We start from the raw sequence: 72,089 nt of genomic DNA, 5'->3' as shown, positions 1-72,089 counted from the left end.
AGCGAGATCTGTCCGGCTTGCCTGCGCTTTTTTCACTCCTCCCCTCACTGCAGCCGCCTACTCTCGCATACATTTCAGGCGAGGCAAGGCGCATCTCAAACAAGCCTACTTTCTGCGTGCAAAAGTGACAAGGCTGTAATGCGCCAAAAAAACTGACGGAGAAAAATACGTGATTAACAGACTGAGTACAGAGTAGTAGACAGAGTAAAAATGAAGCGAAGCTACCCAAGCGGTGCTGAAAAAGCAGGAAGCGGGAGGAAAGCAAAACGTTTTTAGCAAAATTGCAGAAGGTAACAAACTTTTTTGTGATGCCCGCTGACAATGACAACAATGCTAACGATATGTTACAAGTCCATGGCCGTAGCCAGCTATGAGGTGACCGAGGTCCGGAACTCTGTCATTTTTTTTACATTCAAAAATAAAATGTCAAGCTCTCTGAATGATTAATTAGCCGTTTAAACCACCTCATATGAGTGTTTGCAATTCATGTTGCTTCGAGAAGCTAGCGCAGTGAACTGAACGGGGCTTGAGGGCGCGCGTGCAGCCTCCGTGTTGCCAGATCCACTAATGGAAAGGTGGCAGTAGTCCCGTGTTGCCAGATCCACTAATGGAAAGGTGGCAGTAGTCCCCTGGACCGGTTTTTCTGATTTAATGTGACACTTTAGGAAGTTATTAAAGTGGAAAGTTGCATGTTAGGGTTAGTGAAATATTAATCTTATTTCCAAAACACAAGCTTTGAACTTATTTGGGATTATTATTATTATTTTGTTTCGTTTTTCTTGTTTTTCGTAGCAATATCTGGCAACATTTTACTGTCGGCATTAATAAAAATAAAAATAAGCTTATAGACAAACTGTAATTGCATAAAGCTACCACATTCGGTAAGACAAACGCAATGATCATCGTGATTATCTGTAAGAAATGTATAACACTATCAAAAACTATAGCATAATACAGATCTGTATGAATGAAATTTGCCAAATAACTTACTGGCCAGCTGGAAGACGGCTCATGCTGTTTAGTTAACCTTTCACAAAGTCATCATAAAAACATTAATTAAAGCAGTGTTTCTCAACTAGTAATCTATTCAGTCAGCATATTTGTGTTTGATCTGTGTGAATTACAGAAATATAAGACTTGCTAGACCTACTTTTTTTCTATATTTCTTTGCACAAAACTCTCCAGAAAGTGCCATTTAATGGTTTATTTTTCAAAAAAAAGAAAAAAAAAAGAAAAATGTCGTTCTCTTTTAAAGATCGGATGGGGGGCCCCATACTACCTTCGCCTTGGGCCCCCAATTTGCTAAATCCGCCACTGGTTATAGTTGAGGCTTTTGTGCAGTTTTGAGCTTCTAATCTCCTCTTTAAATATTGCTGGGGGTTTTTCTCCCCAGTGTCATTATCTTTGCTAATATTCATGCTATTCACCCTTTTTAGTGTTAGCATTTCACAATGTAAAGTGTCTGAAATGTGTAGTTCTACACTGCAGTATACTAAATAAAAGTGGCAAGGGGAAGTAAACATATCAATGATCTGCTTATGGCTGATCTTGATGTTAAAATATTGGTATCTGCCTCAAATTTCCTGATAGGTGCAAAAGTATTTTCTTCAAAGCTATAACTTTGTAATGCTTTTACTTGAGTCTTTGAGTCTTTCACCTCCAATGTTATTGTTTATGCACTGACACTGACATATCAGTCTTATTTGGGTCAGACCTCATGGTTTATGTATATTGGTTGATCATTTCAATTTGTAAAGTGTTTTTTTTGGGCAATTGAAAAGCCAATTGCACAAAATCTCTGTTGGGCAGAGATACAAAACTGAACTTAACCTGAGGTTTAAAACACTGAACAGAAAAATGGCTTCTAAACCAAAAGATTTAGATTATAAACTGAAGTATGTAGTATTGGCAGTGCTGCAAGGATTGAGTGGGAGAATCATGTTATTCAGATGGCTATTTACAGTTGATTCAAATCAGTAAAACTAAACTTAACCTGAGGTTAATAAACTGAAAATAAAAATGGCTTCTACAGGATTTAAGTTATAAACTGAAGTCTGTAGTTGGAAGTGCTGCAAGGTTTGAGTGGGAGAACCATGTTATTCAGATGCCTATTTACAGTAGATAGTCTGTAGGGCTTCCAAAGTTCACTGTTTACCTTCTACTGAAGATTCCCAGCCAGAGGAAAATGTCAGGACAAACACCCTGGACCTGCCTTCTGGTACATAATAAATCTGCATTTATTTGGGGTTTACTTTTTCAAATTCCATTGTTATTTCCTTTGTCCAAAGCCAAACAGTTATGAATAAGAGCTTGTAAATGGCATTCAGCAGGCTACCACAGAGTGGTGCTGTGGTCATTAAAACCAAGAACTATATAACAAGAACCCATATCTCATTGGGCTGTCTTCCCCTTTGAGACTATTTCTGAGACATTTTAGTGGGCAACAGTGCATAAACAACATGGCATTGTACGTATGAAATTATGAATCTCTGGTATTGACTTGATTAAATGAATGTTAACGTCTGATTATACTGTGCACTGCACAATGAACAGAGAAAACATGAGATTAATATAAAGGCCAGATCATCCAAAATATTGCTGTGTATTTACTAGAGATTTGATGATTGTGGTCTGGTTCAACCCTTATTTCACATTTTCATGTAATGTTCTTCTGTGAAAATGCTGCTTTAAATGACATGCGTTATATGTTTTCCATTCTGTCCAGCTGTGTGTATGAAATTGCTGCAACCCAGTGTGGGTTCAGTGTTTGAGGAATTTTGATGGTAGAAATGGAGTATTATTTCCATGGGTTTATATCTAAAGATACAAAGTCATAGACATAATAATGTCATTTGCACAGGAGGGACCAACGTGAAGGTGTTTGGGCATAATGCACAATGCTATTTCCAGCACAGTCCTAACTAAATGTATCACAAAAAGCCCCAAATATAATTATGAGATATCAAGCCTGTTGGCGGAGGGGTGATAATTTAGGCTTGTTTTGGAGCCACAGGATCTGGACTGCTTCTGGTCATTGAGTCCACCATGAACTCCTCTGTATAACAATATATTCTAGGCCATCTAGGGACAAATATGAGGCCATCTGTCCAACATCTAAAGCTTGGCTTTTAGTTTTACAACAGAACAATGACACCAAGGACACCAGAATATTAAAAAATCATGGTTTTGGAATGACCAGGTAAGCCCAAATCACAACCCTGTTGTGATGTCCTAAGAGATAGACCACCCAAAAGTAAAAATTATGGTGGTGAGGGGAAACATTTCTTAAAATAACTTTTTTTTTTACATTCCACAAGGTGACAAAATGATGACGACAGAAAAGGATGTCAGAATTTTCTTTTTAGTATCCCTTCAAAAGGTGTCAGGAATGACTCAGACTTCAATGAACTGTAGAAATGTTGGCATTTCTGGCAACGTGCTCAATCTACAATATAGTGAAATTGTGGCAAAAAGGAACCTGTTTGAAAAAAGAAAATGATAATAAACTATAATCAGCATATAGATCGTTTCCCGCTCTCTGACTAAATGCTCACTTCAGAGCATCTGTCAGGCTCTATATAGACAAGCAGTGTTTTGTGAATGAGAAATGTTTTTGATGAAAGCTCTTGTACAACTCTCGTCTTTTGCAATGGGACAAATCCTGGCATACAATGCTCCACTTGGCAGCGCATCTCTCTTTTTTGTCATCATCATTAGAGTCATTTGTCCTGCTGCTCTGGTGTGACCCCTTTGTCACGTCCCATAGGTCAACATGCGTCTGCTCAATACTAAGGCCACTATCATGGACAGATGTGTCAGTGGCCCTCAGGATGCCAAAAAAAAAAAAAGACAGTAATGGATTATTGTCATGACACATCACCTTTTGATGTGTCACATTTTAACAACAAATTGTATGGTGGGTAGAGGTAGGATATGAGAAGAGTGGTGAGAAAGCGGAAGACCCTTCAGTACCTCTCAGGTATCAATTCATCATAATATCATCTAAATAGTAGAGCTGGTAAAGCGTAGCATGTTTAATGTGTGCTATGATACAGTTATCATCATTATCTTCTCTGGCCTGCCTAACAGCTTTACAGTCCCAATGAGCTTTCTTGGCAACAATATTTGCCCTACTTTATGAGAACATTAATCACATGTCCATGTACTTTAAGTCACATCATTTCCCTGATGTCCTGGGGCTCTGCTGCATGCAACCTCTCTTACAGTCCTCCTGGATTATGTTTATTCATATTGTGAGCATCCTCAACAATTCTAATGATGTCAGTGTATTTTTTAGTCTGCTGCCCTTTTGCTCATACATTTTAATATGGAGCCTCTGGCAAGAATGTTGCATGAATGTGCCGCCTGCAATGATGATATATTTAACTTTTACTTTGTTAGTTTGTATGCTGTTATAATCAGGTTGATTACTGCCAATTTTAAACTGAGGATTCAACACATCAGTATATATATATATTCAATCCCCATGGTGTCATATTACAAGCTGATGTAAACAAGTGAAATACTTAAGTAATCTAAACAACTGAGGTGGCAGTATTAGCATGCAGCAAAAATAAATGCCGATTTCTGTTCGTACAAAAGGTAATTCAAGGATTTCAGTCTGATGTGGCTCAGATGAATGTTAGTTGCCTAAAGTGAGAGAGGTCAGGTATTGACTCATGAATTAGATTAAAATCATTAGAATTTAAAATGAAACATACAATTTAATTTACTAAAAAGAAGTTCAAATTCCACACTTTTAAAAATGATTAATTAAAATATTTAAGCAATATTTATCCATTTAAAAGTTTGTTTGTCAGTGGGAAGATTGGTGACACTTTACAATAAGATCTCATTTGTTAACATTAATGTAAAAACTGACAGTAAATTCTATATTTTTAGGACGTTTACTAATCTTTGTTAATGTTACTTAATACAAATTTCTTTGTTTCTTTCTTTGTTCATGTTAGTAAGTTCACAATGAATTAACTAAATACAACTTTTGATTTTAAAATGTATTTTAAAATGTTGTATAGATTAATAAATGCAATAGAAGTTTATCTTTAGTTCATGTTAACACATAACTAATGTTGATGAATGAAACCTACCTATGAAACCTAATCACATATTTTAAGGTTGCTGTCAGCTATTCTAATCAAAGATTTTCATGATTCTGAGATGAATGACGGAGACAGAAGCCCTCCAAATCAGGGTCTAGCAATGCTTATGTTTTGTACAATAAAATTAAATGTTTCAACCATGAGATTTCTGCAACAACCTTATGTTGCTCACTGTCCATTTAGTGAAGCCTGTGAGAGAAGGTGAAATAAAAAAAACACTACATCCAGCAATGAAAATTTAATTTATTGTGCCCTGAAACTGAACTCGAAGAAGATCGTGGCCTCTTTGACTGCGTGTTGAACCCGGGAAAAGTGCCACAGGCATATAGAAATGTGATACATGTTTTAGGGTTGGTTAGTAATGCTTTAGCTGTAATAATGCTCAGATAAAAAAGGGGAAATATGTGTGTGCGTCTTAACAGAGACAGATCTTACAGAGCTGGCAGAGATTCAGCATTAAACATATGGAGAGTACTGATCTGGCTCCATTTAAGCAGCCTGGCAGATGACTGATTAGATGGCCTGATTCCTCCAATTATTTACATTTGAGGCATCCATGGGATCCTTAAGCAGGCACATTAGAGCTTGTTTGGAGTGTAAATGAAACTGGCCAGAAGTAAAGAAAAGTAATAAGATTAGTGCAGTGCTGGTCAGTGCATTAGGCTAATAAACCTGCATGCTTACAAGAGAGAGTTGAGTGGTCAAATTAACATAATTTTATGAAATAAAAAAAAAACATATAATACAAATGCATTGTCATATGCTTGGATATGACTCCAAGCTTAAAATCAATGAGCATGTCAATTATTAATCTAGATGATTTATGAAGGTGACCCTTAATATTGGTCATAAATTAAGATGCACGAACACTGAGTGGTGAACATAATAGCCTACTATTCTAGCATACATTCGCTTTCTGAAGGCAAGAAAAGTAGTTTGTTTAGGCTGGGTTGTATGAATTACAAACCTGCGCACATATTTTAAAAAGCACATAACTATAGAATTCTGAATGAGCATGTGAACGCCGTCTGCGTTAATCACAGGTTCGCGTTTAAAGTCTGATCATTTCGACGGAGGTGAATCAATCAAAGTTAACTTTAGCTGGAAGTAACATTATTCAAGAACCGCTATAACGCCAAAACAATCTGTTACCTTAAATGATATGTTTATCTCTGTAAAGCTGCTTTGAAACAATCCATTGTTAAAAGCGCTATATAAATGAAGATGACTTGAAGAAAAAACAACCCAATTCTCTTCGTTACATCAAGTTGTTGAGGGTCTGCGCTTATGTCTTTGAAGTTTGCCATGGCCACCCCTAATTCCACTGTCCCGAACATCCCCCCCCCCCCCCCCCCCCATTCGCCAAGTACATGACGATTATTTATACTTTACATATAATTATATTTTAAGGGTCTACACATATTATCAAACAAGGACTTTAATATTGTACATTAAAATTCAACAGCAACACACATTCCTCTGATGATTTCCTTCTCAAACTCCGCCTCCAGGTTACTCCTGTAACAGCAACGATTTAGCGCCATTTTAATCGTACGTCAGTGTTCGTGTGAGGATCGCTTTGACCTTGAAAAGGACAACACTTACAAGTAAGCCTATATATATTACCTCATGTGTGTTTCCCTTGTAAAAGAGATGCATTTTGTAGCTTTATAGTCAGGCCATCCCAAAGTGTTTAACTCTCTGTAACCCCAAGGAAATCGGTCTGTTTTCAGTTTGGATGCATGACCAAAAGTTATAACTTAACTAAACATTATTTGTAGCTCCTGACATCCAATAACCGCAATAAGCTTTGTGCTTTGCTACTTTTAATATGAAACAATATCTCAGCTTTCAAATTCTTTTGATTGTATCGTAATTCAAACAATAACTTATGTGTTTTGGGCGCCCATTTCAAGCTGCACGTGAACCTATCATAGCTACCATCCTCTTTACTAGTTAATTATAGCACGAAATAAACATCAGAAAGTACAGTACAAACGCGGGTAAACGTTACATTTGACGTAACATTTACTTCAGGAAAAGCTATTCAGTGCCCACAACTCGGTAAACTAAACTAGACAAGAATAACTCTAGAGAGTAGTAGTATTTTAATAAACATATGCATGAGATTCCATATTCATTATTTTTACTTAAACTGTTCGTTATATTTTTTACTTAACGTAGTTATTTTTACATTATTTAATGTAGCCTGCAAATACATCTGTCATGAAAACAAGTTAGGCTATTACTGCCGTTGTTTACATGCTTATATTTCACTAAGAAATTGGAATAGGAACATATAGGCCTAATTCTATTATTAAAAAGTCGAATTAAAAACTGCCTTATGTGTAGTTTAGCCTAAATGTTTGTACAACTCAGTATTATTTGAGTGTTGATTATTAAATAAACTTGATGAATTAATTGATTCAGAGGGATCAATATTTAAAAGTTTTCTGTTTCAGGTACTGTATGATATTTGAGTTATTCACCTTTGCAACACGGGAGTAAGCTATTTTCTGTGAATGTGTGTGAACTTTTTAGCCGCTTGAAGGATAACAAAATACAGTAAATGGTAAAATAATTTGCGCTACAAACCAGTGTTTATGATTACGATAATAAATTAAAATAATATGATAACAAATAACAGTTACTATATCAAGCAGCATGACGGACAGTTTTTGTACAGCTAAATTAACTGGAAGCGGATGACCCAGCCTTGACACATTGAAGTTATGGCCGCACCCTTTCTTATGTTAAAAATATGGGGCTTACTGTTGTGGGCGCTGTGCCACAAACATGTCTGGTTTAAAATGAGCCCGTTGGTGTTTTAAGCCCCCAGCGGATCCTTCAAGGCAGCGCTGCATGGAAGGCGCTCCCCGCCCCCTACCGCATTTCAGCCAATCGCTGCAAAATCTACCATTGCCAATCTGGGGCACGTTCAAGTTCAAAACGGTGCGCAACGTTTTGCTACGGTTTCCGGGTTGAACGTCATGTTTTCCTGGAAACGGCGTGAGATACGTTTTCTCTTGTTTGGTGGGTGTGTCAGAACTGCAGTCCAATCAGCAGCAACATGTATATAAAGCACGTGGTATTAAAGTGAACTCGCACAATGGCTTCAAGGAAAGTAATTTACAAATGTGTTCGATGCAGCTCGGTATACGCAACAACTGAGGATATTAGAAGACATGTTTGTCGTAAGTTTTATTGTAAAAATATAGGATATCAACATAGTGATGTAGTTGTTTATATTTTTAGCTTCATTGCAAGTGTATGACATTTGGTATCGAAATAAACAATGGTAATTATGTGCTTTTCCTAAAAATGAGAAAGAAAATACAGGGTATTAAAACAGTACAAATAAAGTCAGTATTTGAGGCTAAATAGATGTGTTTTAATCTGAATTAGGTAAGATGTGTGCTTCCATTTCAGTTTCCACAAATCCCTTCACTTGATTGGGATGTTCTCTTGTGTTCTGGGCGGCAAGTGCAGTAACTGTAACATCAGGCATATTTTGTAGTATTAAACACATATACGGACTTCATCAGGCTCCGAAAATTCTTCAAAAAGAACACAAAGAATGGCCTTCTCAGCTGCCATAGTTTCAACTCTTGCAACTCATCAGAACAGTGTGTTCAACGCATCACCGTTTCTGTTTAAAAAACGTTGTGCAACGTTTTGTCGGGGCTGAACGCAGCCCTGATTACAGTTAGCTAGATAGCTGAGCGTGTCCGGCCGGCGGCAAAGAAAATCCCTAGCAGCTAGTGTTGGCTATATTTCAAAGCATAGTCATTTTTTTTTAATAATAAAACATTTCATTACGAATTCAGTTCTTAGAATATTGCTCTATGCAACTTACCGTACCAAGTTGAGTGGAGTCAAGATCGATCGCTCGTTGGTTCTCAAAGTTGAATGCGAGCACCATTGTTGCGATTGGCTGAAACGCAGTTAGGGGGCGGGGAGCGCCTTCCATGCAGCGCTGCCTTGAAGGCTCCGTTGGGGGCTTAAAACACCAACAAGCTTAAAATGAAAGACGGAAAACAAATGTTTTCTCATGGTGAGGATAAGCAGGAATTTGTGGAAAGTTTGTTTATTTGAGGTCCATTGAGAAAAGTTAGCTAGTTTATTTGAGCTTCGTCAGATGGGGCAGTACATCTAGGAACATTCTCTTGCCATTTACAGGCACTGTCAGGGTCTTTTTCTGGGAGAAGGATGGAATTTAATGACTTTACTTCCAAAACGTAACATATTAATAGATATATTTTTTTGTCTTGTGGTAACCGTTTTATAAAAGCAATAAGATACCCTATGCATGTTTTACTGTGAATGTTGTCACGGCTGAAGGGGTTGTTTCATCATGACTGTATTCACAATAGCCCACAGCACAGCCTTTGAAACCTTATTGCTTACTTGACTTGATTTTGACATTTCATTAATCTACGAATAAATTTAAATATTACTCAAACTACTTTTTCCTCTTAATCTTAAAGTTAAGTTCATTTTGATTAGGGGTGTCACGATTCTCCATCCTCGATTCGATTACATTTTCGATTCTAAGGTCACAGTTCGATTCGATTCTCAATTTTTACATTTATTTTTTTTAAAGCCGAAACCGGCCAATCAGGATGCTCTCTGTCTTGCATGCGCTTCATGAGACCACACGCAAGTTCTCTCGATCTCTCCCTCTCTGCCGTGCGCGCGCTATACGGTTTGGAGCACAGTTTTTCTGTCTTGCATGCACGCTCTTGCTGGCTCACTCTAGATTCCGGGAGATTTTAACTAATTTGCGGGCATCAGAGCCGCTATCAATATGCGGGAGACTCCCGGAACTTCCGCAAGATTTGGGATGTCTGCAAACTGTAGCTTTTTTGAAGCGCGAACATTGTCAACATAACTCACTGGAAATCCAAAAAACGTCCACACCTGCGACTTCAATGAAAGAGGAGCCGCTATCAATATGCGGGAGACTCCCGGAACTTCCGCAAGATTTGGGATGTCTGCAAACTGTGGCTTTTTTGAAGCGCGAACATTGTCAACATAACTCACTGGAAATCCAAAAAACGTCCACACCTGCGACTTCAATGAAAGAGGAGGGAGTTCAGGTTCTGTGGATGGGTCTCCTGCATCTGCAGTTGCTATGCTATCTTTTGAATCAGGGCCTGAATTTCGTTTTGGAAAATGGGGGGGAAATCCCCCTTTAGATGATTATCATGGGGGGGATTTTTTTTGTTTGAGGGGGAGAAAGGGAAAAGCATTTTTTCCAAACAAAATTATTATATTTATCTTGCCTAAATGTTTGCGCTCATTGCATTTTTACAATGGGGTAATATTGTTGTTAAGAATTTACACATCACAAGGAAGCTTGATTTAAATTGTTTAATTAAATTGAAAAAAGTAGCACAAATAAATACAATAGAATAAAGATACAAATAAAGACAATTAAAGAGAAAAGTTTTTCAATGGGTCTAACACTAGTATTCATTAACAGAAACTGAATAAAGTAACCAAATGGAAAATAACACTGGGTAGTATTTTAGTCCTGAATAAATTAAATACATAGGCTATTAATCCTGATTCCTTTAACTTAAAGCTATCTTTTGTTGTTTTGACAACAAAATTAATGACACACACACATATGGCTGCCGTCACTTTAAGAGCTAGTGCACGGATCCTGTGTTCATTATACTGGCATGCGTTTTATGCTTATTAAAGACAAAACCGACTATGTTTAGAGTATAGCCTACTCACAAAGACCGAAATTGACAATTTTGCGTGTTAAAGCAATATAATCCGCGAAAAATAGTTACTGGCCAGCTGTTTTTGAGGCGGATTTTCTATGAATGTGCGCATAGAAAATAATCTCTCAGAGAGCGCGCGAGCACTGATTAGTTTAAAATCGCTTGAATGTTTAAACTGTAAAGACTTAAAAAGACTTCAGTCACGATGCACTGCTGGCCCGATTGTGCAAGTGAATATCCCGTCATGTCCCGACCTTACAGTCTATGGTCCCGAGTCCCGACTCCCAAACGCGAGTGTGTATTATCGCCGCAGCGCTTGATGCTTGCCTTGCACAACACATTATGAGAGAAGAGATAGAAGACGCGCGCGGCACCGCTGAACACTCACGCTGTTTGTAAAATTGCGTCTGGAAGATAGTTGTTAAAAGAATGATTTGATTTTATTATCTGTGTGGATTACGATTGCAGGAATTTCCCGCATTATAAATGGGAGATTTGCGGGAATGATTAGAATTATGCGCAATACCCGCAGTCCCGCGCCGAAATTCGAGCCCTGTGAATGGCTGTAAGTTAGAGGAGGTTGATCATAGACTCGCAGCACTTCAACACACGTGTTTTTTTTCCGCTTGGGATGCCGACTGGACGTGACATGGGGGCGTGGCAGCATCGACGATTCCATTTTTTAATTCGAAGTTCGAGATTGTGAATTAATTTCGGTCGATTTCGATTTAAAATAATCGAAATCGTGACACCCTTAATTTTGATACATGGAGGCACAAAGCTGAGTTAAATGTGGATGTAGAATTCATTACGTTTTGGTCCAAACAGCTGAGGTCACCCTTTCACTCCAAACATCTGTGAGCATATTTCATGGGGCCAAAAACACTGGCGATGTGAGGAGGAACTCTTAAACCTGAAATCCAGCCATGAACCTGAAATCCAGCCATGATCCATTTTATTTCTGGTATAATATCAAATTACCGCCTGTCTGAGAGCACACTATAGACAGCTGCTATTGCCTTGCAAAGCAAAGGGATATTAGCTAGAGAACTGTGGCCTATCACCAGCCACTGTGCAGAAGGAATAGCACATGGTTAGCTGACTGGGGAACAGTCAGGTGGCCAAATAGGGTTGGCTCAGCCAGACACAACCAACATTTCCCTGAAAATCATTTCCAAACATTGATTAATGGAATGGCGAGTGTGTAAATGCTTTCTCGTATCCCAGATGGGGAGAAAACTCCAGGGTTGTTTTCCTCTCAATGCAGACAGTCTGTTCTAAAGCAGAGCATTCTATCTAAAGTAAATGGAATGTTGAGAAGGGTGCTCCGGGCATTGAACATGATCAGCTTTACCAGAACGAGGGTATATCTGAGCCGTTCCGAGCACTGTCAGAGAGATCAGTGAAGTCAGGGTGACATTTGCTGGAAATAACATTTTCTGGAGTGTCATCCAAAAGACCATATCAGTGATAGTCAGCCAAGCAGCTGTACAGGAGCCATGAGAACACTACCCTCATTCAGCTGGCATATCGTTGAGGGACATTAACTAGAAAATGAGTTCTCTTTGTGCCTTTCCGACCAATCTTATCAAGTGCATAAGAATACTAGAGAAAAAGAGACTTGCAAAGCAACACAAAATGGAAGCCATTCTATATGTGATGCTTCAGCAGAATTAAAATGTGTTTTTGCATGCAACTGCGCTACATTTCCATTGTTTTTCTGTTCAACATGCACTAGACGGACGTGTTTGACCGCTGCACTCACGTCTTTAGCATCATCTCATGCACGACAAGGCGTTCTAAAAATGCGGCACTCAAGTTAGAAGTTCAACTTCTAAAAACAAAAAAACACGTCTTTAGATCTTTCTTCATTCCACTGCCCTGTCTCTGTCACGAACTGCTCTGAGACACAGAGGTTGTGGATCCAAATGCAGTGTTTATTGAACAGGGTAATCCAAAGACGTAATCCAAAGTACAGGCAGGGTCAAACAGGCAGTCCATACAAACAAACACAACAAGGCAGGGAACACGGGCTAAAGAGTAATCCACGGAACAGGCAAGAAATCCAAAAACCAAGAGACATGAAACCAGGGAGAATGCTTGGAATTTCAGTGTGACACTAAACAATACGTTGCTGATAATGAATGAGAAAACCAGGCTTATATGAGTGATATTTTTGCTAAGATCACCACTGGTGACAATATAAATTTACGTAGTGTTGTCAAAATATTCGGTACTTCGGTACCAAGTCGGTACTAAAAAAAATTAAACGTCACGGTACCAAGTCCCGGTGGTACCGAGTACCCAGTCAAACCCGGTTCTGGATGCGCATGCATGCACGAAGGGCGTGAAGTTGCGTCCGCTTCATGAAAGCGCTGAGACATGGCGACCGGCGGCGCTGCTGATGTGGTGTCTGTGTATATCAAACTGCAAAACGACTATTTAAATATTAACCCTTCATGTTCTGCTTATCTCTGTGTGAATGAACGGCGCAGACGCGCGGTTTCATTAAACGTTACCTCACACACACACACACACACACACACACTGAAGCACGACGTGACGCTCGCGCTGTTTTCAGTCTCTGGTGCCTCACGATATGATGACATGATTCATGATTCCATTCATCTCTGAGAGTCACTTCATGAGCATTTTACCGTTTCATTTGAGAAAAACTATCGTCATATATACACGCGCAGAAACTCAAAGGTCTTCCCGGCAACCCGTCAAAATAAAAGTTTGGTTTAACTTAAAGAAATTGACAGAAATAATTATATTAGGCTACTGTACAATAGATTTAACTACGTCTCCATTAATTAAAGATACTACTACTAATAATAATAATGTGTGCATAGAAGGTTGCTTATTTTTCACTTGACCTTTTTTATAAGCAATATGTCTTAATATCATCAATATTTTCGTTTAAACAGCATGTAGTTTTCAATCCTTTCATAAATTTACCATCATAAATAATAAAGTCATTGAATTGAATTTAATATATATATATATATATATATATATATATATATATATATATATATATATATATATATATATATATATATATTTCAAATAGTTAAATAAATTATTTTTAAAAAAAAATAGTTCAAACTGATTTTGCTGTGGTACCGAAATTGGTACCGAGAACCGTAACATTTTAATGGTATCGGTACCGACTACTGGAATTTTGCTACCGTGACATCCCTAAATTTACGGATAAAATGTTATGGATAAAAATTGCGTGCCTTTTTACCAGCATGTTCTGTGATGTAGCCCATCACATCTTTTGCTTTGTTGACGTAATAAAACGAGACGATGTGCAGCAAAGTTGCAGTATAAAAAACTCACTGAGTTCGAACGAGCACCAAAAATAGGCATGGCGACAGCGAGGATTAGCTTTCCGCGTCAGAAACACATCAACCAGAAAAATATCACGCTTTTTCAAAGCCCTCATCTCTATCGAGCAACATGACAGCGGTGCCAGCAGAGAGAAAACGACAGAGACGTGTCAATTAATGAACAAGAAAGTACTGTAAAAGTGCAGGAAGACTACAAAAGATAAACATGTCAGCTGTGTGGACGCGAACTAATCATTAAAAATTCTTGTTTTTAATTGATACTGTTCTTATTCTCAATATCTTTTAATCTTTGCTGTTTTCTGTTACTGTCTAAACTTCACATTTGTAGCACAGCACAGCCATCCATAATCACAGTAAGATTTGTACTTAATTGTCACCTTTAATGTGTTTGTTAATTTTAGTAAACAATTTACAAACTTTCAGCTTTCAAATTCTGTCAATTTTATCACGAAATTCAAGCAATAAATATTGTTTTTGTGCTCTTTAATGTGGCCTGACAGATCGCTCAATCAGCATTTAGACCTTGGAAAGAACTTGTTTAAAAAAGCTTGAGAACAATCATGTCATGTAACGTCAAACACCACCCGTATAATTGCATATGAAGAGCTGCCTTTCACCTAATTTACCTCTCAGTTTATATTACTAATAAAGAAAAATAGATTGGGTGTGTGCAAGACATACAACAACATGTATAGCATTAGGAGGAGGCCAAACTATACTTATTGGCCAAGTGATGCTGAGATTTTTATGGTCACTGACACTGGTTCAGATTCTGTGTAAAGAACAATTCTTTGTGACTGTGTGGTTTCTGCCCAACAGTGACAATATATAACTTTCTATTGCAACTTTTATTTTGTTGACCTAGGATTAGATAAAATAGAATGTCGACCGCAAGCTAGCTAATAGTATTGGACATGTTTCTCTTTTGCACTAGTAATGGATTTCAAGGTCAAGGTAACCTTAGCCTAAACTTTCAAATATTAGCCTATATCTAGATGTCTTTCACAAAATATCAAATATTTTCTGTGACAAAAAATGTATTAAATAAAACTTACATGCATGAAATATACAAAAGCAGCCGTGTTGAATTGTGAAATGTGAGGCAGTTGAATAGTTTTCGGCAGTAAATATATTTATACTATTTATAAATATCAAAGATTCCTATATGGGTCATTTTAATTTTGACCCATGTGTGTAAAATTGATGTAGAAATACAAAAACCATGTTTGTTTATAAAGTAAGAAAGGAAAAATAAACATAATGATTTGGGGAAATCAAAAACAAGACATTTAATGAATACCTGGATTAATAAATGATAAAAATACATTTCAAATATTCAGCAAAGAAACATGAATACGGGTCTTTTTAGACCCAAGTTGCGCATTAGAAGGGTAGTGACACAAAAATGATTTTTATTCGAAAAGTAAGAAAGACAAAATTTAAATAAGGATTTGTAATGATCTAACACAAGTTAATTGAGGAATACCTGGAATACTGAATGATGAATTTAATTTCTTGCAAAGATATAGAAAATGAAAACTCAATCGGGTCTATTTAGACCCATGTTGTGCATCAAAGGGTTAATTGATTTTTTTCTTTTGTCTGGAGCCCTGATCTGTGTGAATGACACCTTTGACCGTTACGCTTATGTCGTTTGCAATGTCTCGTGCATGACACTGCTTTCTAAAAACTCTACGCCCAAGTTAAAATAAGTTCTTGAGAATTTTTCTTTTTAATTTGTTGTCTTGTTTTTCAAACTTCTTTTTTGCATTCCGCAAAGTATGTTTTTCTATACAAAAATGCTCTTGACGGATGTGTTTGACCGTTGCGCTCAAATCTTTTCCAGTGTTTCGCAGAGGTGGGAGTAAGTCACACATGTGCAAGTCACAAGCAAGTCTCAAGTCTTAACCTTCGAGTCTCAAGCAAGTCCAAGTCAATTTTTTATAAAAGCAAGCAAGTCAAGTCAAGTCACTGCCTTATGTCAAGCAAGTCAAGTCGTAGCTTGGGTCACAAGTCACTGGCAAGTCATACAAACGTTTGATGATTTCACTGAATTTATATTAAAATAAGTTAAAACTACATAAGTTGTGGACTATGGTTTTATTTGCAACATTTTTTTTTTAAATATGCGTTACTACAATAAAAATCTAAAAAATAAAAAATAAATACAATTTCAAACTACATAGCCTAAAATGTAAATGTAACTGAAATTAGGCCAACATTAAAGCATGACAAAATAAATATGCCTCAAACATTGCAGAAGACCATTAAAAGGTATTAAACAATTCACAATTCAAGTATAATGGTTCCTATGCCACCAAATGGCATTCTTCAAACTGGCATCCCCTTTATATAAGTTATATAACAGCCGTTGGCATTTAGCCTATTATGAAGTTAAAACCGCCAATAGGTGGCGCCAAATCACCGTTTTAATGTACGAGTCATAGAAGCAGTCAACTGATTTGTTCAAAATGACAGATTCGTTCTGGAACTAAGCAACTAGGTCACTGAATCACAAATACGCATAACTCTTTCTGTGGCTTGTTTGGAACTATTGTCATTGGAGAAATAGAGCAAAAACAGAGAATATTTGGAATATTATGTCTAAAATGTCACATCACAATATTCACTCTTTGTTTACTGAACTGTTTTATAAAAATCATCACATTTGCAATCGCGCCAATAATCTGGAAATATATTTTTATATATGTTATAATTATGAAAATAACTAGGGCCATTTTTCCACCACATTTTGAATTTTGGGTGCATATTAATTCTGCTGGCATTTTTTGCCACCAACCCCCTGATAACATTAAGAGAAACATAAACGACAAAACTAACAGTTTTCTATATTGTTTTTCGTCATTGGAAAGAACAACATTTTTGGCTTTAAAGCATGATTTAAAAAGAATGGGGCAAATGTTATACAAAACATATACCATAATTAATTATCATTTGAATATTGACAACATTAAGCTACATTTGAAAACATAATTGTGTATAAAGAGGCATGCTGTTTTGACCAATATTATTCTCAGAGGCATGCTGTTTTGACCAATATTATTCTCTCTAGATTTAAAGATAGTCAAATTAACTATAACAAACAGGTTAAACAAGCCATAGCTTACTTTTAGACGTGGTGAATGAAGTTCGACTGTTCGAGGTTGTGATGGTCGTCCGATATCCCTGGCCAGTTATTATGCGTGCAACAAATCTTCTTGCATGAATATGCTCATTTTCTAGTGTTTATATCCAAAAAGAAACGATGCAGGGAGATGTTTTTGTATTTAGCGCGCTCACCGCGATGTAGGCTATTTCTGGGCTTGTGCAGCGTCACGCAATCGCGCAGAATCTGATGACGTCAATGGTTCCGTTGCTTTCATTTTGTTTATCAATGGATGTTGCGATGATTTATATAAAAATGTGTATCAAGTCATTCTCGAGTCATACAGTTCAAGTCAAGTCAAGTCTCAAGTCATTGGATCTCAAGTCAAAGTCAAGTCGAGTCATTTTCTTAATTTAGTTAAGCAAGTCTCAAGTCCTTAAATTTGCGACTCGAGTCAAGTCATTTGACTCGAGTCCCCCATCTCTGGTGTTTCGCACATGACATGGTGTTCTAAAAATGTTAGAAATATGTCCATTCCACTACCCTATATAACACGTTTTTCCAACGCAACCATCCCTGATGTTGTTCTACTAACAAATTAAATTGTTGAAATCTTCGCACGTTAAAAAATTAATACGACCTCACGTTGTCAATCATATGTGTCCGTCATTAAAAAAAAATCGGATCGGGTTAGATTTTCTGCGTTTTTTGCATCCGTAACAAGCATTTTGAGTGGTGTTTTGACAATTTTAAAAATCTCATACGAAAATTTTGGACACTGGATTCTGTGCAAGGACCTTAAGCCCAAGGATCGTAACCCATACTTGGAATTTGTTCCCTGTATTTAACCCATCCAAGTTAGTACACACACACACACACATTTGAATGCGTTTATTTGGATCTGAAAGACATTACAAAGAAAACAAGATCCAAATACTCTGGGAAGGGTCTTTGACAAGGTGACAGATCTACAATTAATGGCTTGTAGGAGCATTAATTATTCTATATTTTTTATTGTTATTCACTGTCATGTGGTCACAGGTGATCACTTCCGTTTATATGATTTCCTTTGGCGGATTGTTTGATGCTGTGTTTGGAAGGGGCGAGTTGCGGGAGCCAACTTTTTGTTGACTGTATTGCATTCGTTAAATCATGTCTGCATATGTCAAGCTGAAATAAAGGTGAAATCAAGTAAGATCATCAGTCTACATCTTTTGGTAACGAAATGACGACCGATTGCGAGCGAGTCACGAGCCATCCCGCTACATAGCCTCTTTGTGGCTATTGGATGCCGCGAACAATACTCAACACAAACAAAACATCTCCGTCTCCATATTTGCATGCTCCCTATGGTGGCTGAAACAGCAGAATTTTGCAAGCCTTTTTGCCTCCTTTTTTTGCAGTCCTCCTAACTGCATCCCCCTGATAACATTCTTATGGACATGGTCTAAACTTCCAAATACCAGAATTATTAATTTACAGTTGTATCCAAGTTGGTGAATGAGATCTACCAGTGGTTGATATCTCAATAGTAGCAAGTGGTAATATCCATATACAGGTAAAAACAGCAACCCACCTCAAGGATACATACAGATTTCATAACCTTAAGGCCCGTACACACCGGGACGAATATCGGCTCGCGTTAAGGCTCGTACACACCGGGACGAATATCGGCGCGGGTTATTCGCCAGCGTTTTTCAACGCGTTTTTTGTGTTCACACCCAAGCGATTTTCGCTGACGATGAGCCGAGTGAACATGCAAATTCATTCCCTGACATTAGATGGCGCCCATTTGCTCTGCAATACCACTCCATAACAGTTCTCTTTTATCAAGATTTTTGTAGTCGCTGTCGCGTTTGTCATATAATTCTTTATGTTCCGACACCAACGAGACCAGCAGCTCTACATTCATCTTGCCTCGCATCTTCCTCGTCTTATTTCTTCCCGGCAGTGTAGACGCTACTTGGCGTATATTTTCTTCGCCGTTACGTATGTGTGCTCGGCAAGACCGTTTTGTGTTTGAGCGCCCCCAAGTTGTGTTTTACTGTAACTTCTGAAGCTCCAGACACGTGAGCAAAAGCGCCAATCTCAGTGGTCGGATAGTTTTTGACGCGGCACGTCAAACTAAAAAAATGAACCCGAGGCGTTTTTAAAAAAATGACGCTTTTACGCGTGGCGTTTTTCGCGTCGGTGTGCACACTCACATTGGCGCCCTTTGTTTAGTCACGAGGCGTTAAACGTCGGCGAATATCCCGCGCGAAATTCGTCCCGGTGTGAACAGGCCTTTATTCGTCAGCGTTTTTCAACGCGTTTTTTGTGTTCACACCCAAGCGATTTTCGCTGACGATGAGCCGAGTGAACACGCAAATTCATTCCCTGACATTAGATGGCACTTAATGTAAAACAGAAATACCCCAGTCCACAAAGTGGCACTGCGCAACTACGCTTCTGACACTCGCTTGTCACTCAGAAGAAGAGAGCAAGTTTGTCGTGTTTGTCATATAGTTCTTTATTGTCGTTGGTGTCTCTTTATAAAGACACCAACAAGACCAGCAGCTCTACATTCATCTAGCCTTGCATCTTCCTCGTCTTATTTCTTCCCGGCAGAGTGTAGACGCTGTATATCTTCTTCGCCATTACGTATGTGTGCTCGGCAAGACCGTTTTGTGTTTGAGCGCCCCCAAGTTGTGTTTTACTGTAACTTCAGAAGCTCCAGACACGTGAGCAAAAGCGGCAATCTCATTGGTCGGATAGTTTTTGACGCGGCGCGTCAAACCAAAAAAACGAACCCGAGGCGTTTTTTAAAAAATGACGCTTTTTCGCGTGGCGTTTTACGCGTCGGTGTGCACACTCACCTTGGCGCCCATTGTTTAGTCACGAGGCGTTAAACGTCGGCGAAAATCGCACGCGAAATTCGTCCCGGTGTGAACAGGCCTTCACACACACACACACACACACAGCAAAACGTGGACGCACACACCCGGAGCAGTGGGCAGCCATTTTTGCTGTGGTGCCCGGGGAGCGATTGGGGGTACTTCTAACCAACTGATTCCAAGATAACTTTTTATTATGTGTGAAGTTCCCTACAAGTTTACAGCTGGTCATTAGCTGGTACAAGCTGGTAGACCAAACTGAACTAGCAAATTGAACTCTTTTTTCCATGCATGTTCAATTCAATTCAATTCAATTCAAATTTATTTGTATAGCGCTTTTCACAATACATATTGTTTCAAAGCAGCTTTACAGAAACTGCATTTCAGAAATGTACATAGAAGAATATAGTTAGTTAATCATCATGTATTAATTTAGGGCATAACATATCGCCGGCGTTGAGTCGTCTCTTCACAGGCATATAGTCGTCTCTTCGCAGGCGTCGAGTCGTCTCTTCACAGGCGTCGAGTCGTCTCATCGCAGGCGTTGGGGCATCAGAAGTCTCCGTGAGAGGCTGGATACAAACTGGAGCTGACGAAAGCTATTTACCTCGGGACTAGCGTCCCGAGATAACAGCAGAAAAGCAGATGGGAAATAATTAGCGTAGCTGCTGTTCATGATATTAATGCATTCGATCTGATTCAACAATAGAAGGTAAGCATTATGTGAATGCTTGGCTGAAGAGATGCGTCTTTAATCTAGTTTTGAACTGGGAGAGCGAGTCTGCGCAACGAACAGTATCAGGAAGGCTATTCCAGAGTTTAGGAGCTAAATGTGAGAACGCCCTCCCTCCTTTAGTGGACTTAGATATCCTAGGAATGACCAGAAGCCTCGAATTTAGGGATCTTAAAGAACGCGATGGATTGTAGGGCGATAGAAGGTCCATTAAATACACAGGAGCTAAACCATTTAGGGCTTTATAGGTCAGTAGTAGTACTTTGTAATTGATACGGAACTTAATAGGTAACCAGTGCAGAGATGATAAAATCGGTGTTATATGATCATATTTTCTTGACCTAGTAAGAACTCTAGCGGCTGCATTTTGCACTAACTGTAGCTTGTTTATTGAAGATGCAGGACAACCAGCTAATAAAGCATTACAGTAATCTAGTCTCGAGGTCATGAATGCATGAACTAACTTTTCTGCATCAGAAACAGATAGCATGTTACGTAATTTAGCAATGTTTCTAAGGTGGAAAAAGGCAGTTCTTGTAACATATGAAATATGATTTTCGAAAGACAAGTTTCGGTCTAGTATAACACCCAGGTCTTTTACTGTAGTGGATAAGGTAACAGGACATCCTTCTAAATTAAAGTTGTATTGTAAGAGATTTTGTGGGTAATTTTTTGGACCAATAAGTAATACCTCCGTTTTATCTGGATTTAATAGCAGGAAATTACACGTCATCCAGTATTTTATATCTTTAAGACATTCTGTCAATTTAGATAGGTTAGTGTTTTCATCTGGTCGTGATGAAATATATAATTGAGTGTCATCAGCATAGCAGTGGAAATTAACTCCATGTTTTCTTATAATATTACCAAGTGGCAGCATATATATTGAGAATAGCAGAGGGCCTAACACCGATCCTTGCGGCACTCCATAATCTACTGACGTTATCTTCGATTTTTCCCCATTTAAACAGACAAAATGGTAACGGTCTGATAAGTACGATCTGAACCAGCTTAATGCCTGTCCCTGAACACCAGTGTAGTTTTGTAGTCGATCCAAGAGTATTTTGTGATCTATAGTGTCGAACGCAGCGCTAAGATCGAGTAGAACTAGTATTGAGATACAGCCTTGGTCAGAAGCTAAAAGTAAATCATTTGTAATTTTAACTAGCGCAGTGTCTGTGCTATGATGCGGTCTAGGGCTGGGCAACGATTAATCACGATTAATCGCATCCAAAATAAAAGTTTGTGTTTACATAATATATGTGTGTGTAGTGTGTATAATTATTTTGTATATATAAATACACACACATGCATGTATACATTTAAGAAAAATGTGTTATTAATATATCAAATATTTATATTTATATATACTATTAATTATGTATAAATATATATAAAGTATATACATGCAAATATTTCTTAAATATATACATGCATGTGTGTGGATATAATATGTACAAAATAATTATACACACTACACATATATATTATGTAAACACAAACTTTTATTTTGGATGCGATTAATCACGATTAATCGTTGCCCAGCCCTAATGCGGTCTGAATCCTGACTGAAATTTTTCATATATCTCATTTTCTTGCAAGAAAGAGCACAATTGAGCGGACACAATTTTTTCTAGTATTTTAGACATAAATTAAAGATTTGAAATGGGTCTGTAATTTGCTAAGTTATTTTGATCTAATTGCGGTTTCTTAATAAGAGGTTTTATAACTGCCAGCTTGAATATTTTTGGAACATGACCTAAGAATAAAGACGAGTTAATAATATTGAGAAGAGGCTCTTCCACTACAGGTAACACTTCTTTCAGTAGTTTAGTGGGTATTGGATCTAATAAACATGTTGTTGGTTTAGATGCAATGATAAGTTTATTTAGCTCTTCCTGTCCTACAGTTGTAAAGCAGTGTAGTTGTTCTTGAGGGGCCATAATTGAGGCTGAATCACAAGACACCATAGAGGATTGTACATTTACAATTGTATTTCGGATGCTTTCTATTTTCTCATTGAAATAATTCATAAAATCATTACAACTATACTGTAACGGGATATTTTGCTCTGGCGATGTCTGTTTATTTGTTAGTCTAGCCACGGTGTTAAATAAAAACCTTGGATTATTTTTGTTATTTTCTATTAGTTTGCGGAGATGCTCAGCCCTGGCTGCTTTTAGAGCCTTTTTATAACGTGACACACTGTCTTTCCACGCGATTCTAAAGACCTCTAAATTAGTTTGTTTCCATTTACGCTCTAAGTTACGAGTTTCTCTCTTGATAGCATGCGTAGCACTGTTGTACCATGGTGCTTTAGTTTTCTCTCTAACCTTTTTTAATCTAATTGGTGCAACAATATCTAATGTACTAGAGAAAATGGTGCTCAAACTGCTGGTCATTTCCTCTAGTTCATCTGTTTGTTTGGGTTCACTGAGCAGCTGAGATAGATCAGGTAAGCTATTTGAGAATCTATCTATAGTGATTGGAAGGATTGTTCTGCCTGGTCGATAACGCGGCGCAGCATGACAAATTTCAGCAGTACGTATTATGCACGTTACCATGCAATGATCAGTGAGATCGTCACCTTGCGGTATAATATCTATATCGGTTGGATTGGTTCCGTATGATATAATTAAATCTAGTGTATGATTTAGACGATGAGTGGGACCACTGACGTTTTGCTTGACCCCAAAGGAGTTTAATAAATCTGTAAACGCAGTCCCTAACGCATCATTTGTGTTATCTACGTGTATGTTAAAATCTCCAACAATTATTGCTTTATCGGCATTGACCAATAGATCTGAGAGAAAGTCTGCAAACTCTTTTAGGAAATCAGTGTAGGGCCCTGGAGGTCTATATACAGTAGCCAAGGCTAGAGATAATAGGGATTTCTTTCTTACATCTAAGAGCGTAACATTTAGCACAAGTACTTCAAACGAATTAAACCTGTGACCTGTTTTCTGAGTAACATTAAGAATATCTCTATAGATTGTTGCAACACCGCCGCCACGACCGATCAGACGGGGCTCATGCTTATAACAGTATCCTGGCGGAGTAGACTCATTTAGACCGAAATACTCATTTGGTTTAAGCCAGGTTTCAGTAAGGCAAAGTACATCAAAGCTATCTGTGACCATTTCATTTACAATAACCGCCTTAGGTGTGAGCGATCTAATGTTTAGAAGACCTAGTTTTAGAAATTGTTTTTGTTCACTGATATTTAGATTTTCTGGTTTAAGTACAATAAGATTTTGCCTAGATCCTACACTAGATTTATTGTTTGGCCTCACTAGACGAGGAATAGACACAGTTTCTATATAATGTTCTACACTACTTATATCAATTAAGTTGGGACAGCAAAGACTGTGAATTGGACTTTGACTTACTAGTCAGATGGTGTGCAACGTCTTGGAGATGTTGTCCGACCGCACAGCCGCTCCGATTCTGCTGGGGTGCAGGCCATCAGCACGGTAGAGCCTAGGTCGCTCCCAGAACAGATTCCAATTATTTACAAAGAGCAGTTTCTGTTCATTACACCATAACATTAACCATTAATTTAGAGCAAATAGTCTACTGAACCTTTCTTGTCCTAGTCGGTACGTGGGAAGCGGTCCAGACACGATGATCGTTGCCTCAGGCGCTGTGCTGTGTACCGTCTCGATCAGGCTCCTGTAGTCCTTCTTCAGAACCTCCGTCTGCCGCAGCCTGATGTCGTTCGTTCCCGCATGGAGGACAACGGCTCCGACGCGCTCGTCACCGTTCAGGATCTCGGGAACCTGTGCGGCGACATCAAGAACACGAGCACCAGGAAAGCAGTGAGTGCGCACCTTACCCTTACCTGAGGTAGCGCGGACATGATGGACCATGGAAGTGCCGATGATCACGGCGTCGTTGCGTTCCGACTCACGAAGAGGGGAGAAGCGGTTCCGGGTGGAGATCTCGAAGAGAATATTAGATCTCGAAGAGCATGTGGAATATTTGAAATTAAGTACTATTTGAATGCAATTGTTCGTAATAGAGTAGCTAGAAACGGAACTACCATGTTTAAAAGCAAGCTACTTTTCCTAAGATGGATGTTCCACCAGCACTTATATATATGGGCTTTCATATTTTTAAGAATGTTCTACACTTACATTTGAAAATATCAAAGACTATAATGCAGAAAAAGGATAAAAAGCCAAAAGGCTATATATTGCCAGTTCACCTTCAAGAGAACAGGTGTGTGTGTGTGTTGTCAGATTCCTATCCAGCTCTCTGATTTTCTGATTGATGGTCTCGTCTCCTCCAAACAGACATGAAGGCGAAAGGAGAGGGGCTCGAGCAACTGCCAGTGGACTAAGGAGGAAAACCAGATACGTGCTTTTGCTTTCTTCAAAGGTAAAATTCGTAAATAATGAAGAGGCAGATCCTGCAGCTAATCTGAATTTGAGCGAAGTGTGGATTTTCAGCAGCGCGCCGTAATTGTTAGGCTACTCGTGTTTGCATGCGTTGAATACCAATGGGTGTTTTGAGCAGCTGTGTTGATACTCGCCACACACCCTTCTGATTGCGTAATGTGTGTAAAGGGTGTCTTGGATGCAAATATAATATTCTCTGTTAATTAGATGAACCTTAAAGACAAAGTTTCTTCCCCCACATCAATGTCTACATTTATTTGAAAGATCTACAGGTAATTGTCATGCATAACTACTCATGGTTACAAATGGGTTTACAGGCTATCTATATAAAGAAACACTCTCTGGGCAGTTGTCTTGCAATTAAACCACAATTACCATGTAGAGTGGTGATTGATTGGGTGGCCGCACAGTACAACAGGCAGCAAGGTAGTTTAATGCCCTGAAAGTTATTAGACCTATTTCAGGAATCACTGGGGTGTATTGCTATTGGAGTGAAAAAAGCGTTGTAAATGTATGTCATTTAGAAAACAACTTGGGGACTAACTTGACCTTTACGCTTAAGCAAACATCATTCCAAGATAATAATTGTGTTATATCAAGTCTATATTTATACTGATATTAATATATCATATAGTCATTGGCTAACTGTAGAATACATTATTCTGGCTATACATTATTACATGTCTATCCTCCAAAAGAAAAAACTAAACAAATGCACCTGTTCAGTCAGATTCAAGAGCTGTGTAATAAGGAGCTGGTGCTTATTCAATTTATTTTTAATTAAACAGGACCCACAGTATTATGCCCTTTTACAAAGTCTTTTTTTTTTTTTTTTTTTTTTTTTTTTTACTAAAGTAGGTTTTGCAATACATTAATTTTACATTATTGCAGCATCTCTCTTCCCATTCTGTTAGTGTTGCCTTGTTTAGTTCCTGTCTCTATGAAGCTCCTTATTCTGAAAAGCGCAATGTGCTCTGATTGGTTGGTTAGACCAATGTGTTGTGATTGGTTAACCGGTACAAACATGTTTCTGATATGTCATGGCCTATACCATGAATTTCAACACACTAATTAATGTGGATTAATCACTAATTAATGTGGATTAATTAAATGGATTAATCACGATTAATCCCATCTTCACATAAGTTTATATAAATGTGTGTGTGCACGTGTCTGTTTATATATACACATATACAAACACACACACACACACACACACACACACATATATATATATATATATATATATATATATATATATATATATATATAAAATATATTACAGAGACACGTGCGCACAGACACAGACATATAATATAAATATAATAATATATGCATTATGCACACGTATATTAAATAAACACAAACTTTATGTTGGATGCGAATAATCGATTTGACAGCACTACTAACGCAACTCAACCAGGTCTCGTACCTTTGTTCTGCGTATGCGTTATTTATTTAAATGATGAATATTGTAAAAAAAATTCATGCTCAAACAGCAACATTATACACTAAAGAAAGTTGAAAATGTAAAAAAGCATAATAGATTCTCTTTAAAATCTCAATCAAAATCAAAATTGACAATTCTTATTTTATTTTTTTATATTACTTAAGACTGTGGCAGTGTTTATTATAAATGATTTATCCATGCACATCATTATTTAAAAAAAAATCATTACAAGCTCAACGAGGACATCCTCCGTACCCGACAGCCCTACTCCTGAAGCCAAACGATAGCTTTGTGTGAAATTTCAGTTGTAGTTGTTAAAGCTAACAAATGGCTTGAGAAAAGTTCCAATATGGATAATTCATTTTGTGAACTTTACTAAGAGAGGTCAAAACAAGCTACAGTATGTGGCTATATTTCTCACATTCCATGAATATTTAAGTTTTCCTTAAATTATCAAAACTCAATTTTTTTTCTGTTGACCTTGTGTTGAGCTTTGGTTTTGAAAGACAGTGCTGCGGTAATGAGTAGCATAGCTATGGTTGAAATAGTGATCTTGCAGCAGCTGCTGCTGCTTTGTCTGGTCATTTGCAGATGCCAGATGTTTCTCATGACCACAGCAGCCTTCTAATCAAATAAACAGCAGAGAGGTTGAAAGGGTCTGCCGTGCTATTAGAGCAAAGAAACTGCTCCATTCCAGCTCTGCAGTAGACTGATGCCTGCGAATCAAATAGCAGGATTAACTTTTGATATGGTAAAACTTCAGCATTAAGTCATCTCTAGCTGTGATGATTGTCATTATTTACTCAAACTTGTGTGACTTTCGTTTTTCTGTGGAAAAAAGAAATTCGATTGAACGAATCTCTTCATGCCTTTTCTGGACCTAAAATGAAACTTGTATGGACACCCTTTTTGAGTCCATACAACTCATGTGCAATATTTTCAAGACTTCAGAAGCCATAAAGGTTCGGAACGACATGACGGAATGTAAATTTTTGGATGAGCTGTTTCATTAATGATTAAAGGTATAGTTCACCCAAAAATGAAAATTCTGTCATTAATTACTCACCCTCAAGTCGTTCCAAGCCCACTAGACTTTCAATCATCTTTGGAACACAAAAAAAGATCTTTTTAATGAAATCTGAGATCTTTCTGTCCCCTCCTTTGGCAGCTACTTTGATGCTTCCAAAAGCTTAAGAGATCGTAAAACTAATTCATATGAATTGAGCGTCTTAGTCCAATTTTTCTGAAGAGACTTAATCGCTTTATATGATGAACAGATTTAATTTAGGCTTTTATTCACATTTAAACATTGATCAGTGAACATAAACAGCTCAACCGAACCTGCTTGTGTCACGGTGCGTGGTGTGGAATAAATCCGTGGATTCAAGTGCAGAGTAAGAAATATTTAATAAGGACCAAAACATAAAATAAACAAAAGAAAACTACAACGTACAACCTTAATCCAGAACAACAAGGCAGGGCAGGAACAGAACTCAACACGACGAATACACGTAACAAATACAACGAACGAGCACAGGACAGCAAACACAGGAAGACTAAATAGGAAGGCAAATAAGGTGGGTAACGAGGATAACAGGTGGGACAAATAAACCAATAATCAGATAACAAGGGGGATGGACCAGACAATAACAAGAGCACATGGCCCAACATAACAAAACACTCAAGTGCATAACCAAGACAGGACAGACATGTGACACTACCCCCTCCCTATGGAGCGGCTACCAGACGCTCCATAAAACCGGGGCGGGAGCGGAAGGAAACACCAGGGCGGGACGGGAGGGACAGACCAGGGCGGGACGGGAGGGACAGACCAGGGAGGGACGGGAGGGAAACACCAGGGCGGGACGGGAGGGACAGACCAGGGAGGGACGGGAGGGACAGACCAGGGAGGGACGGGAGGGACAGACCAGGGAGGGACGGGAGGGACAGACCAGGGCGGGACGGGAGGGACAGACCAGGGCGGGACTGACAGACCAGGGCAAAACAGAGAGTCCATCGACGGCCAGGGCGAAACACAGAGACCATCTGGCGGCCAGGGCGGTGAAGACCCCTCGGGCGGCCAGGGCGGTGAAGACCCCTCGGGCGGCCAGGGCGGTGAAGACCCCTCGGGCGGCCAGGGCGGTGAAGACCCCTCGGGCGGCCAGGGCGGTGAAGACCCCTCGGGAGGCCAGGGCGGTGAAGACCCCTCGGGAGGCCAGGGCGGTGAAGACCCCTCGGGAGGCCAGGGCGGTGAAGACCCCTCGGGAGGCCAGGGCGGTGAAGACCCCTCGGGAGGCCAGGGCGGTGAAGACCCCTCGGGAGGCCAGGGCGGTGAAGACCCCTCGGGAGGCCAGGGCGGTGAAGACCCCTCGGGAGGCCAGGGCGGTGAAGACCCCTCGGGAGGCCAGGGCGGTGAAGACCCCTCGGGAGGCCAGGGCGGTGAAGACCCCTCGGGCGGCCAGGGCGGAGCAGACCCCTCGGGCGGCCAGGGCGGAGCAGACCCCTCGGGCGGCCAGGGCGGTGAAGACCCCTCGGGCGGCCAGGGCGGTGAAGACCCCTCGGGAGGCCAGGACGGTGAAGACCCCTCGGGCTCGGGCGGCCAGGGCGGAGCAGATCCCTCGGGCGGCCAGGGCGGTGGCTCAGGCTCTGGAACAGCAGACACCGGCTCAGGAACAGCAGACACCGGCTCAGGAACAGCAGACACCGGCTCAGGAACAGCAGACACCGGCTCAGGAACAGCCACAAGAACTGTAACAGTCACAAAAACAGACACAAACACAAAAACAAATACTGGCTCTGGAACAGGCATCGGCTCTGGAACAGACATTGGCTCCAGCTCTGGGACGGGCACTGGCTCTGCCTCCGGCTCTGGAACGGGTATTGGCTCTGCCTCCGGCTCTGGAACGGGCAATGGCTCTGCCTCCGGCTCTGGAACAGCAGACACTGGCTCCGGCTCTGGAACAGCAGACACTGGCTCCGGTCCTGGAACAGCAGACACTGGCTCCGGCCCTGGAACAGCAGACACTGGCGCCGGCCCTGGAACAGCAGACACTGGCTCCGGCCCTGGAACAGCAGACACTGGCTCCGGCCCTGGAACAGCAGACACTGGCTCCGGCCCTGGAACAGCAGACACTGGCTCCGGCCCTGGAACAGCAGACACTGGCTCCGGCCCTGGATCAGCAGACCCTGGCTCCGGCTCGGGAACAGGAGACACGGGCATGTCCAGGATCCGAGCCAGACGCTCCAGATAGTCTAGGTCCATGAAGGCAGACGGCACTGGCTCTGCCTCCGGCTCTGGAACGGGTACTGGCTCTGCCTCCGGCTCTGGAACGGGCACTGGCTCTGCCTCCGGCTCTGGAACGGGCACTGGCTCTGCCTCCGGCTCTGGAACGGGCACTGGCTCTGCCTCCGGCTCTGGAACAGCAGACACTGGCTCCGGCTCTGGAACAGCAGACACTGGCATGTCCAGGATCCGAGCCAGACGCTCCAGATAGTCCAGGTCCATGAAGGGAGACGGAACGTGAACAGTCTCTGACTGGGCAGACGGAACGTGAACAGTCTCTGACTGGGCAGACGGGACGTGAACAGTCTCTGACTGGGCAGACGGAACGTGAACAGTCTCTGACTGGGCAGACGGGACGTGAACAGTCTCTGACTGGGCAGACGTGACGTGAACAGTCTCTCGCTGGGCAGACGTGACGTGAACAGTCTCTCGCTGGGCAGACGTGACATGAACAGTCTCCGAATGGACAGGCGCAGGTCTCCTCCTCCTCCTCCGTCCCTTCTGACAGATATGCGCAGACTCGGGGCTGGCTAAAACCATCGACGGAGTACCAACACTGGACGGATCCAGTGACAATGATTTTCTTTCCGAAGAGGCCAGTGGAGAAGACTCTGCTGCCCTCCTCTCCTCATTCCTTTGAGCGCATAGGGAGAAATATTTTAAAAGAGAAATCCCATTCTCCCTTTCTGCAGGACAAAGTTCGCTCCGCTGAATCCACATAATGGCTCGTTCGTTCTGTCACGGTGCGTGGTGTGGAATAAATCCGTGGATTCAAGTGCAGAGTAAGAAATATTTAATAAGGACCAAAACATAAAATAAACAAAAGAAAACTACAACGTACAACCTTAATCCAGAACAACAAGGCAGGGCAGGAACAGAACTCAACACGACGAATACACGTAACAAATACAACGAACGAGCACAGGACAGCAAACACAGGAAGACTAAATAGGAAGGCAAATAAGGTGGGTAACGAGGATAACAGGTGGGACAAATAAACCAATAATCAGATAACAAGGGGGAGGGACCAGACAATAACAAGAGCACATGGCCCAACATAACAAAACACTCAAGTGCATAACCAAGACAGGACAGACATGTGACAGCTTGACGCCCAAGAACACATTGATACTTGCGGTAGCTCAAACATGTTAAGTAATACATGAGAATAAACCTCATTGGTTCTTGCGGAAGCTCAAACGTGCTGCATAACATGAGAATAAACCTCATTGGTTCTTGCAGAAGCTCAAATGTGCTGAGTAACACGAGAATGAATCTCATTGGTTCATGCGGAAGCTCAAACGTGCTGCGTAACATGAGAATAAACGTTATTGGTTCTTGCGGAAGCTCAAATGTGCTGCGTAACATGAGAATGAAACTCAGAATGAACCTCATTGTTTCAGGCAGAAGCTCAAACATGCTGCGTAACACACGAGAGAATGAAACTCATTGGTTTTTGTGTAAGCTCAAACGTGCTGCGTAACACGAGAATAAACCTTATTGGTTCTCGCACGTCAAGCGAACATGCTTGAGCTTCCATTTACCATAACTGATTTGTGAGTTGATGAATGTTTAAATGTGAATAAAAGCCTAAATTCAATCTGTTCACCATATAAAGCGATCGTGTCTCTTCAGAACATTTGGACTAAACTGCTCAATTCATATGGATTAGTTTTACAATCTCTTTATGAACTTTTTGAAAGTGGTAATTGTGTAGCTGTCTATGGAGGGATAGAAAGGTGTCAAATTTCATCAAAAAGATCTTCATTTGTGTTCCGAACATGATCGAAAGTCTTACAGGTTTGGAACGACATGAGGGTGTAAATTTTGGGTGAACTAACCCTTTAACATACCCTGCTCAGCTGAAAATGTTTAACCGTATTAGTATACATTTATTCTTATTCAGCTCAATATAACAAGTTTAAAGTGCCTGCAACATTTCACAGAAATGTAAGTTCTTATAGCATATAGCTCATCATCTTAAAGTGTCATGAACCCCCCCCCCCCCCCCTGTTTTAGCCTGGTTGTTCACACCTCAGAGTTGAAAAAGTCTCAAGAAATGGGTGTGTAAAGCTGTGGAAATTTGAGAGTGTAGAGGGTGGAAAGAGGAGAGAAAACGACCAATAAAACACAGACCTGCAACACACTCATTATACAGACACATGAATTTTAAAATATGAAGGACAAAAAACAAAAAACAGAGTTGTGGGCACTTTAATTTGCACATATATATTTTATTTAAATAAGACGTGATTAAATATGTGCGCATACACGGTGCTGGTTCATGTTTAGAGCTCTAGAGCAGTGGTTCCCAACCTTTTTAGGGTACTGTACCCCTAAAACATTTTATCCTGCCTGAAGTACCCCCACAAGCGCATGTGATTGGTGGGATTTTTAGATTTGGTGTCAATTTTAGGTGATACCTGACCTGTAAATAATTATATTTTTACTTCCTATAATAACTCTTATAATATAATACTTGTCTTTGTTCAATATGTGTATGACTTTTTCACATCTTCACATGTCCAGACCAATTATACATAAACAAAGATCACATTTTATATAATAATAATAATAATAAATTTATTTTATATAGCGCTTTTAAAAGTTGTTTTCTCAAAACGCTTTACAGGCAAACATAACAACAGAGAAAAATACACACATTTACAAAAATAAACTAATAAAATTAATAATCAAGTAAAAGCAATCCTAAAATAAAATGTTTTGAGAAAAGATTTAAAAGTCACGAATGCATTTGAATTCCAAAACATAGGAAGAAAATGCTCTATCACAGAACAAAGCCTGTCTTGGGAACAACCAAGAGACCAATCTGAGAGGAACGCAGATTACAACATGGAGAAAACTTGTACATAGTAGCAGCCTACTCTAAATATGTTTAAACCTGTGTATGACACAAAAGGACTCACCAATCAATGAGAAACTTGACCCTGTCTCTCACTCATAAGCTTGGTCAGTCTTGGGGGCAATGTGGCAACAGCAGCTATCAGGCTTTTCTCCAAGTTCAGTCTGTTCCTGTGCTTGGACTTGATTACGGCCATGAATGAAAATGTCACTTCACATAAATATGTAGATCCAAATGGCAGGAGTTCATTCAGTGCATGTTTCCCCAAATCAGGATATTCCTTCTCCACATCACACCAGAACTGTGACAGGTTTGTTTCTGAGTATCTCATCTTCAGTCCACGGTCTACAGACACATCCAGCAGATTTTCCTGTAGTCTGGTAGGAATGTTGTTATCCGTACTTTCAGTCATGAAAGGATTATGGACCCAGTCAAGTTTGGAAGACTTGCTTTCAATATCAGGGAAGTAGGAGTTGAACTCACTGTTGAGTTCGGATAAATGTGTGCTTACTAGTTGCACTATAGAAGCTCTGTCAACATCACCTGCAGAAAGATAGCTGTTGAGCTGCTGGAAACAACTTGTGTCCCCATCTTCACATTTACTCTCCCACAGTTTGATCTTCTTCATGAATCCACACACTTTGTCATACATGTTTAGGATGTGTGTGTCTTTACCCTGTAAAGTTAAATTCAGGTTGTTCAGTTTGCTAAAAAAATCAGCAAGATATGCAAGGCGGGCTACCCAGTCTGTGTTCTCCAACATAACAAGGGGATGTGAGTGTTCTGCCAGAAAAGCGCGTACTTCGTTGCGCAGCTCCAAAAGCCTCTGTAGCGCTTTCCCTTTCGAAAGCCAGCGTACGTCGGTGTGAAGCAGTAGCCGTTGGTGCTCAGCACCACTGTCATGACAGAGCCTTTCAAACAATCTGTGATTCAGAGGCCGCGATTCAACAAAGTTGATCACTTTCACTGCGTCATTCAAAACTTCATGTAACTCAGGACTCATTATTTTACTGGCCAGTGCCTCTCTGTGGATGATACAGTGATTCCACTGCACGTCGGAGTTTACATTCTTAATCTGCGCGATTATCCCTTTCACCCTCCCAGTCATTGATGCTGCACCATCCGTGCACACATGAATACATGACTTCCAATCCAGATTGTGCTCTGAGAAAAAGGTGTCGATAACGTGAAACACATCTTTACCGGTAGTGGTCCCCGTTAGCTTCTTGCAGAATAGAATGTGCTCGTTAATTTCAGAAATGTCTCTGTATCGCACAAACGCAATCAGCTGCGCTTCCCCACTAACATCTGTTGACTCGTCCAACTGCAGCGCGAATGAACCAGAAAGTTTTAACTTTTCCACTACTTGATCGACAATATCAACTGCCATGTCATCAATCCTACGGCACACTGTGTTATTGGACAATGGTACCGTTTTCAATGCATCAGCTGCTTTCTTATCAATCATTGTTTCTGCAAGAATTACAGCAGCAGGCAAAATTAGCTCCTCAGCAACAGTAAATGGCTTTTTGGATTTAGCCACAAGTAGCGACACAGCATATTAGGCTTACAATGCTTTGGTTGACACTGCAGTCGCTTTCTTTAATTTATCTTGACTTCCCTTAAACTCCGATAGTTTTCTTTGAAAAAACTCCGCTGTCTTACCGACACAGGAAAGATGCTTGGTACTTAGGTGTCGTTGTAAATGAGCTGGTTTCATGCTATTATTAGAGAGCACATCCCTGCAGAGGAAACACAGCGGCTGAGGCGGTTCAGTAGGTGTGGACGTGAAACCGAAAACGACATACTGTTCATGAAATTGGCGGTACTTTGACTTATCAGCTTTTTTTTTTCTTTTTTCCATGGGTTCACTTGAGCTGCCGCTAGCACTACTGCTGCTTGGAACGGCGCATTTTTTTAGCCATTGATCCATAGCTAGCTAGTGTTCTACTCAAAGCTAGCCTCTCTGCCTGTTGCTATGGTCACTCTACGCGTGGCCACGGACAAGCACATTTGGCGGGAAGGACAGGGTGACCATATTATAACACAATTATAATGTTATATAATATATATTTATATATTATATAATTATATTATATAATGTTTTGAGAATAGTCAATGGCTAAAAAAAATGCGCCATTTTAGTCTTTTGAGAATCATCCCACGTACCCCCTGGGGACTGCTCACATACCCCTAGGGGTACACGTACCCCCGGTTGGGAAACACTGCTCTAGAGTATATGAAATATGTCCATAAAAACTTGAAACATGCTTGCTCCGTTCCGAATATGATCTATGATTGCGAGCGTTGTTAAACTCACCGCGGCGCTTCCGCGCAGAAACCGCTCATGCGCATGTTGTTTGAATTCTCCGCTGTAATGCGATCTCATGCGTAATACAGCGCAGTGATTGGATTGAACGAGCTCTTTCTCATGAATAAATGCAGAGATTAGCTCGAGGACCAGCTGACGTAGAATCGTACCGACAGCCAGTCACGCACTCCGAAAGCACACTTCTACCTCACATTCCGTGACGTTGCTTCGACTTTGCTTTTCATCTAACCAATTTCCACTTGTTGAGAAAATGTATGAGTGGGTTTCATGACCCTTTAAATGCTGTTCAGATTGCAGGAATGTAAAATTACGCTTAAAGACATGGCTTCTCTACTTACATGAACGATCGTTGTTATTACAGAAAGTGTTCATGTGGCACTGCCTTCATACTCTTAAAAATTATGTAAGAGCAATTTACATACACACAAAAAAGAAACTGTCTGGCTTCACAACATGTTGATTTAAGGATGTGAACTTTTTCACTGCTTCTCATTTTTTTCTGTACAATGAAAGTCAATGGCACAGCTGTCAAACTAAATTAAGGATCTCAATGAAAATCAACTTAAACTTCAGTCTGTGCCCCACAATATGCTGTTAAATGCATTTTAGACGAGTTTAAATATATATTTTATATATATTTTAGGCATATGGACTACATTTGTTATACATAAATGGTTATTTGGGGCTTTGAAGTTGGTCCCCATTAACTTTCAAAGAGCAGCTCATACATTCTAAAAAATCTCTCCTTTTGTGTTTGTGATTCATTAATCAGCTAAAAGTCCTGAGTATTTGTAATACTTAAAGTCACAGAGAAATCAAAATGGGCAATTCTTATTGTTTTTATTGGTTATGTTGCAGTATTGATTATAAATTATTTATTTATCATTGCACATCATTATTCTTTTTAAATTGTTGTGCTCTCGTAATATAATTAAAATAACTTCCCCTCCCTCTTGTGTAGCAACATCTTTTCTCTTTTCTAATGACGTGTTTATTGGTGTGAGGGCAGGACAAGCTGTCACTCACATGACATCACAGCCATAGAAAACCACAACCATCCAATCGATTCCCCATGGACAAAAACAAGTCCCGGTCTACATTTTTGTTTTATTGTTTGAGACTCTATTTCACTCAGATATACGTCACAACTGGGAAGAAAAAAGTATCACAACATCCGTTTCATGCCAACTTTAACTTTAGAATGGTTTTCTTCAAAGTAGATAATTCTTCTTCATAGCCAAGATAATGGTGTAGCCTAGTTATTGCATCTAGCAGCAGAGGTTAACTGCCAGTGCTAACCAGCCAAACCTTGACCTCCTGCGGATCAGAAATAAAAGCCAAATCCCAATCAAAGAAAACAGAACTCCAGGGGTCTCATTTATAAAACTGTGTGTAGGATCCTTACTAAAAGTGTACGTGCGCCGGAAAGCCAAAAATGGGTGCGCAAATTTTCCCGTCAAGTTTGTTTTTATAAATCACAACTTATTCATCAGAAGTGGCGTACGCCTCTTTCAGGGCCTGTTTTTTGCATACGCAACAGTCATAAATGAGGCCCCAGATCTGTAGATTTTCTTTTTTTTAACACTCCTCTCAGTGACCATCCTCTCCTCACAGGATAGTCTGCCTTTTTCAAGATCTACAGAATCTAAACCAAGGTCGAGCTATTAAGAGATACTTAGATCGTGGGCTGTCAATATTTCATTAGTTTTAATCCTGTAGTGAATGTCACATGACATTGATGCAAAGACTTTTCAAAAGACAAAGGCAAAAGATGGAAAAGAGAATGGTTCAGTCAACTGAATTTATCCTCTTAAGCACAGAGAAGCAATCTAAAAATAACAAAATGGCTGACCATGTAACACTGACAAAAATAATGCAAAGTCATTTGCAAAGATACAGACATTTCTATTCAGTTGTACCATGAGTTTAAGGTCAATATCATAGGAATCATAGTTCCCTTTATTATTATTTTTAAAAGCTTTTTTGCAAGCCCTTTTCTGTAAAAAACAAACCAAAAAAATTGTGTGGCTGTATATTGTTTGAAACTGAAGTGTTTGCGTTCACACACGCTAACAATGGACTCAGAAATGCCATTTTCTGCCTCTGTGAGTCTGTGATCTATTACGTGAAGGCTCACAAAGATGTAGCAAGTGTGCGAGAAACTACTTCAATTATAAATGATTTAACAACTCTGATCATAGATCACACTAAACAAGACATGCTTAGTTAGAATAGGTTTGCTGATTGAGACATCAGATAAATTGTCCAGGCCTTCCTCTTGGATTGTTTCTTTTTTTCATTGTCATTTTTCATTCACGCTAAGATTAGACAGCCTCAATGTGATTATCTATAAAGCGCTTCACCGGGCTGAAATAATACATGAGTCAACTCATTGTGCCTCTTGTTGGGGTCAATTAGCTTCCCACTGACTCCAAAATTATGTTGATAACACTTGCCTCTCTTTGAGCTCAGTTTTTTTTTTTTTTGGCGTTTTCTCATTTAAATGTTTAAATTTGATTTTTGTTGGTAATCTCTAGAACTGACATGGTCTTCCCCAAGACACCAAGAATTGTAACTCTTTCCCCACCATTGACAAGATTTTGAATAATGACAATGCTTCCCCTCGATTTAAATTTTTTTTCTGGTAATCTGGTAGGGGTTCTCATATGCATCTTCTGAAATACAGCAACACTGGATCCAAAAACAGCAAAGGAGATCTGCGTAGTATCAAAAGGAGTGGATAGAAGTTGTTTACGCGAAAGCAGTGGTGTAAAATATAATATAATAATATAATATGTAATTAGTTACTGTACTTATGTATCTTTTTGGCTATTTGTATGTACTTTTACTAGGGGTGTAACGATATTCAAATCGAACTGAAAAACCGTGATACACCACCCACGGTAAGTATCGCAATACTCTCATGGCGTACCGAACACGCCCCGCCCCCTGCTGCCTCGGCCAGGCCTGGCTCATTGGACCCTGATTGGACCTTGTGTCTTATGAATGACAAATACAGCGTTGTAGCCTAACCACCATTAACCACCAATAATTGTAATAAGCTCTGAGTTTTGTTACTTTCGATTTTGTTACTTTCGAAATTCAAACGAAAAATGCGGTTTTGATGCTCTTTGATGTGGCGCGACAGATCACTGTATAGGCGCCTGTTATATTTTGCATATTCAATTTCTGTGGTATTTTTACTTTCCTACTGTTAGACCTACCTGAAAAAATATACAGCATTGTTTAGTTTGTATCTTTATTCTATTCTACTATTTATGCTACTGATTCTAATGTTTATTCATTCTTGTTTTATTACTGACTATTGCAAAAAAATACCTCATAAAAACACAAATACCTTCCACCATGGTCAAAAACCTTGGTGTAATCTTTGATTCCTCTCTTTCCTTCCTTCCACACATTTCCTCTCTCACTAAGTCTGCCTTCTTTTACCTTTGTAATATCGCACGCTTACGTCTTTAATTATTATTTATTATTAAATACTTAATTTATTATTAAATACATTGAGTGAGCAAACATTTAGGTGAGATAATTGTAATTTCTTTTTAAAAATATGTATTAAAATGATTGGAAAGGATGAGTTTGGAGACTTCTGTTTTGGTATCATAACATCCCTATTTGGAATGATTTGATGCATTTTGATATGTAAAGGGTGTCTATGTGGATTTTAGCGGGATGTTAGTACTGTGTTTAAGAGTTCACTCAGAGGTTTTTTTCAAAAAAGGAAGAATGCCTGTTTTAAGTCTGTGTCTTGGGGATCAAAGCTTTGGCGTTATCTCATGAGTTACCTTTGGAGACTCAAGATGTGCCATCTCTTTTTAAAACTGCCTACCATTGACATCTTAAGTGTCCGATCTCTAATTGGGACCATTAGGGCTGGGCGATATGACCAAAAAAATTATCACGATAATTTCTTTATATCAGTCGATATCGATAATTATCACGATAAATGTCAAATCTTTATTTCTTTCAAGTTTAAAGGCAGATTTATGCACCTAAGTGAAAGTTGTAGAAACCAGAGCGTTAATTGTGGTTTTAAACTACTCTTTATTGTCAGAACATATCATGACAAACACGAGAACATTTGCCAAATCTGAGTTAGAACATTCAAACATGTGTCATTTTTCCTTAACAAAATAAATATCTTAATAGAAAAAAATATTTCTTAGTAGTTGTGCTAATTTTTATTTGGTAAAATGTAATATTCTGACTGTTTGAGTTGTATTAAAATTAACCATTGGTCATCCAGCATCATGCATTTAGATCATAACCCCAGATAAAACCGGGCATAGCCTATAGCACCTCACTATCATGGCAATATGTTACTTTATGGTTTCTATGGTATTTGTATAAAAACTGTAGCCTAAATACATTATTAAAAAATGTTATTATATTCCATTAGTCCTTATATTGTCTACATTAATAATATAATACAATTCAATATGTATATCCCACATTTCATAGTGCAGTTAATATTAGTAGGCTAACGTTACAATAAATCCGTGGTAAATGATGGGAATTTGTTGACGGAAAAGACTGTATCGTTGCACACAGTTTTTCTCCTGTTCGTCAGCGCGGTTTCATCTGCCTTTAAACTGGTTTAAATCACTGAGACGTTTGTGTTCTTCGCTGAATTCAAGCGCTTCTCACTGGATCTAGTGAGTGAGACGATCAGAGTAAACGCATCTGCTCTAGTGAGCTCGCGCTGCGCTGCTGTTTGGACTTTGAGCCGAGCGGATAAACAGTCCGTGAGGCGCGCGCGGTTCAAATGAGTTTCGTTCCGCTTTTGGCACATAAACATTATCGAACATTTATTGAACTCTTGATATCGTTTTATCGAGAAAAATTATATCGCGATAACTATCGTTATCGTTTTATCGCCCACCCCTAGGGATCATAACTTACAAGCTTTCGTTGTCCTATGTGTAGAAGAGTCAGTTCGTTTCCAGACTGAGTGTCACCCAATTAACATGTCTCTTATTTATGGAGTTAATTTGGACTTGTTTATTTGGACTCTCTGGAATTCTGCTTCATAATCTTGGTCAGTTTGTATGAGTAATCTGTCTGATTCGCTCTTGAGTTCCTACACTTCTTTGTCCTCCTCCACCTCCTTCATCAACTCAAATAGCTGACGACTTTGCCACATTCTTCGTAAATAAAAAAAACCCATCAGTGGCCAAGTCTCCACACCACAAACAGCAAACACACACTCCCTTCTCCTTCTCTCCCCTCTCAGAGACAGAAGTCTCCAAACTTATCCTTTCCAATCATTCTACCTGTCAGCTTGCTCCTATCCCCACTCATCTCCTTCAAGCCATGTCCTCTACAATTGTGCCTGCATTCACTCACATGATCAACACCTCTCTTCACACTGGTACATTTCCCACAGCATTCAAGGAGGCTCGGATAAACCCACTGCTTAAGAAACCCACTCTAAATCCTGCACTTTTAGAAAACTACAGAACGGTATCCCTTCTTCCATTCATTGCTAAAACACTTCAGTCGTGTTCAACCAAGTCTCTACTTTTCTTACTCAAAACAACCTCCTGGACAACAACCAAGTCTGGCTTAAAAAGCGGCCACTCAACCAAGACTGCCCTGCTCTGTTGTTGAAGCTCTGAGACTGGAAAGAGCAGCTTCCAAATAATCAGTGCTCCTCTTGCTGGATCTGTCTGCTGCTTTTGACACAGTTAACCACCTGATCCTCCTGTCAACCCTCATGACGATGGCCATCTCAGGGACCACACTCCAGTTGTTTGTCTTACCTCTCAGATAGGTCCTTTAGGGTGTTGTGGATGGGTAAAGTGTCCAAGTCGCAACATCTAGCTTCTCGGGTGCCTCAGGGCTCAGTGCTTGGACCACTTCTCTTCTCGATCTACATGTCATCACTAGGATCTGTTATTCAGAAACATGTTTTTTGTTATCACTTCTATGCTGATGACACATAACTCTACCTGTCATTCCAACCAGATGATCTGACTGTAGCTGCTCACATCTCAGACTGCTTGACAGACATTTTTGACCACCACCTTCAACTCAACCTTGCAAAGACAGAACTGCTTGTGCCAACCCAACAGTTCATCACAACTTCTCCATTCAGCTAGGTTCGTTAACCATAACTCCTTTCAGGACAGCCAGGAACCTTGGAATTGTGATTGATGATCAATTACACTTCACAGACCTCATTGCTAGAACTGTCCGGTCCTGCAGATTTGCCTTAAACAACATTAGGAAAATCAGGCCCTTCCTACCGGAGCATTCTACACAACTCCTTGCCAAAGCTCTTGTTCTATTCAGACTGGTAATGCTCTCTTGGCATGCCTTCCATCATGCACTCTGAAATCTCTGCAACTGATCCAGAATGTGGTAGTGAGAGTGGTTTTTAATGAGCTGAAGTGAGCGCACATCACATCTCTCTTCATCAATCTGCACTGGTTGCCAATAGCAGCTCGCATCAAATTCAAGGGACTGATGATTGCCTACACTGGCTCTGCACCCCTGTGCCTAAACTCACTACTTCAGACGTATGTGCCCTCCAGAAGCTTGCATTCTACAAGTGAACGGCATCTTGTGGTGCCATCCCAAAGAGGCACAAAATCACTGTGGCAAGCAGGGTGGGGCCAAGAGCCGTGGGAACAGAGCATTGCCGGTGGCGTGATTGCTAATGAGCGTCACCTGCACGGCACACCTGCCTCTACTGTCTCACGGAGGAGCTCCGGATGGATAAAAGAAGTGACGACAGTGAAGGACAAGAGAAGACCAGGGGCCTGTTTCAATAAGGAGGTTCAACCAACTCTTGAGTTAAAACTGAGTTGATTTACCCTGAGATAGGAAAGTTTTCGGTTTCAGAACAGCTGAATTGAGTTAGTTTAATCTACTCTGAGTAGTTTGACTCTGAGTTAAGCACGTACACCATGACTATGAAAAGCCATGATCAATGGAGCTCCGAAATTACGATTCACCATGGCAACAGCACCCGACAAAAAGTCGTCTGCATACATCCGAGTCAATACACAACTATAATTCTCAATCACTGTTATATTATCAGATGAAAACTGACATAAAGGGAAGTTATTGAACTAATACTCATTTTCATGGTAGCCCACAGGCAAAAAAAAAAAAAAAAAAAAAAAAAACTGACAGCAACTAAAACCGAACATTTAAAACCATAATTCAATCAGTTAAATCTTTAAGCATAAAAGGTTCATGGCTGTAGGCTGCATGACTTTACAAACATTTGACATATTAAATAAATATAATTCAGTGTCTATTTCAATGTGCCTCAGCTGTTTCCATGTAGTATAATGCTCTTTTCACATAATTAAATGTTCTCTAATCCAACCTGTTACATTTTCTAGTTAGGCTAATGAAATTAACATTTGACTTCTACTTCGCCAACAGCAAGAAGGCTTAGGCTGGACCTGCACCACTATGGAGAGGAGATACACAATACTGGAAGAATATTAAAATCCAACAGGAAAAACTTACTGTTGCTTTTGTATTTGAAGGAAATAAAGATGACCAAATAAATTGTGAATAATTTGTGTATTTAAAGCTGTGTTGGTTACGGCATATATCCTCTACCCTTCCTTCTGGCATCCTCCCATTCCATACAGTAATCTGGTTCATTTTCGGCAGGAGCGATGATGGGAATATGTGTATCATCAATACATCCAACCACACCGGAAATCATAAAAGAAATTCTAATTATTCGGTTCATTTCAGAGGTCACAGCAAGATGTTATCAAGTGAACATCATTTATCAGATAACCCCATTTAAACCGATTTCTCCACCACTGACCTGCAATCCAGTGAATCTCTTCTTTGATGGCTCATACGGGTTTGTGTCCAGGAAACAACACACAAACTCACTAAAAGAGTGTGAGAGCAAGGCACACTTTCCTTCCCGCTCTGATACAGCAGCCTTATGAGCTCTGCATCCGATGTTATATTAAAATGCGCAATAATACTGCACTGCAAAAAAATGTGTTTCTTACTTAGCCTTTTTGTCTTGTTGTTTCCAGTCAAAATATCTAAAAATTCTTAAATCAAGATGCATTTACTACATAAGAAAAACTCATGGTAACAATGGTAACTGACTCTTGAGTATAAGTTGCCTCTCTTTTAGAAACTTGACTTACTCTGCTTTCTCAGGTTTGACATACCTCCTATTCTGAAACAGAAAACCCAGAGTTTCCCTCATTTAAGGGTTAACATACTCCGAGTTTTCACTTAACCTCCTTTCTGAAACATGCCCCAGGCCTGGATTTTACTTTGTGTTTTATGTTTGTGCGGCAGTCGTCCGTGAGGGGCTGCCACTTTTGTTTAGTTGTTTATTTTGATTTTAAAGTGTGTTAAATATTCGCTGGTTCCCACCTCCTTCCCTGAGCCATTAACTTTGCTACAATCACTTTCACAGACCTTTACCTTGACTGTTACCTGCGGGTGGAATGAACTGCCTAATTCCACCCGAGCCATTTTCAAAAAACATTTAAAGACGCATCCTTTTCATCAACACTTGACCCATTAATACTTACTAACACTTACTATTCTATTCTATTTCTAATATTTTTTTAACAGTTATTTAAAAAAAAACTTGCTATGTTTACTGGGCTAGACTAACTAGGACTTGTCACAGCACTTAAATATTTTTGATTGCTTCTATTGTTCTCATTTGTAAGTTACTTCGGATAAAAGCAACTGCTAAATGATCAAATTAAAAAAATAAATCTGCAAAATAGTTCTGCGGATGTTAAACTATAACGCAGAAAAGCAAGCAACATAATACAAGCAAATAAAGTATTAATGAGCATAGTCGACACTACACTGCAGCTCAACAATGGTAACGCACAACATGCAATATTACAGTGCAGTGTACAACCTACTGTACAACTATGAATACCCTTTGTATGTGCTTGAAGTCAAGCCCAAAGGAGACTAGATGCCATCTTTTGAATGGAGTATAATGATTGTAAGTATTTATTGCCATATTGTTATATTGTCAAATTTCCTACTTGTAATAAGTGACTCTTTACCTTTTAGCATGAATTTCAGGCTTGCCCCTGTCGAATCCTCAAGCAGCTCATAAACATTTTTATCACCTCAGGCTTCTTCAATCATCAAGCTAAAAAAAAAAAAGCATGAATATTAAATACTTTTGCGTTTCCCCTATTATCAGATAAAGGAAAATCACAGTTTCTGGAAATGAATTTGGTCAGAGGCATAATTTTGTCAGTGGGAGTCTTTAAAATGGAAATAAGGCAAAATATAACTTATTTTTCATATATTTTATTTTTCAAATTGCACAATTATATTTCACAGGTGAAGGATTCAGGTATGTAACATAATAACAGTAATATTTAGAAGTGTCATTCCCACTTCAACACATTCCCCATCAGAATTTGCATCTTTGACAATTAAGGGCCAGATTTACTAAACAGGGCAAATTAACGTGAGCGCAATTCCAAAAAAGCACAGACGGGATTGGAAAGTTCTGCGCATGATTACTAACGACGTGCGAATTAAAGAACACAGACGCAGCCGGATCATTTCCATAATGACCAATGCTACCAAGAGTAGTGCAAACTAGCGTCTGGATTAAGACATGCTTTTTTGGGCATCAAATAATGGCGCAAATACCAGTAAATTGACTAGCGCACACCATAGTAAATCACCCTTTCATGATTCATTTAAATACTCTACTCCCTTTAATTTTTCGCCTGAAAGGTAAACTCCTACTAATGCATATGCAATACGGTCAGCTACAAAAATAACCCTGTCCATGCCTTTTCAGCGCTAATCTTTCACAGCGTGTCTTTAGTTAATCCTGACAGTATTTTTTTATAGCCAAAAGAGGGTTTGCGCTGGCGCAAGCTGTTAGTAAATCTGGCCCTATTTTGCATGATTAATGTAGGTAAAAGTATTTTGCTTCTGCAAAAATTACCCATTCACACTCAAATTTAGTCACAGCTGCAGATCATTTGCAAGTTGCTCTTTGATCATGAAACTAAAATGCATGTTATTTTTACAATGTTAATAATATAATATTTTTTTTGTGGTTATACAAACTTTAAGGGAACATTCCATTGTATAATTTTGTAAACATTATGGCAACGTTACTTTTGAATGTTCTTTGAACATTCTGAAACTAGTAACATTTGAAAAAACAGATAAATGTCCAACAAAAACGTTTCAGAAAAACGTTTTGTGCTAACATTTTGAGGACATTATTAAAGATCAGATAACTGAATGAAAATTCTATTAACCTTACTGGAATAATGCTTGTTTATAGCTTTGAAAGAACATTGCCAGAACGTTAGCTGAATACGAATGAATACGAATCAGCTTCCCAAGATCGTCTATACAAGACTCGCCTTAAATATAGAGATTTACATAAAACGTATTTTCTGTAGTACTGTCTTGCTTTTTTGTTTTTTAAAAACCAAGTTAAAAAATATGTTTCTGGTAACACTGGCAAATCAGGTAGCGTGACCACAACTAGTCTGGTGCTTGTGCTCCCAGGTTGCGTAAGGGCATGTATGAAGGCAGCATTCCCAGATGGGTAATTCAGGAAGATTTTTCTAAAACTCAATATGAAGCAGCCGCTTTTGTAATCATCTTTGGAAAAATGCTTCATAAACTGTCCTCTGAATTTGTCTCCAGTGCTATAACGTTTAGATTGCCTGCGACCCGCTTGAAACATTTTTGCTCGGATTGATCTGTACTGACATAGTCACTTTCATCTCTTTTTGCAGAGCAATCATAACCCATTTAATTTAAGCTCCAGACTGTTCAGACAATTGGACAGATCGTTAAAAAACCTACTGATGACACATTCAGAAATAAAAGTAAAGGCGGGTTATCAGTCTGCATGATCGAACGAGTATACTTACTGCGATGATTTGGGTAATCTTCCTTTATATAAGACTTCTTCTCCGCCAATTGTGCAGACAAAAAGTTATTTGACACAAATGTGAAATTCTCTAATATGTGAAACAGTCGTCTATGCCTTTTGTGGCTTTGTGCTTTACAGACGTGTTGATTGAAAGAGTAGATAAGTATTAAGACATGGCTTTTGAGTTCAGAAAAAATAATGACGCAGAAGCATTTTGAAGTTCCCAGGCGGTTTGGGCTTGTCTATCAGGTAAGTTAAGAATATTAATGCTAAAAATATCTGCCGATAGCCACTGACCCTCAAGTCTCTACGGCGCTATTCATTTAGAAGGTCAAGGTCTCCGGATTAACGTGCAAGCGCTTGGATACAAGTCGGGGCTAATTCTTTCAGCTGTCCGTGGGGAGATTCTGAGGTAAACGAATGGTAGGTAGGCATTAGTGCTTGTTAGAAACTCACCGTTGGCGCTAAATAAATGTAGGATTCAGTGAGCTGTGGGTGTAAGAGCATATATGAGCGGCAATTTCATCATCTCACTCCCATAGCTCATGTTTATAGAGATAGTTCAGAGCTTTTTAACTTCCTACTTTATTCTCTCCAAAACTGGTGGTCTATCTACAATTATTGCGTAGGCTTGGCAAATTCAGACCCCATGGAGGGACCACGTTTTGGTATTTGGTTGTGACATTACGCTAGCTTTGTGACAGGGCTTTTTATTTCAATTATTCACCCACACGCTGTGTGTTTCTCTCTAATCAGCATCCAGACTAATTAAGCACACATTTCTGCAGCTAAATGTTAGTGTTTGTTGGATGTCGACCAATCCATTATCTCTTGTTTTGAGAGTTTCCTTTAACTGGCACCTTAGCGTGCCATTTGGACCCCTGCAGGATGTTGAGTGAGATCGTCCTATTCATCACATAGTCATTAAGTCCAATTTAATAATGGAAACTAGCAGCCCACACAGTCAAAATGATCTACTGTATGACATACAAATGACACGCACATCTTTTAAGTGTGCGAAATTCAACTTTTCATAATGCAATGTCTAATTAATGCTGTCTTTCAGAACACAGAAGTAATCAGTTCAGAGGAAAAATGGCTGGCATGGCAACCTTTACCTGTCATGAATGCTATTTTCGAATGCTTTTTGCACATTTTTTCTTTCTATCCATGTCGATGATTATAACAGACATTTTTAAAAAGCGGTTTAAATGTGAGTCATTCAAAAGTCACAAGAGCACTTTGGGTAGTGGCTGTATGCTAAATAAGAGCATAATTATAGCTTTAAAGTTAACAGTATATGTTTGAAAATCCTTATTCAAAGAGCATAATGAGTAATAATTTTTTTGACGTCATCCTTGAAAGCATAGTGACATTTATAAAAATCCACGCTTCGCTCCTATCTTGAATCAAAAATCCCGAGGGAAACAAGTCTCTTTCTTATTAACACCTTTTTCTCCCATAATCAACTCTGACAGAGCGTCTTGTGAGCATTTTGCGGCATCCGGCATCAAAGAACCGTGGATCAAACAGAGTCCAAGCAAACCAACACAATTATAACCAGCTCCGTAGGGAGTAAAATAGAGTCTCAGCATTTTTCCTCTGATGGAAATGGCAAAACATCCCGCTCTCAAATTCCAAGTTCTTCACTGATTTAGTTTGGGGAGAAAGGGATTGTTGGAAGTAATGTGTTTTAATAAGTTAGGAAACACATGGGATGGATTTGATTCAAGCTGTTTGTTCCCTTTATGGAGCTTATTAAACGGGAGTAGCAGATTCAGGCCCATATGCTCATGCTATCTACAACTTTATGCGGCTGTTGGCATTAGCGCTGAGATGAATTATTGAATCGGTTAACGAAACTCATTAAAGCATACTGCACCACAGAACATGGGAAATATATTTTGCTTCATCCTCTGAGCTGTCTGAATAATGAACAGCTGAAACTATTCAGCAGAGCTTGTAGAGAATAAGTGAGTATACAATATTCCTCAACATTATTGACAATATATTAAGCCATGAGATGGGTAACAAGCCTTGCAATTTCTCGTTTCCATATAGCCAACTTGCGAAACCTAGCTGCAGAATCTAAAAAATCTAATTCTAAATCTTCAGTTACAATCTTCAGTTTGCTCAAATCTGTTCGTATCCTTGTCCGAATGTTGGATCAGTCACATTCACTTCGATGCTAACGTATGCTAATGACATAAATATAAATGGTGACTTGTGCCAGATTTTGACAGTAAGTGACAAGAGTGGCAAGCGAATCTCATGACACAGCAGTACAAATAGTAGATTTAAAATTATCCTTGCCCCACTTTTTTCAACAATAATTTGGGATGAATGCTAATATGATTAAGGGGCTATAGCCTTATGTGCAGAACATTTGTGCCTATACTGAAAATCATTATAATTATGTGAGCTCAGGGAAGTACAGTCAAGTTAGATGGCATATAAACTGGGTTATTTTTTTATTTATTGTGCTGATTTGCATGATGTGCTGTGGTTAGTTGCACTGTTGCTGAAATATGGAGTTGGCTGGTGTGATTAGCATCGCTAATGCTGCAGCTCTGCATTCCCTTAATAAAATTAACTTGAAGTAGACTTATTTTTTGTAAGTATAAATTTCAAGAATATTTTTAAGTATACTTTATGTAGCAAGTATACCAATATCAATGTACTAGTAGTATACTTGTAAGTGTACTTTTTCAATACTCCTTGTGACTAAATTGTCCTACTTTTAAGTATGCCTATACTTAAAGTGTAACAGCAGTAAACTTTGAGTACTCAACTAACAACTACATTTTCCGTTTGTACTGCAACTATACTACAAGTGAACTTATAGAACTGATAGTTTACTAGTTAGATACTTGTAGCAGATTTTTAAGTTTATGAAAGCACACTTTGGAGTATACTCCTGTAAACTACTAGTTTCAAATTGTGCAATATTATTAACCCTTAAATACATGAATGTTTTGCCAATCACTATTACATATTCGGGTCTTTAGTGACCCGGGTATACATCTGACATGGATGGATCTCTACCTGTCGCGATAATATAAAACTCTCCTGATATTAGAGTAAAAAATACATAAGAATACAATAAAGCATAATTTGTTACCCTTTAGAGCTTGGAAGGGTTCAGTTTGAGCAGATGTTTTTATACCATCATCACTGTCCTCGTCAGAGCTCATTTCCCTGTACATTCAGTATCTGGCTCATATTCGCGATCTCAAACATATTCTCAAAACTATCATTTTCAAAATCTTCAAAATCAATATTTTGATTGTTGACTGCTTCTTTACCAGATCCACCACCAACTGACAGAGAAACTAATATTTGATTGCGCTCAATACTTGCTCTGCAAAAATTTGCTGAGCCATTTCATGTTTTGCTGATTATACTTCCTATTCTTTTGTTTTCTGCTTGCGGTAACTGTGAGTAAAACGTCACTTCATCCTTGCGTATCAGACATTGACACCTTGTGGAATAAAGGTGAATTGCACTAATTCAGTCATCAAAGATTAAATTATTGTGTATATATATATATATATATATATATATTGCCCCCCCCAAGCTCTTGAAGTTGATTATATCATTTCATGAGAATACGATGGGCACAGTCCAGTATGGCGAGTCATCCTCAGACCCTTTTCCAATCAAGTGCGGTGTGAAGCAGGGGTGTGTTCTGGCGCCAACACTTTTTGGCGTGTTCTTCTCCCTGCTCCTGCGGTATGCCTTCTGCAACTCTGAAGACGGGATCTTCCTCCATACTAGGAGTGACGGGAACCTTTTCAACATTGCCCGCCTTGGAGCAAAGACTAAGGTCCGCAGGGTACTCATACGGGAGATGCTGTTTGCAGATGATGCTGCTCTTGCTGCACACACTGAGGGTGGCCTCCAGCGACTTATCACCTGTTTTGCAGATGCATGCACAGAGTTTGGCCTTGCCATCAGTATCAAGAAAACCAAAATAATGGTCCTACCCTGGAGGTAGTGGAGAACTTCACATACCTTGGCTCCACCATCTGCAGCAACCTATCCTTGGATACTGAGCTCAATATAAGGATAGGCAAAGCAGCCACCGCCATGGCTCGACTAGCAAAGAGGGCTTGGGATAACACTCTATTGACACTCAAAACAAAACTGAAGGTGTACCAAGCATGCGTCTTGAGCACCCTACTCTATGGCAGTGAAGCTTGGACTCTATATTCTCGCCAAGAGCAAAGACTGAATGCCTTCCATATGCGCTGCCTCAGACGACTCCTGAGCATCACCTGGCAGGATCATATCACAAACATAGCCATCCTGGCCCAGGCAGGTATGCCAAGTATGTTCACCATCCTTACACAGAGGCGACTGCGCTGGCTTGGTCACCTGTGCAGGATGGATGATGGTCGTATCCCTAAGGACGTTCTGTACGGGGAGCTTGCCACAGGAACACGACCATCTGGACGGCCAACCCTGCGCTACAAGGACGCCTGCAAGCGAGACTTGAAAACGTGCAGCATCTGTCCGGCTGATTTGGAAGCAGTGACATCGGACCGCGAAAATTGGCGATCCACCGTTAAGACTGGTGTCCTTTTAGCCGAAGAAAAAAGAGCAATGCAGTGGGAGGAGAAGAGGACTCGCCGGCAGCAAAGCGTTCAGCCTGTTCCCATTGACATCACCACTGCTTACACCTGTAGCAAGTGCCACCGGTGCTGTCGCTCCCGTTTCGGACTCTACAGTCATAGTAGAGTCTGCAACCAAACCACAGACTGACCTGGGTGCAGATTCTAAACCATTGTCTCTCGAAGACAGAAGGATGCCAACATATATATAAAATACTATTACGCGCCTCAGGTCGTTAGCGACCCTATACAATTTTTACAAAAAATTAAAAATGGCATTCTTTTATACATTTTTTTTCTTGTTGTATTGTTTATAATGAATTGATTGAGGAATACTAAGAAGGTTGTATAAATGAGGCAGGCAGTGAATGATGTCCCGGGTCACTAAAGATCAGAGGTATGCTTTAAACGGTTAAAAATGTCTTTATTGTCATAAAATTGAAGAATCTATGACATACATGACAGTGTGGTATTGACATTGGATTATATGCCTTTGCTAATTTTCTTAAAGAGACAGTAACTGATTTAACATTGCCCATAAAATGCAACACAAAGTAAGAGAACTTAAAAAAATATCCATTGCATTAAAATTAGGGCTGTCAGTTAAACGCGTTATTAATGGCGTTAACGCAAACCCATTTTAATGGCGTTCATTTTTTTATCGCGAGATTAACGGTCTTTTTGGCCTAGCAAACTTTGTAGTTTTTTTTTTCACATGCTTTTGCAACAGGACGTGGCATGCGCTGCGCTGCGCTATGAAACCCATTCATTTAAATGGCTTGTGCCGCGCGAGAACAACAGGCACGACGCCGCACACACTTGTTTAGGCTTGCGAGCCGGCCAAATAGTTGGTTAACGTTAAGTTTTGAGTGGATGACGAGCGCGAAACGCCGAAATGGATGCCAATAAGATTCTGAATGGAAAGTTTACTTTTAAAAAGTTGCCAAATGGTTCCATTGACAAGACCAAAGTGATCTGTGTGTTTCTTTCACCCTTTTATTGATGGAGTGTTACATTGAGAGATTATTTGCTCCAAGTGAGAATGTTAGTGTGAAATTGAACACTGTATGCCAATGTTGTTTTCAATAAAAAACATTTGCACAAAGCAAGCCAATCCACTTTTCCATGTTCATAAGAGCATTAAAATATGTTTCCATGTTCATAAGAGAAAAAATAATGGGACAAAAATAAATCAAGAGACATTTAGAATAGATAAAAATGTGCGATTAATTGCAAGTTAACTATGACATTAATGCGATTAATGGCGATTAAATATTTTAATAGTTTGACAGCACTAATTAAAATATTAAAATCTCTAAGGATTTTCCAATTGTTTCCACTCATAGTCATACTCAAATGAATAAACACTCAAATCCATTTAGGTTGCTGATAATCTGTAGATTGCTATGGGTATATATAATTGTAGTAAAGTTGAAGGTTCAATCTAATAGGGATGGAAGAAGACAAGGGGTCGGTGTGACTGGGTCTCATGTACTTTATTATAACACCAAAATAACAATCGCGCACGAGTGCCTTCACCATAGATAAACTATTGCACAATCAATAAAGTACTTATTTTCTCCACAGAGACTCAGTCCAAACGAACACGAGATCCCAGTCCTTCTCTCTCGTTCTCTCGCACCAGCTGGCTTTTATCCGGTCTCCCCACGCCAATCACTACAATCAGAAACAGGTGATCGTCATTTTGCACTTGACCTACTTACCGCTCAGCTCCACCCCGCTCTCCCGCTACAGACCTCGCTAACCCACGCCCCCTCACTACAATAATCAAGCACATTTGGATCAGAGTTTTAGGACTCTGGTGATGAGGCAATTTTTTATTTACTACTGTTATTTCTCATGATCAAATATTGATACCAAAATCATTATTACTTTTAAATCGGATTAAATGTTTGCAAATTGATGTTTTAGTAACCACAGCACATACAAAATGCAGTTGGGATTGTGCTTTCAATCAAAACTAGTATTAAAGGTACTGGCCTGAAATTTCTACTCAACTACTGATGCATAACAACAAAAGAGGATATTTTGAAGAACGTTGGACTCCACTGACTTTAATTTTATGGGCAAAAAATAAGTTATTTTAATCTATTTGTGTGTGTGTGTTCCACAGAATAAAAGAAAGTAATTAAGGTTTAGAACGACATGAAGGTTAGCAAATGATGAGAGAATGTTCATTTTTGGGTGAACCATCCCTTTAATATTGAAGCCCCTCATTCTGTCTGTTGATTGTGGGTAGTAAGAAATGTGTGAAGTTCCATTCTGTCACTATGCAAACTGGAGCATAGTGAATGCTTAATGTGGACACGGTTACAACATTGCTTTGAATTGCTATGAATATTCATGCATTAAAGCACAACTGTGCCCCAAATGCATCAGCTCTTAAGGTGACACCATCAACATTTAGACTTCCCTTTGCCATGACACACTTGTAGATTTTTCTTTAATTCTACCCTCTCCATTCTTACTGTTTCTAATTTCATATTCAGTCAAGATAAGCAATCATGTTCTTCAGCATAGCTGAACATAAGAATAATTCATGAGTAGTTGTGTGTCTTATTTCATCTATTCTTTGCTTTAATGCAATGCTTCAATAAAGAGAAAAGCCTCATTATCATTATTCTGTTGCCATGGGATCTTCTTCTAGAGAGCTAGTTTGGAAGCAGGGAAAACGCGTTAGTAATATATTAAGTTCTTGATTTTCTAAGTCACTGATTAATGTGAGTAACAATCTTTTTTAATGTGAGTAACAGTCTACTCTGTGTGTTAGATCAGTGGCTGCTATAAGACGCTTGTTGTACATTGCAGGAAGCTAGTTCGATATTAGAATATCATAAAAGCTGGATGACTTGTGCTTCTAAATGGCATGCAATTAATTGTTAAAATATATTGCATGGTGGAGAAAATGCTGTTTTACTATTTCTACAAATAAAGGTCTTTCTGATTACACTACAGTATGTTAGCCACTTGACAAAATAGTGCTGTCTCTGAGGCAGTAAATCAAGAAAACAAGAGGTTCAAACAATTAGACTAACCCTGTTGAGCTATATAACAATGATTAGTTTTCTGTGGATAAATGTATCCAAACAGTTGCTTACCTATCTATATAATACATTAAAGTGTCTTTGGTTTTTCCATGGTTTCTACGGATGTAAACCTGGAAATCGAGGGTGACACGGATGTGACATCATTGACAGGTCAACAAAAATATATAACATCTAGTGGTTGTCAGGTTTAAGTGGTTTTTAAATATTTTAATCCAAAAATCATACATATTGTGTCATCATATTAGAATGATTTCTGAAGGATCATTTGACACTAAATACTGGAGAATTCAGTTTTCCCATCAGAGGAATAAATCATATTTTGAAATATGACAAAGGTGATTTTAAACTGTAATAATATTATACAATATTACTGTTTTTTTTTTGCTGTATTTTTACTCAAATAAATAAATAAATATAGCCTCAGAAGAGACTGTCCCTATTGAACATTCTGTTGACTGTAATTAACTCTGCAACTACAACTAACTCTCATTAGAGTATTAGTAGACTGTCTGCTTAATATCTGCTAACTCTTTATTTTGATGCTCCTCCAACAGACATTCTACTGATAATAAGTAACTTTGCAATGTAAGGACTGGGCTAAAAGGGTGAATCTGAATAACTAAATACATCCTGTTAAATACCCAAAAAGCCTGGAATGTAAATTTACACACACACACACACACACACACACACACACACACACACACACACACACACACACACACCCACACACACACACGCATCCCCCACAAGTGAAGCCTGCTCAGGACAGAGCGTGGTGTCCAGTTACGAGACATTTTTATGACTGACTTGGAATTTGATGCTCAAAAGAAAGAAACTTCTCTTTTTAAAAGACATTTAACCAGATATATTCGATGTGTTTTTATGTGTGTCCATTTGCCCATGTCACATTGGAATGACTATGATTTTATCGTAGCTTAAAGTGGATTATAAATACCTTCATTATGCATTTTAAATATAACTGTCTATTCCCATAACTGGTACACATAGTTCTGGACACCTCCAGAATGCTTTCGGTGTGATCAATCAGAATACGTACAGTAATATCCAGTAAAATATAGTTTACTATGTTTTCCATCTTTGGAGTGAAAAGAGACCAAAACTAACATCACTGGTGTTCTTAGATAACAGCGTTTACGACCCAAAGGAATGTTCACAGAACTGTGGCTCTCTCTGAATTCTAACCAAGGAGGAGAAATGAATCCTGTATTCATATATATATATATTATTATATATCCACTTGAGAATTGTATGAACAATGTATCTAAGTTCCCTATTTCATGAATTGCCTTTCTGTGGTTTGGTCTATGTTTCTCGACAACTCTAATGGGATAATGTTTCAAACTTTGCCAACTAAGGTTTAACCAAATCCATTTGTGGCAAGTTTGGTCTCGATAAACTCCAATCTTCGTTCCCCATTTGTTAATTGACATTACATTTTGCTAAACTTTGTGACACATTAGTATTATAAGAATTGTGAAGATTCTTCTCTTAAACACCCAATGAAACTAGAGATTTAAATGCCTGGTTATAACACAAAGGGTCATAAAATCTCCCTCCAAAGGGACAGCTCCTGATTGGACCCTCTTCCAAAAGAAGGCGGAAACGTCAGGTCTTCAAAAGGACAAACCGCAGGCTTAAGTCTCTCTCTTACTCTTGTCCTCGTGCCATAATGTAACGTCTCGCCTCCGGGCGAGCTCTTCGCCTTTCTTTTTATTTGTTTCTAGTTTCGTTTGTGTTTTTCAGTTTTAGATAAGTCTCCGTGTTTAAATCCATCTACAAGGGACCTTTAAACGAGCGCGCGCTCGCTTTGAAGGAGAAACACGCGCACGTGACCGCGTGACGCGCCGGACCGAGCGACGCACGCGCTTCTTCACCAGCCATGCAAAGATGTAACGTTAACTCCGCGTGATTTCCCCGTAGAGATCTTTATTTCTTTTTTGTTAGTCAAAGTTTTGTTTTCCGTAGTTGACTCAGTTCACTTCCACGAAGTGAAACGAACTTAGCCGAACTATTTCCCTTTGGTAATGTTACCCCAAAGACTTTGAACCTCCGTTCAACACGCGCGCCAAGCAGCCCACGTGACGCTTCCTCACACACAAAGGACTCAGCTCACGCAGCCAGACAGGGCCGTACAGGAATGCTTCGACACAGAGAGACCATAACATAACTTGTGCAAGTATAATCTCTTTATAGAGCTTCTAAGAAGCTTTAAGATGATGTTTCGTGTTGTAATCGGAGAGGTGAATGTCTTAGGAGGAATTCTGCCAATGTTCTCTCTCTCTCTCCCCCTCCCCCTCTCTCTCTCTCTTACTCGCTCACGCGTGTAAGTTATCCATTGTCCAAACTTTACGCATTTCTCGTTCATTGATGTCTTATTGTATTGTTCATTGATGTCTATGTGTTTGTAAATACATATATCCCGTGTAACCGTAGTAAATACATAAGTAGTCATGCCTCTATTAAATTAATTATATATTCATTTGATTGATGTACTGTCTCTTTGCTCAGTTTCAAGTCCCTTAAGTGCCAAAGATCTTATGCTACAAGCTTACTAAAATTAAATATACCTTAAAGAGTATGTGTTTATAGGGCGGGAAACCCAATTCTTCTGGCCAGAGAATTGCGTTTCCTGGAATCCTATAAAGTAAGATGATATGGTGGATCCCCACAAATATTATCCTGACAATTGAGCTAATTCATTTTACCTGTTTTGTGAAACGTGGTCCGTGTAATTAATTGCAATCAACTTGTGGTTAATTTCAAGGATTCACGTGCATGCATGCAGGTAAAATGACAGATCCTCCCTTATCGGGAGATTTATTAACATGTAAGACTGATCTAATCCAAACATGTATGAATAATTATTAATTACCAATTATTAATTATGATATGTAAATTCCCCACGGATTAGATCCGCCCTTGAGTCCTTACATATTGGTGGAGAATGCAGGCACACTTTAAACTTGTTTTTGAGCAAAAATCAGTTTTCAATCTATGTCTATATTGTGATTTAATATTGTACGCGCGCCTCGGGTGAGTGAACGCAATGCGAACTCACCAGCTGACTGAAGAGGCACAAAGCCAGTCCATGTCAGCGGAGCACATTACAAACTGCTAAATTCGCCTAAACGTTTTAGTCGTTGTAATTGCTAAAATGAATTGCAGTTCGTAATACTGATATTCACGGTTAAAGTATTGAATGTAAACTGTAGTTCGTAACAAAAGAGATATTACCTCTGTAAAGACGTTTACATGTTAATATATTTTCTTTTGATCAGCCTGTTTTCAAAACGAGAATCTTTTGAGCAGAGCGAGAGAGGATCTGAATACAGCGATGCTCCTTTATTCAACCTAAAAGGCCTGATATTATAGTCATTAGACTAACAAAAACTCCTGGTTTCAACTTTGATGTAGCTAACCAAATGTTAAACCAGAACACTTCAATCATTAAAATGCTAAATGATAAATGTATTGGGAGTTAAACCACAGACGTAAATTCCTGTTGGTATAGTTACACGTAAATGCAGTGAAATAATCCTGCCTTGTGAACCCGTGAGAAATATAGCACAGAGAAATCCAAAACCTAAAAACATTTTAATCATAAAATGCTAAATGATAAATGTATTGGGAGTTAAACCACAGACGTAAATTCCTGTTGGTATAGTTACACGTAAATGCAGTGAAATAATCCTGCCTCGTGAACCCGTGAGAAATATAGCACCGGAAAATCCAAAACCTAAAAACATTTTAATCATAAAATGATAAATGTATTGGGAGTTAAACCACAGACGTAAATTCCTGTTGGTATAGTTACACGTAAATGCAGTGAAATAATCCTGCCTCGTGAACCCGTGAGAAATATAGCACCGAAAAATCCAAAACCTAAAAACATTTTAATCATAAAATGCTATTTGATAAATGTATTTGGATCCGAACGACAGACGTATAATTCCTGTTGTCCCTAGGTGTGTGTATAGGAAAAAAAAATCCTGCCACGCCGTTTTGTGAAATATAGAACCGGAAAGAAATCCGTCGAGATTTAAATTCCGCACTATTTGTGATTTATGCAGCAATTGAGGCGTGTAATTCTTTGCTCGTCCTCTGAGACAGTCACATTTGAAAGCAGGCGGGTTTGCAATGCTACTGCCAAACGCTAGGGCGCGCCCTTGAGTTTTCCAGTATCAGACTGCCTCCACGTCCTGACTTTACCCTCCATGAGCGAGATGTCGCCATCGTGTGGACAATAGTAACAAGGTCATCCTTTCCTAAATAATTTTCTCTCAGCACCATTTCAGATTGTTCCAGTGAATTCCTGAAATTGTGTTTCTAACTTTCAATACATGTGCAAGTTCCAGTGTCACTAACTTGATTTCACTACTGACTGTGTACACTTATTTTGAATTTAGTTCAAACCACGTTTGAATTTAAAATTCAAAAGTAGGTATTAGCAGTTTCTGATGACTACTTAGGAGGAGGGCGGCCCCCTTGTGGCCTTCCCCTGCTAAGTCAGCTCATCTCTTAGTTCCTAACATCATTCTGTTCTGAAGTGGCTTTCTCCCAGTTGGTTTTATTTTGGTTATTATCGTTGATACCTCACCATAGTCGTAAGCATCATCAAATATAATGCCAACCTTTAATTTCCTACACTTATTCAAATTTGGTTTGAAACAAACAAATTTCAAGATTAATTTGAATTAAGTCTCCGTTCCTGTTGGGAATGGTTTTATGGCTTTATTTTTATATTTCCTTTTTCAAATTATTTTTAATAAATTTGATTTGATATGTTATGACAACTATTCTAGAAATTACTTAACATCTACGCATACGCTCGATTTGAATTGTATTTAAACCAGTTGGAATGCAATTTAAACCAAGTTCTCTGTCAGACAGGTGGACCACTAAGAGGAAGTGGCCCAAACCCTTTGGGGCCCAAACACCCCACTACTGCCTGTCTTCTCCCTGGGCCCATCCTACTTTATTACTTTTAATTATTAATTTTTTATTAATAATAAAAGTAATAATAATAATAAATAAATAAATAAATAAAGAGGAGTTAATTTTTTTTTTTTAAGAATTTTTTTTTTTTGTTAAGTTATTTTGATAATTAACATCATTTTCATAATTCCCTTTTTACCATTATTTAGTAAAACCTTTGCTTCTATTTTCTACATACATAATTACTCAATTCAGTTTAAACAAGAAAGCTGTCAGTCACTGTTAAGCCACTTGTTCACACTGTTCTGTTTTTATAAGTAGAATCCACTAAAGAGCTGTGGTGATTTGACAGTCATCTCTGCTTGGAGTCCAGCATGCTGGTTCACCTGACCTGCGTCACCAGCGCTGACTGAGCACGAGTCTCGGACTTTCCCGTGTCTCTCCGTTGGTGCGGCCCGCAACACAACACCACCAATTTGGCACTGCCGGTTGCGTGAGAGGGCGCACATCGGTACAGATATACGGAAGGGCCCGGGACACTGCTGTCAAGTGTTTGGGGACGACAGAAAGACCAACCACGATGCTGACTCCAACCCGAATGACCTCATTTCACCCCAGGCAAACTAGAAAAAGGTATTGAACCCATCCACTTAGTATTGGCTACAGAATCTATGAATTCCCCCGGTCATTGAAGCGTTTGGCTCCCTTCTCCTCTCCGAGCCACAAACCGCAGGCTTAGGCCTCCTCTTCCCTTGTAACACTTCCTGTGTACTATTGACGCCATTTCATTACAGACCTTTCCATCTTTGATGGTTGCATGTTACTTCAAACTTTGCTATCTTGCCATTGCTCTTTTCTGTTGTGCTCTGTTCCTTTCAGTTCACCTAGAAGACAGAACCTATCTGAGACAACAAGGAACGCTGAATAATAGTTTGACAAACCAAGCCGTTAGCATCAACAGGTGACCCCTAAGCTACCGCCCTGTTAAATTTTATTCAGGCCCATGCTGACCTAACCAAATTGTCCCACCGAATGATGTAACTGTCTGCATCAGTTAACCAAAACTTTCATACACGGCATAGCCCGTATTATAGCTCGTTAAACGTAGAACGAACTTGCATTGGTCGCTCTGTGTGTGTTGTGTTCCTCTCGCCCACAGTGAAGCCAGTATGTTCCGGTCCTACAGTCCCACAACCCGCTGGGACAACCGGGAGACATGGCTGAAGTTCATGACACCACCATTCCTGACCAAGGTCGCCAGTGACTCAGAGCCCCGAGCCAAGAGCATCGCAGACGTGGACAAGCTGATGGCGCACAAACCAAGCCAAAGCTCCCACGACAAAGACCGGTCAGACACGTCAACCTCACTTGCCAGCTCATCGCACAAGCACGTCTCCACGAAAGGAGCCGCATCGCCCTGGAGCACGAAGTTGCAACGCTAAGGATGCAAGCCGAGGATGACAACGACCCCGAGCTACAGAAGGAAGTGGAAAGACTTCAAACTGCCCTGCCTGATCTTCATCTGCACATAGACCGAAGAGAGCAGTCAGAGAAAAGAACCAGAGAGGAACTCAACGAGAAACTCCGACAAAAGTGAAGCCCCTTGCAAAGAGCAGAGACTGAACTTAAAGAGACTCAAAAGCCTTTCCAGGAGAGGCCTGCCACTAACCACGGCATGGCTCCCAAAAGACTTAACAAACTAAAAGAAGCTTACACCAAGCAAAAGACTATGTCCAAAAAGACTTTGAATAACCCCACCATCTACTCTGTCTCTGAACAATACTCAGGGCTGCCTCTAGAGGGCACCCCACAACACCATAGCCCTGTGTACAGAGAGTCAAGACTGTTCCAGGCCAACAGAGGGCAGCACTACTGCGATGGTGTTCTTCAAGACACCAGAGCGAGCGCTTTGACAGATTCCGGGACCTGCAACAACCACCTGACCAGCCAAAAGGTGGAGCCACAGGGGAAACCGACCAATGGCCCAGAAAGAGCCGAGCCCCAGCGACCAGACCATCAAGCCCAGACAGCCCAGAGCGGAACCCCTCTCGACATGCCACTGATAAGCACAAGTCTGAGCACACACCAGATAAAAACAGTGCCGCCACGTCTGAGACAGCCGAGACCCTGAAGTCGCTGAAAAGCTTCTTCACAAAAGACTTTCCAAAAATTCAAGAGTTACGAGCCTTACATCCTATGTCTGAGCGTAATAGCTACAGCAGCACACAGCCACCACAGCTGACAGCTGCACAGCCTGAGCGAGACAGCACAGTTTCCCACAGCTGGGTCCGAAACCCCAAAAGACCTGATCAAAAGGGGGTGGGCCCGGAAACTCTACCTACCCATCACTCTAGACAATGAGGTGAGCCTTGAAACCCTGGTAGACACCGGCTCAGACCTCACTCTAATGTCAGCTCAACTCTTTGAAAGACTCAGTACTAAAGCTAAGAGCGAAGATCGAACTCTTATACCCCAAATATGTCAGCTGAATGTGCAGTCGTACAGCCAGAACGACCTCCGGCTCGAACAGAGAGCTCCCACTTACCTGACAATTGGTCTGTTGAGGCCTATCCACCCGGTGCACATCTCACAAATGGACATGTACCCCTTTCTGATGGGCCAAGACCTGCTAGAATGCTCTGAGCTTTTATTAGACTTCAAACACCTGACCGTCTGGGCCCAAGTTCAAGAACCCCGCCCTCCAGTCACACAGGTCACCAAAGCCAGACTCCAAGGTCACAGAGTTCCCAGGAACTCCAGCAGCCATCCAGGAATACACAGCCTCAGCACCAAGTCAAGGTTCAAGTTCGCTACCCTGCACCTTCCAGCTCGCCAAAGACCACGCAATGCCCACTCAACGATGCGTGACCTAATGCAGAAGGCCTCCTCACAAAGAATTCCTAAAACCCCACTGACTTTGAACTGCAAAACCAGAAGACACTGCACAAACACAGTGCAAGACTCTGCTAAAAGGGTCCCTGATCAGCATAAGGACATAGAACTTTTAAGAATAGACGAAAATGTGTGCTCAAAGAGACACAAGACTCTGCAGTAGGAAAAATTAGAACTTTGCTGATTTAAAGAAAATCTCGAATAGACGTGTAAGCCTCACCTGCCAACAGACTATGCACGACTCTTTTAAAACAAACATTTGCGACATGCTGGTTGAAATGACACTGCTAAACATTAGTTTCCATGACAATGAAGGGTTACAAGAAACACTAGCTCCAAATAGAGGATACGTCCCCTTTAACGCCAGAGTGTAGGAAAACCACCCCAGTTTTAAACTACTGTTAACCTACAGGCGTGCTTTTGGTCGTTGCGATCCAACCAGAACATAACGTGCAATACGCATTTTTGATCGCTGGCTTGTCTAAATGCAGATAAAACGATAGCTGGAATTGACATCTCTACTTTAAGTAAAATAGCCTTAGATTTCCAACTAAACTTAGCATGTTCGGCAGTAAAGCGTAAGTCTGTTTGACGAAGAAACCCCATCTCAGCAGCTTGTAAACTGTACCGACATCTATTCTGCTTTACTTAAAAGAAATCCAAATTGTAGTATGACTAAACCTGTGTCTAACAAAGAAAGCTCAGGACAAAGTTATATCTAGGTAGACCTGGGTGATACTCCCCTGTCTACAAATGTAAAGGCCTTACAAAATATTGTTAGATTTATGTAATTCACCTAGATTTTAGCTGCATCTACAAGCAGAGAACTACCTAGCGATCAAAACAAGTCACTCGCCGAAAAGTCAGCATTTATGCACGAGAGGGACATAACTATATATGCTTAGACAAGCTTTGACTTCCAGCAAATCTATTTCCTTACTCGGTAAACAAATAGATTAAGTTGCGTAAAATAAAGAGAACAGTTCCACGAGTAGAATTAGCAAATGCCAAAACACATCTGCATTTTACTTAATGTAACACCAAGTTCTGGCAGGTCTTAAAAAAATAAGTGCCTCCTGTTAACCCGTTTAAACATGCATAATTCATGTAAAATGTACAGACATTTTTGAGGGACTGTTGAATTGTCTGACATGCTCTGGTTCCCATGACAACAGCCTGTCACAGGAAGTGCTAAATTGTGATGTCACTTTGTAAACAAACCAGCCTAGGAAGCTAAGCTAACCTAACCTAGCGTCCATCCAGCTTACGCTAAGCTAAATAATAACTTCTACAGTTAGCAGTTAGCATCATCTACTTGAACCCTTAATCACCGCTTGTGTTCACACAATGCAAAGTATTCTAGAATACTTTCCTTAACACCAGTTAGGGTTTCTAATTATTCACTTTCCGTGTTTGCAATTCCTCTTAGCTAAAGTTTACCTTCCCTAGTTCAGGCATAGTCCTTACTAACCGTCGGAGGATAACTTCGCAGATGACCTGTTAATTAAACTTAAGTTTAACTACATGTAAACTGTGCAGCTAGAGAAGAATTCATATAGCAATAGGGATTTTCATCGGCAGGTGACTAACCCTTTGATGGGACACACACAGTGTGGTCTGGAACACGCAATCGCCGTAACCCATGAAGTGTTAACCCAGGCAAATCCAAAGTTTAGTCACTAAGGCCACTGATTATTCTCGCCTTAAGATCATTCCCGTTGTTTTGATCACTTTATTTCTTTTCGCTCTTAATTGTAATTTTTTTTTTGCTCTTCGTTAATTCTTTAATTTCTTTGACTTTGATAATAATAGCACTCAGCTATTCCCTTGGCTATTCGGTCATCTATATGATTTACTTTTATTTCCTCTCTTATTCAAATGTGGTTCCAGTTCCCATAGGGCCCAGAAAGGAAGCAGAGACACCTTTACTTGTGATTGTGTTTATTTTCAACAAGCGCACTCATCTTTGTGACCCTGAAACACAAGTATTTCAACAATTTACTAGGGCACAACTATAGTCCAGAGAATTGATAATAAGCATTATTCGAATAGGAAAGCTGTCCTTTTTTTCCCCCCCCTATCATTCACTTCGTCAAGCCGTAGTGACCCACTAATTAAGTCCAGAGAAATAATTTCGTCATAAGAACCATCTTAAGACAATTATTTCATCTCGGCTATCCCCTTCTCAGGACATACTCTCGGAACCACATATAGTCTTGGCCTCCTAACATCCACAGCAAAGATAAGATACAAGACACACTTCACTAGCTAGCTACACTTGAACACCTAGCTTATGCTACATACCTAGCGAACCAATTAAACCGTGGTTCTGAACTTTTAGGGTCATGCATTAGGCTCTCACCACAAGTATGACAAAAGTCACAGAGCCCCTGCTTCACCTGACCTTAACCTTCCAGCTTACCAAAGACTATGACAAAACAATGGACACTATGAGAAACCACCTCTCATACCCCTCCAACCACCCAAGGACGCTGTCTGCACACACTGACAACCGGTGCCCCAGACAACCTACGTCAACAAGCACATGCTGCGTGCACTAAACAACATTCAGCGTTCTGCACCTGATGCCATCACCGCGCCACAGCTTGTGATGCCACAGTGCAAAAGGGGGGTAATGCCAATGTATGCCCTGTGCCCATGATGCATCATGTGCTGCACGCCGCAGCACCAGAGACACTTGCAAGACACCGAAGCAAGTGGCATACCGGCGTTCTCAAAGCGAAAAGACTGTCCTAGCCAACCAAGGACGAGACTCGCTGAAATTTTTCCTCCCTTTCTCTCTTTCTCTCTCTCTTTCACTTTTACCAGGATGCTGCTGTGCCTCCAGCCAACCAGAGGGCAACCACAATCGGACATCTCACCAGGTCTGGCACCAGGACTCCTTTTCTGCCGGACCCGCACTCAGAAAGTGAATGTGCCACCTGATCCTCACAACGCCTACAGAACACACTACCCCAGCATAACAACACAATACAGCTGGGTAGGTGCCGATGGACAAAGGACTCCCGCACTCACGCTGAGACCGAGGTTGAACACATGCTCAAGCAACTTGAGAAAATGACTGTCACGCTAGCGGAGCCAGGTGGCCACAGCCACCGCCGCACTGCCGTCAGAACTCTGTTTAGCACTTGTATGTCCAGCATGAATGCAGCAAACCTCGCCAACGTGGGACGGCATGTAGCCGAAATTCAGACTGAGATTCCACAGATAAAAGAGCACTCACAACAGAGTGCATCCCTGCAGACCATCGACAAGACACTGAAGGGAACTGTGGTAACTTTCAACACTCACAGCGTTGAACCCCATGCACTCCAACACTCACTCCATGAAACAGCTGTTTACTGTCTTCCAGAATGACTTTGCTCAAACTCAGCTGGTAACAGCCCTGATGACAAACCTGCTGCAGGGGGGTGAACTCCTCCATCGACAGCCTCGCCATGGGTATAATTCCACCGCACCTGATACCCTTAAGCCTCGTGAAAACCGTGCTGGCGTCCGCCATCACCACGCCAACTGACTCTTTACAAATACACCTTTCCTACTCTCTGGGTAGTGCCATCCCTCTCTGCGTCGACTACAAGCAGAGAAGGGGGGGGGCTTTCTCCTGAACTTGCCCATCATAGAGTCAAGCCGAATCTACCGGCTCAAGAACATTGTCAAGGTCAGATTTTGAAAAGTAACATTCACATCAAGATCCACACGCAGGACGGGGTTGACTGCAACGACAGCAACACAAAGCCGTCCTAAGCTCCGAACCCGTACGTGTGCACATTGACCAAAGAAATTCACTATCTCTGCCCTAACAAACCTTTCCTCAGAGACAACACTGACGGAATCTGCGGGCTGCAGATCAGCGACACCCGCTGCCCTGCCGAAGCCAAGCCGCGCACTCAAGGCATCAAGACCCAAGCAGAGAGTGTAAGTGACAGGCGGCTCGCTAACACTCCTGTGCGCACAGCTGCACTCACTTACGACCAGAATGACACTGACACCTGTGTCACCTCGCTCCACTAGAGCCTGTGAATCCAAGCACCGAAAAGTGCCATCCTTCACCTTGACGACCTGGCATGGTACCATCTTCCATGCAAAGAGTACAAATTAAAACTGGAAATCCCATCCTTCTCCAGGAACCACACTTTCACCCTAACTCCAGAACGGGAGTTGTGGTTTGCGAAAGGGGGGTGGTCCCAGCGAATTGACATTTATCCTATCGACACAGCCCTCCAAGCTTTGTCTCAACTGCCCGCCTTAAATGCCTCACCTGCTGTCCAATCCTGGACTGCGGCCGACCCTACGCTGGGTACCTCTATCAACCACACCCTGACGCTCGACAGTCATCCTGCACAGGAGGCTCAACGAGGTGCGAACATCTACAGCCAAGCCCACGAGACCCTCAGGAAGAGGGGACCACGCCAGAGGCCGCGCTGAACCTCATCAAGCTGAGCCCTCGGCCTTAACAGCAACCTGCTACCCGATCATCATGATTCACCTGTCATCCGTCCATTGTGATGATTGTGTCCGATGATGTCCACACCGGGACTTCATCAGACAAAAAGGGGGACTGTAAGGACTGGGCTAAAAGGGTGAATCTGAATAACTAAATACATCCTGTTAAATACCCAAAAAGCCTGGAATGTAAATTTACACACACACACACACACACACACCCACACACACACATGCATCCCCCACAAGTGAAGCCTGCTCAGGACAGAGCGTGGTGTCCAGTTACGAGACATTTTTATGACTGACTTGGAATTTGATGCTCAAAAGAAAGAAACTTCTCTTTTTAAAAGACATTTAACCAGATATATTCGATGTGTTTTTATGTGTGTCCATTTGCCCATGTCACATTGGAATGACTATGATTTTATCGTAGCTTAAAGTGAATTATAAATACCTTCATTATTAGGGTTGGGTATCGTTTGGGTTTTATCCGATTCCAGTACCTACTCGGTATTTTTTAAACGGTTCCGGTGCTTAAACGGTTCTTAAATCGGTACTTAAGAAAATGAAACCGCACACACTTTATAAAAAAATAATACCCTTTAATTTACAGGGCCAAACTGGACACAATATTAACTTAAATCTTTAAACAATATAAATACAAGTAACATATGGTAATAATAAAACCAATATAAAATAAAAATTCATATTTACATAATATCAAATGAAACAATATTGTATCAAACAATGTAATAATACTGGAGATTAATAGAGATTACTAGCAGGCAGAGCTGCCAACTCTCACGCATTGACCGTGAGACTCACGCAAATGACCCTTTTCACACAGAAAAATCGCGGACAAAGAGGACACGGACAGACAAGACAGAGAAGGTTACTTTTGATATGGAACAAATCCACAGCTGTCAGATTCTGTCAATATTTTTACGAGATTCACACAATAAATAACGTTTTGGCTCTTTGAAATGTGACAGATCGCTGTAGCGCGTCAGTTCAAACGGCACGTGATACAGCAGCCTACAAATCCACTGCTTCTTAGCTACGCAGCGTTGAGTGAACCTATGAAAGAGAACATCTCTGGTTACTGGTGTAACCTATGTTCCCTCAATAGGTAACGAGACGCTGCCAAGCTCCTCGCGCTGCCGACCAGCTTCCTTTTTCGGCAGAGAAATCTGAGGAGCAGATGGTGCGCGCGCGCCAACATAGTATGACGACGTAAGTGCGTCGATGCGGCGCCCGCGCCATCAGCCAATGGGTTGGCTTGATTCTATATGGGATTCAGACTTTCGGCACACCCAGAGGGCGTTCTGACACGTAATTTTACACGTGAAATGCAGCCAAACCTTGCGAGAAAGAGCGCGCTTGCGAGACAGAAGAGACTGTGCTCCAAACTGTGTAGCACACGCACGGCGGAGAGAGAGAGAGCGAGAGACCTTGTGTGTGTGCGTGTGTGCCCAATGAAGTTAGGCACCGAAATCAGGCACCGAAATTTTCGTTCTTATTCGGTCTGGTTACTACCGTTTACGTCGGAACCGGTTCCCTATTGGCACCGAGTTTCGGTACCCAACCCTATTCATTATGCATTTTAAATATAACTGTCTATTCCCATAACTGGTACACATAGTTCTGGACACCTCCAGAATGCTTTCGGTGTGATCAATCAGAATACGTACAGTAATATCCAGTCAGTAGCGGAGTGGCAATCGGGAGAGTCGGGAGTTTTCCCGGTGGGCCGGTATTGTTTCGAGGCCGCGAGGGCCGGTCTGATAAAATATATTCATTGCAAATTCGCCATGCGCACTTGGGGCCCAAGCGAGGGGAAGAAAACTTTTTTTTTTAACATTTTCTATAACAGAGCGTATATTTGCACTAAGTGCCTGTCTTTAAAGCAAAAAGACACTCGTTACGAAACAGCTACAGTGGCGTAGGGCGTGAAGTGCTTGAAAGCAGCTTTTGATGCGCTCGACCCGAGTTCGAATCCGCCTTTTGCCGAACTCTCTCTTCTCCCTTTTCCCAACACATATGTAAAGATGTAAAATGTATAACCTAACATTAAGGTCTCTAGCGTTATATTTTGCCAACGAACTAAAATTGAAACCATGATATGGCTTTGTGTCTTTATAAAACAGCACAAGACTTTAAGAATAGGCATCCTGTCTGTGCTGGGTGATTACTTTGCTCACGCGATCAGCATGGTTATCTGGTGTTTTCTCATAAAAGCTCAAGGGTTTATTTCTTGCAAATGAAGAAATTAGGACAAAAATATTTTAATTGTCCTATATTATAGTGTAATGTAGGCTAAAATATACTTTTGAAATATTCATTTTCATTTATATAGTACATTTATAGGCTAAATGGATTTTACGTCATAGGAATAATTATATAAATCATTATTACATTATAATAATAATTGTTTGGCATCCTAAAACATCATTGATAATGTAATGCAGACTGAGACTCTCATAACTAAAAAGATGTTTGAGCCCTCTTTATTGTCCTGGTACAAATCAATGCTTTTTCTTTGTTCAACGAGCAGTTCATGGGTTGAAGCTCTTAATTTTGATCTCTCAAAGAGCACGAGATTGATGCATTTAACCTTAAAATGTAAAACATTTTCTTGCGGGGGAGCATGCCCCCGAACCCCCCTAGAGGCACAGAGGTCCACCCAACATAGTTTTAAAAATTCCTATGGGAAAGAACGACCATTTATGAACTTTACTCCAGCATAGTACAACAAAGTTACTTTTAAATCAGTAAAACTGTAAATGCCGTATTAAAATGTCCCTGGACAAAATATACATTTGGCCTGCCTAAGAGGGGACCTACAAGACATTGTGCCCAGGGGGCTCTTAATCCGGCCCTGCCGGCGACGAGGGCCGGTGGTCTACGAAATTTCCCGGTAGATTTTTTGGTCCCACTCCGCCCCTGTATCCAGTACAATATAGTTTACTATGTTTTCCATCTTTGGAGTGAAAAGAGACCAAAACTAACATCACTGGTGTTCTTAGATAACAGCGTTTACGACCCAAAGGAATGTTCACAGAACTGTGGCTCTCTCTGAATTCTAACCAAGGAGGAGAAATGAATCCTGTATTCATATATATATATATATTATTATATATCCACTTGAGAATTGTATGAACAATGTATCTAAGTTCCCTATTTCATGAATTGCCTTTCTGTGGTTTGGTCTATGTTTCTCGACAACTCTAATGGGATAATGTTTCAAACTTTGCCAACTAAGGTTTAACCAAATCCATTTGTGGCAAGTTTGGTCTCGATAAACTCCAATCTTCGTTCCCCATTTGTCAATTGACATTACATTTTGCTAAACTTTGTGACACATTAGTATTATAAGAATTGTGAAGATTCTTCTCTTAAACACCCAATGAAACTAGAGATTTAAATGCCTGGTTATAACACAAAGGGTCATAAAATCTCCCTCCAAAGGGACAGCTCCTGATTGGACCCTCTTCCAAAAGAAGGCGGAAACGTCAGGTCTTCAAAAGGACAAACCGCAGGCTTAAGTCTCTCTCTTACTCTTGTCCTCGTGTCATAATGTAACGTCTCGCCTCCGGGCGAGCTCTTCGCCTTTCTTTTTATTTGTTTCTAGTTTCGTTTGTGTTTTTCAGTTTTAGATAAGTCTCCGTGTTTAAATCCATCCACAAGGGACCTTTAAACGAGCGTGCGCTCGCTTTGAAGGAGAAACACGCGCACGTGACCGCGTGACGCGCCGGACCGAGCGACGCACGCGCTTCTTCACCAGCCATGCAAAGATGTAACGTTAACTCCGCGTGATTTCCCCGTAGAGATCTTTATTTCTTTTTTGTTAGTCAAAGTTTTGTTTTCCGTAGTTGACTCAGTTCACTTCCACGAAGTGAAACGAACTTAGCCGAACTATTTCCCTTTGGTAATGTTACCCCAAAGACTTTGAACCTCCGTTCAACACACGCGCCAAGCAGCCCATGTGACGCTTCCTCACACACAAAGGACTCAGCTCACGCAGCCAGACAGGGCCGTACAGGAATGCCTCGACACAGAGAGACCATAACATAACTTGTGCAAGTATAATCTCTTTATAGAGCTTCTAAGAAGCTTTAAGATGATGTTTCGTGTTGTAATCGGAGAGGTGAATGTCTTAGGAGGAATTCTGCCAATGTTCTCTCTCTCTCTCCCCCTCCCCCTCTCTCTCTCTCTTACTGGCTCACGCGTGTAAGTTATCCATTGTTCAAACTTTACGCATTTCTCGTTCATTGATGTCTTATTGTATTGTTCATTGATGTCTATGTGTTTGTAAATACATATATCCCGTGTAACCGTAGTAAATACATAAGTAGTCATGCCATTATTAAATTAATTATATATTCATTTGATTGATGTACTGTCTCTTTGCTCAGTTTCAAGTCCCTTAAGTGCCAAAGATCTTATGCTACAAGCTTACTAAAATTAAATATACCTTAAAGAGTATGTGTTTATTGTTACGGGTGCGTGGTGGTAGGAAGGATGAGAAGACGAGGATGCTCAGAAACAGGATTTAATAAACTAAACTCAGGAGCACATACACACACACTTGACATAAACGCACCATATACAAACGAGAACCGACAAGGAGTGAGGGAGAACACAGGGTTTACATACACAGAGAACGGATCATGGGAACAAGACACAGCTGGGGCAAATTAACTAGAAACTGGTGAATGAACTGAACACAAACGAGGAGCGGGAAAACTGGGACACAGGACTGAACCAAATACACAGAGACGGGGGAAACTAAAGAGTCAAACTGTGACAGTACGCCCCCTCCCAAAAAGGCGCGACCTCGCGCCGTATAACATCAATGGGGTGGGGGGGCGGGCGCCCTGGAGGCTGAGGAGGGCGAGGTCTGGAGCAGGAAGCATCCAGGGCGGAGCAGGACGTGGACGTGACCAGGGCGGAGCAGGACGAGGGCGTGGCCAGGGCGGAGCAGTAAGTCCAGGCGGCCAGGGCGGTGCAGGACTTGGGCGTGACCACGGCGGAGCAGGACGAGGGCGTGGCCAGGGCGGAGCAGTAAGTCCAGGCGGCCAGGGCGGTGCAGGACTTGGGCGTGACCACGGCGGAGCAGACGCACCCTCGGGCGTCCAGGGCGGAGCTGTTGGACCCTTGGGTGGCCATGGCGGTGACGCATCTTCAGGTGACCTATATCCCCCCCCCCCAAAACTTTCTTGGGAGGAATCACAGGCTCTGGGACAGGCTCTGGAACGTGGACAGTCTCAGGGTGGGCAGACGGGACATGGAAAGTCTCTGGCTGGGCTAGCGGTGAAGGCCCGGCTATGCTGGATGGAACCAGCGGTGAAGGCTCAGAAGGGCTGGACGGGACCAGCGGAGAAGGCTCTGGCTCGGCCGGCGTGACGCGAAGCTCCGGCTCGGCAGGTAAGCTCCGGCTCGGTAGGCGTGCAGGGAAGCTCAGGCTCGGCAGGCGTGCAGGGAAGCTCAGGCTCGGCAGGCGTGCAGGGAAGCTCAGGCTCGGCAGGCGTGCAGGGAAGCTCAGGCTCGGCAGGCGTGCAGGTAAGCTCAGGCTCGGCAGGCGTGTAGGGAAGCTCAGGCTCGGCAGGGCTGCAGTGGGGCGCAGGCTCGGCAGGGCTGCAGTGGGGCGCAGGCGGACAGGCGACGTGAAGCTGCGGTGCAGGCCTGGCTGGGCTGGACAGAACCAGTGGTGCAGGCTGCTCTGGGCTGGACAGAACCAGCGGAGAAGGCTTGGCTGGACGGAACCAGTGGTGCAGTGGGCTTTGAGCTGGGCGGAATCAGCGGTGAAGTGGGCTTTGAACTGGACAGGACCAGCGGCGAAGACGGTTCTGGGCTGGATAGGACCAGCGGCGAAGAGGGCTCTGAGCTGGACAGGACCAGCGGCGAAGAGGGCTCTGAGC

This window comes from Rhinichthys klamathensis, unplaced genomic scaffold (genome assembly GCF_029890125.1).
Source record: "Rhinichthys klamathensis goyatoka isolate OS25496 unplaced genomic scaffold, OSU_Roscu_1.1 h1tg000104l_1, whole genome shotgun sequence".
NCBI classification, from domain to species: Eukaryota; Metazoa; Chordata; class Actinopteri; order Cypriniformes; family Leuciscidae; genus Rhinichthys; species Rhinichthys klamathensis.
The sequence above is the reverse complement of the archived record's forward strand: the minus strand, read 5'-3'. Positions refer to the sequence as shown.